Raw genomic sequence first — 71,480 nt, forward strand, 5'->3', positions numbered from 1 at the left:
ATTATTCATTGTCTCTCTTGACATATTTTCCATGTTCATAAAACATGTACAAAAATGAAATGTCAGACCCAGTACAAACACATTTTGTCTTTGTGTCACTTTCATATCTCTTCATTCATATTTCCAAATAAGTTTTGCTATAGTTGCATCATAAATGCACTGACACACAGATACTACCAAGTATCACCTGGACTTGCACATAACAGTACTCATAACTGCACATCTTTAGAAATGTCTACACTTATACATATAAATATTATACAATTTAAACATGACAAGTCATTTATGGAGCAAACCAGTATGTAAAATTAACCAAAATATTGGAGACATGTGGCCCAAACTAACACTTTAAGATTGGCATGTCCACTAACAGACAGACGTGTGCACCTGCCGCCATTTTTGTTACTCTCAGCGGCCACTTTTGTAAAAGTGAGACAAACAAACTCTTTCACCTCCCGTTTTACTCTTATACTTCAACTGAAATTATCTCTCAGCATTAGCTGATCAAATACAGCAGTTTCTGTGAGTTTTTGACACATTAATAACCTGAAATACAGGAAAGAATGGTGAGACAGAGACGTGGCTTGCCATTGCTGAATCATCTACAGTTGTGAGGAGAAGCTCAATGCTCCTGACTACAGTCACTGGGGCAAACCACGGTGTCACACTGCCACCTGTTGTCGAAAAACTGCTACAGCAGACCAGTTATTCTGGTTTAAAACCAGTTTACTCGTATAAAAAAATGAAATGCAGATACTCTCTCAAACACACTAAAACCAAACAATTACATTTACCCAAATGTGATCACACTTTAGTGAGCGTCACAGATGCTCAGACTTAAAACACAAAGTTTGCAGGAAACCTAAAAGTTTATAATACTAAGATTACAGGTACAAACCCCTGTTCTCAAGCACACCTTTTTACATGATATAATATTCCATAATCCCTGTGGATGGTGGGTCCACAGAGCGACTCCATGTTGCTTCTTCAGGCTGTGTCTGACCAGGCTCCATGAGCCAAGACCCGACCACCAGAGACTCCTCAGCCGGGCTCCAGGAGGAGACCTCCTGAGATGTATTATATTTCTGTTTGTAATGAGATGAATTATATTTGTTATAGTATATAAGGTGGTAAATAAATATCAGTATTACGTTTTAAATCCTCTCTCACTCCAGACTCTGTCAGGCTGGTGAATGGGACTAGTCTGTGTTCAGGCAGACTGGAGGTGAAGTCTGAGCAGTCGTGGTCCTCAGTGTGTGAAGCTGACTTTGACCAGCAGGATGCAGAGGTGGTCTGTAGGGAGCTCGGCTGTGGGGCTCCTTCAGTCCTCCAGGGGGCGCTCTATGGAGAAGTGGAGGCTCCAATGTGGACCAAAGAGTTCCAGTGTGGAGGCCATGAGTCTGCTCTCCTGGACTGTGGAAGATCAGACTCAGCTAGAAGCACCTGCTCACCTGGCAAAGCTGTTGGACTCACCTGCTCAGGTAGAAGAGGAGCTGCAGCTTTGATTTGGCTTCATTTCTGTTCTAATGAAACTCACTTTATTCTTTTACTGATGACTCTCTTGTTTCTGTTCAGAGCCTGTCAGGTTGGTGGGAGGAGCCAGTCGCTGTGCAGGTACACTGGAGGTGAAACTGGGAGAGTGGAGACCAGTGGGTGACTCTTACTGGACCATGAAGGAAGCAGCTGTAATCTGCAGAGTTCTGGACTGTGGCTCTTCTGTTTCAACAGGAATCAGAAATGAGCCCTCAGACAGATCTGTATGGAGGATCAATCATAACTGTGTTCAGTCTGGATCTTCACTGAGGGACTGTGTATCACCATCATCACGTTCCTCTTCCTCCATCATGGAGCTCACCTGCTCAGGTAAGTCCATCAGTGACATCATCTATGACAGTAATATTTTCCTTCCTCTGTTGCAGTCAGTCTTGGGGAGTAACAGAATATATGGAACAGTGTTACGTAATTAGGATCCAAAAAAAGGTAACTGTATTCTGTTAAAGTGACAGAAAAAAAGAAATAATCAGATTATCCATATATTTAGTAAAAATGGGGATTATTAGCAGGATTACGATTTTAAAAGACATTTTAAAATAAAGAAGGATATACTACCATGCATGCGTACACATAGGTGTCCTGCACATCTGTATCCAGCTACTGGACACACTGAGCCGGGGGACCCACAGCAACACTGTCCCGTCCTGCAGTCTGCTGCTGGGGCTTCTCTGGCTTCTTCTTGCAGCTCATGATTGTGATGTTTCTCGGTGGGGAGCAGCAACATGTGCACCTGTGTGGTGTGAAGTGTGACACAGTTTTAAGGTCACATTTCTCTCAGATACGCCAAGTACCCGACATTACGGTGCACCTTGTGTAATAAGTACATGAGTTTATATCTCTACTTCAGAATAGACAGCTCATTCTCTCCTGTGTACCTCTGGTGTGTTTTATCAAAGGAAGAAAACCTCTATTCAATATACTGAGCATCTGATTTGCTGAAGGTTTCCAGGCAGTTATGAGCAACAGTAACTGTGACAGACATAACATGTGCATGGTACTATATCGCTTGTGTTTTCTTTTTAATTCAGTAGGTTGACAGCAGATTTGTTCAAAAATAGTATGTGTGGTCTTATTCTATGTATTAATCTAAAACAGAGCATTTTCTGTTTGCCTTGTAAAAGGAACAGATTTTATTTTTGCTTTATAAACTGCACTATGTGGTCATGTGCTGTGCCTTTTCATTGTAGGTCCATAGTCTACTGTCTGATACTGATAGGGATGTGCAGACGCTCCAGTATTTTCTATTTGTATCTGTATTTGTTGAGGCAGCAAAATTATTTGTATTTGTAACTGAATAAAGGTGGAGAGAAGCTATTAATGTGCTTCCACAGTAAGTGATTATTTCCTTTAGTCTGTTGAATAATATCAATGAAAAAGTTAGCTTTAGCCTTCCTAAGTTCATTTACTACTCTGTTACGGTGGTTTTTAAAGAGACGCATATCTGTATCAAGACCAGATTTCAACACCTTTTTGAGCAGATAGTCTCTATTCTTCATCAGAGTCCAGATATGTTCTGTCAACCAGGAAAGGTTTGCCTCTTTGTGTCTGTTACATGATTTCTTAATAACAATAATAATAATAATAATGATAATAATAATAATAATAATATTAAATGTGTCCTTATTATGGATGCTACGGTGAGGAAATTTTCCCACCGACTAATAAACTCGTGACAACACCAGTGTTACCAGTTACACCGGACATTCTACAAAATAAGATATTTGTCAGTGACGCTCATCTATAGAGCGCTTACTTTGATCTTTAACATTAGATTTTTAGTCTAGATTTTCCCGTATTTAAGAGTTAATGACGGCGGACTTCAGGCTGCTGCCAGCGGGTTTGTCCTCCTGCAGCGAAAAGACGACCGCCACTTAGAACCAGAACCGGAGCAACTCGCCTGCCATCCGGGGAGAGACACACCGAGAGCAGGCTAAGCAGGCAGAGAGCGGGAGAGTTGCTGCCGAAAACAAGCACCGAGACCCGGGGACACATGAGAGCAGCTGCTCGCTAACAGCTAGCGTTACGTTTGTTTACAGCAGCAACAGACGTCTCACTCTGATACTTTTTGCTGCGACTCTGTTGCTGCAGACGTTCCTGAAGCAGACAGTCAGTTTATAATTGTAGCGTCCGTCGTCCGACTCAGTATTGATAACACGCTTAATACTTTACAAATTAGAGATTTTTAAATTGATGACTGTGGGCGCTGACACATGGAAATTAAATAAATCGGCTTGTCTCTATAGAAAAAAGCTAAACTACGGTATGGGCAGTGGGCAAGTCATGTAATCGGTGTATGTCCCAACACCGTGTAACACCGCTAACATCAACCACCGTGGCAAGCCTAGTCCTTAGCATTATTAACAATATCTATAACACTCTAACAGAACATCAGTTTCTTCAATGTTAGTTAACCTATTCCAATCTGATCTGTCTCCAGCTTTTCATCTTTATCTGTTTACACTTTATGTGGTTCTGAACGTGTCATTTTACCAACAAAGTGAAATTCAGATTTATAGCATTGTTCTATTGTGACAACAGATTTATGTTCTCATCAAAAACTGACAACATATCACATGATTTACACGTGTTTCCTGTGTATTTTCTCAGTATACAGAAATATATAAAGTAGCACAAAGCTTATAATGTGATACAGGAACAGATCAGTGCTGAATACTAGAAAGACTGAACACTAAAAACATTCACAGATCTAAAAGTGTGGGTTCACAAAAGTATTAATGCACGTATCAAATCTATGACTTACACAATCTGATCTATATGCACGACATACAAAATATAGTCTACAAAGCTGACATGTTAACACTTGTTATTCTAGTAACTTTAAGCTTATTACTCAATATACGACTCAGCTTAAAAACAAACTAAAGAAACTGTCACAACAAGCAGCCAGACCTCCTTCACACTCATTCACTAATCACACAACATCAACAGGTGACTGAACAACCACTCAATTAAAAACTGGATCAATTCCACATGAATGAATGAGTCATTCCAGACATCTGTAACTTCAACAAGCAAACTACCCACAACACATTATATATATATCTCTGCTGCATTCTTGTTAAGGAGATAAATTCACACAACAGCCGCACAGAGACATTTAACCATCAGAGATGAAATTAGCGACCAAAGAGACAGAGAGAGAGAAGCTGTATCTGACTCACGTTATCTGATGTCTTCTTCTTTCTATCATGGAGATGAAGTATTCATGTCATAACATCATTTGTGACTGTTGATCATCTTGTTTGTTAGTTAACAGAACTTTATGGCTGCTGCTTAACCAGTCTGATATCATTAGCATTAATGACAAACAAGCTAACTCTCCTAGTTGTTTCTCCGGTTGCTTCTCTCTCCAGCCTCCCTGGCGGTGTCCTGCTGTCGCTGCGCTGCACAGTCCAGATAATTTCTCCCGTTAGCTTAACAACAGTCCTTAACAGTCCTTCCATGGATGTATAAAGAGTCCTTCAGGCTGCTACAACAAGCTAACTGTTGTGTTGGCTAATGCAAGGAGCTATCTACTGCTGCTACTCTGCCTTACAGTGGAGAGAATTGAAGATGAAATCTGGAAACTATCATTGGACCAACTCGATGTCAGTATTGTATTCTGGTTGTTGATTGGTTAGAGAGGACAGCCTCCCTTGGAGCATCATTTTACGTGTCTTGGCCAATCACAGATTAGCATGAAAAAAAAATGAAGTACATTAAATCGATGTAAGAGATCCCGCCCTGCGGAGGACAGCAGGCACTCGTCCTACTCCGTCCCCCCCCCCCCCCACCACCACTTCACACACACTGCTCTTTCTCCTCCCGCCCTGTTGAAGCATTTTAACCAGAACTTCAATAATGGATTTTTTCCAAAGAAGAGAGAAAAAATATTTTATAAATAATACTGAGATTTTGTAATGGTTTATTTCAACCAAATATTCTTTTTTATATTTTGATTTTCCACTCGCCTCTCAAAAAATAGAGGAGCAACCTCCTCTGCCTCTATGGACCAGCCTCCACTGATGTGAAGTGTCCAAAACACTGAAAACGTTTCTATTTGCAGATGATACAAGTTTACTTTGTTGTGGGGACAACATGGAACAACTTTTGGATACAGTGGAAAAGGAACTGAAAAAGCTGAAGAGTTGGTTTGATGCAAATAAACTTACATTAAATTTAGGTAAAATGAAATTCATAATCTTTGGTAATCGTTCAAATAACTCAAATAAGAAACTCATGATAAATGACGTAGAAATCGAAAGAGTGACTGAAATTAAATTTCTTGGAATGATAATCAATAAATTATGCTGGAAGCCACATATAAATGATATTAATGTTAAAATATCAAAATCAATTGCAATACTATATAAAGCCAAAGATCTTCTAAATCAAGCTTCATTACACACCTGATACTGTTCCTTTATACTCCAATATACAACTTACTGTGTAGAGAAATACATATAAAACAAACATTAATCAAATCTTCATCCTGAAGAATCATAAACAAAACTACTTATAGAGAACCAACAAATGCACTCTTTATTAAATTAAAAACACTAAAATTCAAATATCTGTTTGACTTCTAAACTACCCAAATCATGTACAGAGTAAAAAATCAATAATTAACTAAAAATATCCAAAGGTTGTTTCAAATGAGAGAAAGTAAACATGACCCGAGAGAAACTTCTATGTTGAAAAAGCATTTAGTCAGAACATATGCAAAATATCATTGTGTCACAATCAAAGGAGTTAATGTATGGAACAACTGTGGTGAAGAAATGAAAACGTGGAACACTAAACAAATTTAAAAGACTTTTTAAAAATATTGTATTGAACAGATATGGGTTGGACATGTGACGTTTTGTTTCCAACCTGATTGATTTGTTCTTGTGTTGTTTCAGTGTTTGGTTTGTAATGATTCTGACTGTTCTGTTCTTGTTTTGTCTGATTTTTTGGTTTTTATTTGATCTGATAGAGATGGGTATCATGGACACTTGAGGCAGAAAAAAGGGGGAGGGAGGTGTAGGACTAGAAAACTTCTTCCTTCCTTTTCAAACATGGAATGCCTTATTTGAATTGTTAACTGGGATTTTGATATATATGTTTGCTTTGTCTTTGGAGGGTCTCCACGCCAAAAGATTAAAACAATGTGTCTTTGCATTCTCCAGACAACAAGTCTTTAAACAGTTACTAGGAGCTAACTAATGTTAATATAAAAGCATAAAACAGAAAAGCTACTAGCACGCCACACCTGCTGCACCTGCCTGCCACCATCTTGTCTGCACCTCAATACTATGGACCAAATTCTTCTTGGGCTTCCCTTCACTTACTGTTACATGGATGATATCCTCATAAGTGGGTCAGATGAGGAAACCCACCTAAGAACCCTGTATGTGGTCCTGGGAAGGCTGGAGGAGTATGGCCTGCATGTCAAACAGGAGTCAGTGTACCTGGATCACATTATTGATGCTGCTGGATTCCACAAATCACCAGAGAAGGAACGCACTACTGTGGCTGCTGCTGTACCCACTTACTTCAGCCAACTACGTTCTTTGCACAGAATGATCAGTTATTATGGTTGGTTCATTTTAACCATCCTGAAATATCACTGCTGCATAAGGGAGAAAAATGGCAGTGGACTACAGCTTTCCCAAAAGCAAAGGAGCTTCTAGTATCTCACAAGGTGCTGACACACTACAATGCTGAGCCGCCCCTCCGTCTCACCTGTGACACCTCACCCTACCGGGAAGGTGATGCACTCTCACACAGTATGCCTGAGAGCGAGGAAAAGCCCGTCGCCTACACTTCAAGAACGCTCAGCAAGGCAGAATAGAACTACACCCAGACTGAGAGGAGGCACTGGCAGTAGTCTTAGTACACAAGTTTCACCAGTATCTCTATGGTAACAAGTTCACACTGCTCACTGATCATCACCTGCTGACCTCCATTCTGAGTTCCCTAAAGCCAGCCCTTTCTCTAAAGATTGTGAACTCAAACTAGACAGCTTTATACCTCTCCAGAAGCAAAGCTAAAAACAGTCTGGTCCCTAAATGGACACTTCCACAAACCGTTACACCTTCTTACAAACAAGTATGGTCTCTAGAACAGCAGGCTTAAAACAAAGATATCTCTAGCTAACCCCAGAGGTCAGCAAGCAACCCTCAGATAGAAACAGGTTCAAGAGTTCAACTAGCCTAGGAGTAGGATTTCTTCACCAACATGTATCCCCAAAATGACAATGACATTACATCACATTCAGTTGATAACAAACATTGACTCCTTAGTTTGAAGACATTTGTAACATATATACAAAAGATTTATAAAATGATAACCTACTATTCAATTTTCTTTCACAATGTGTTCTACATGTCCCAGTTGGACACACTACCAATCAGTAGCACTGAGATCAGACGCAACATCATGTCTGACCCCATTCTGTCTTGTGTCCTGGAGATGGTCACTGCTGGTCGGTTTCCAACTATAAAAGACTCTGGTGGTGAGCTGTCACCCTTTCTGGTTCGTCAGCATGAGCTTCACACAAGCACACCCAGGTGTACTGAGGATGAAGAGTTTGGCTTGGAGTTACATCTGGTGGCCAGGCAGCGACTCCCAGACAGAACTCCAGGCCAAATCCTGCCACTCCTGCCACCGGGTCCAAAAAAGACCAGGTGTTGCACCTCTACAACCTTGGATGTGGCCTTCCAGTCCATGGGAAAGGATTCACATGGATTTTGCAGGCCCATCTGAGGGGCACACATACCTGGTGGCTGTGGATGCACATTCCTAATGGCCTGAGGCACTGATCCCAGTATCCCCAGCAACGCCGCCACCAAAAACACTCCAAGGCCAGAAACTTTGATGTTGGAGAGCCTGTCCTTGTTTGTGACCACTGAAAGGGGGAAAAGTGGACACAAGGTGTTGTAATGGCACAAACTGTACCAGAGTCATACAAGATAAATGTAGGAGCACAAGGAGTAAAGAAACACCATGTGGACCAGATGTTGGCACGTTCAGAGCAACCACATCAGGAGACTGTAGGCTCTGAAGGGCATCCTCCTTTTGTAGTACTACACCTTACCCTGGTACTAGCCTCAACCTCAAAATAATGGAAATCTAGTTCCTTTAACTAACAAGACATCTGACACACTCCACTCCACTGAACCACCCCATGCTGGAGATATTCAAGTATCAGAGACTAATAGACACTATCCCTTGAGGATGATGAAACCACCTGAATGTTAACAAGCTGAGAGAAAGGACTAAAAGAGTTGTGCAGCGACATAAGAGACTGTATTTAGTTCTAAGAGAAAAGGCTTCCAACATACAAACAATATACTGGAAAGAAATGAAACTCCCATTCCTTATTTTATGTTAAAGAAAAAGTATTTTTGTTTAATTCTAACAACATATCAAAGTTGGGAAGAGATGTTATATATCTAATGATTAATGGCCAGATGTTATTTGGCGTGGTGAACACATTGACGTTCTAAGCCTTTATATGTCGGTATGTACCAGTGAACTACTTTTCCCCACAGTAAAAAGTCTGAGTGGGGATGAAGCCAACATGTCCATGTGTGTGTCAAGATCATTTAAACATAGACATATAAGTGAGCAACAAAACAAACAACAAAACCGTCACATCACAGCGGGGCGGGGCTTATGGGCTCTGACTTGCTGAGTGGGACAAAGGCACGCACCCCACTCAGTTAAACTGTCCGAGAGAGAAGAACGAGCGTGCCCAGGAGAAAAAAACAGAGGTGGAGACATTAAAACTATCCAACAGGAGCACAAACACATTTGATTGGCAGGAGAATCAACCAATGGAAGGCCATAAACTGCTTATATGGTTCAACCTCTGTTTAGTCTCACTGGTGAAGTTTCCGTCTGAATTTTAACTATTTAATTTATCAAGTCCATATCATTTTAATTGATATGACTGTTAATTGATACATATATATGTGGTTCTGGAGAAATAAGCCTGTTCCAGACAGGTACATTTTGAACGGGCACTACACTAGTACAAAATACATAACCTCACAAAACTATCTTTGTTAAAGTAAATAAATTTACGCTACATTAATGGAGCTACAAATAAAGATAAATTAGTGTTACATCCCCAAAATTAATCCACAGTATGAGGAGAGTAACATATAGAATCAACCCAGGGACAAAGAAACAAAGAAACTGAAGTATATTCAACAAATCAATAATTAACAATGTGAATAAAATGTACAAAAGCATACAAAACGATAACTGAAATATACTTTCTAAAAAGAAGAAAGATGGATTAGATAAGTATTATAAATAGCAACTTAACTTTTAATTTTTAAATGAAAAGAGCTAAACACAAGACTGAATACACTCCCTCTGAAAGGGAGGTTGAGTTATCGACCCCGGTGCACCACAACTCAAGTACTGAAAGGTTTGCAACCAGCACACAGCACATAAAGCTGCCGACTGGCTCACTGAGCCTGTCTGCTCGTCTCTCCTGGTCTTCATCCTCCATCCAGAAAAAAAACATACACCACACTACAACAGTAACAGTTAGCTTACAGCACAATAGTGAGCTAAAGCTAACGCCATGTTAATGTTTTTGAGTTGCCAATATGACCTTAATTCTGTCACTTTGATATCATCTGTTCTGGGTTCATACAGATTAATACATCAGATGTTGAAGAAGTTATTTTAACTGGTTCTGTGAAGCCATCAGTGTGAAGTCTGTAGTCAGTCTAGATCTCCTCACTAGCAGCTTTATAGCTGTCGACTGTCACATGATTGAACAGCCAATTAGATTTACTGTAGCAGCTCCAAAGAAGCTGCTTGGTCACAATTTGAATTTCCTGCTCTTTCCCTCTATAGAACCTCAGTGAACTAAACCATTTTACCAAACATCACCACTCAGTAAACCTGTCAGAAGTGTGTGTGTGAGTTTTCTTGCCTCACAGTGTGTGAAAGTGAGCTTGCAAACCTGCAGCTGGATGTGTTACAGGTACTGGGCTGCAGCACCCATAAGCAGTTATATGTATCCTCAAATACAGGAAACAAACCTGAGACAGAGACGTGGCTTGCTGTTGCTGAATCATCTACAGTTGTGAGGAGAAGCTCAATGCTCCTGACTACAGTCACTGGCGCAAACCACGGTGTCACACTGCCACCTGTTGTCGAAAAACTGCTACAGCAGACCAGTTATTCTGGTTTAAAACCAGTTTACTCGTATAAAAAAATGAAATGCAGATACTCTCTCAAACACACGAAAACCAAACAATTACATTTACCCAAATGTGATCATACTTCAGTGGGCGTCACAGATGCTCAGACTTAAAACACAAAGTTTGCAGGAAACCTAAAAGTTTATAATACTAAGATTACAGGTACAAACCCCTGTTCTCAAGCACACCTTTTTACATGATGTAATATTCCATAATCCCTGTGGATGGTGGGTCCACAGAGCAACTCCATGTTGCTTCTTCAGGCTGTGTCTGACCAGGCTCCATGAGCCAAGACCCGACCACCAGAGACTCCTCAGCCGGGCTCCAGGAGGAGACCTCCTGAGATGAATTATATTTCTGTCTGTAATGAGATGAATTATATTTGTTATAGTATATAAGGTGGTAAATAAAGATCAGTATCAAGTTGTAAATCTCCTTTCTCCAGACTCTGTCAGGCTGGTGAATGGGACTAGTCTGTGTTCAGGCAGACTGGAGGTGAAGTCTGAGCAGTCGTGGTCCTCAGTGTGTGAAGCTGACTTTGACCAGCAGGATGCAGAGGTGGTCTGTAGGGAGCTCGGCTGTGGGGCTCCTTCAGTCCTCCAGGGGACGCTCTATGGAGAAGTGGAGGCTCCGATGTGGACCAAAGAGTTCCACTGTGGAGGCCATGAGTCTGCTCTCCTGGACTGTGGAAGATCAGACTCAGCTAGAAGCACCTGCTCACCTGGCAAAGCTGTTGGACTCACCTGCTCAGGTAGAAGAGGAGCTGCAGCTTTGATTTGGCTTCATTTCTGTTCTAATGAAACTCACTTTATTCTTTTACTGATGACTCTCTTGTTTCTGTTCAGAGCCTGTCAGGTTGGTGGGAGGAGCCAGTCGCTGTGCAGGTACACTGGAGATGAAACTGGGAGAGTGGAGACCAGTGGGTGACTCTTACTGGACCATGAAGGAAGCAGCTGTAATCTGCAGAGTTCTGGACTGTGGCTCTGCTGTTTCAACAGAAAACAGAAATGAGCCCTCAGACAGATCTGTACAGGAGATCAATCGTGACTGTGTTCAGTCTGGATCTTCACTGAGGGACTGTGCATCATCATCATCACGTTCCTCTTCCTCCATCATGGAGCTCACCTGCTCAGGTAAGTCCATCAGTGACATCATCTATGACAGTAATATTTTCCTTCCTCTGTTGCAGTCAGTCTTGGGGAGTAACAGAATATATGGAACAGTGTTACATAATTAGGATCCAAAAAAAAGGTAAATGTATTCTGTTAAAGTGACAGAAAAAAAGAAATAATCAGATTATCCATATATTTAGTAAAAATGGGGATTATTAGCAGGGTTACAATTTTAAACGACATTTTAAAATAAATCAATCAATCAATCAATCTTTATTTATATAGCGCCATATCACAACAGAAGTCATCTCAAGGCACTTTTCACATAGAGCAGGTCAAGACCGTACTCTTTAATTTACAGAGACCCAACAGTTCCCCCATGAGCAAGCACTTGGCAACAGCGGTAAGGAAAAACTCCCCTTTAACGGGTAGAAACCTCAAGCAGACCCCGGCTCTTGGTGGGCGGCCATCTGCTTTGACCGGTTGGGTTGAGAGAGAGAAAGAGAGAGGGAAAGGGGGAGGGGGGACAGAAGAAAAACAATGACAACAACAAACAACAACAAGCACAAGCAGCAACAGCCAGGGAAGGATGTCATCAGGACTGTGAAGGACCGCGAAGGTTCGGCCCGGGAGTCAGGTTTTCCTGTGAGATGAGAAAGCACAAAAAACTCCGGGGAAGAAGCAAAGTTAGTGACATGCATTGATGTTACATGAATGCATACAGATGGAGAGGAGGAGGAGGAGAGAGGAGCTCAGTGCATCATGGGAAGTCCCCCAGTAGTCTAGGCCTATAGCAGCATCACTAAGGGCTGATCCAAGGCGAGCCTGGTCGGCCCTAACTATAAGCTTTATCAAAAAGGAAAGTTTTAAGCCTACTCTTAAACATAGAGAGGGTGTCTGCACCCCGGACTGAATCTGGTAGGCGGTTCCATAGAAGAGGAGCCTGATAGCTGAAGGCTCTGCCTCCCATTCTACTTTTAAAGACTGTAGGGACCACCAGTAAGCCTGCATACTGGGAGCGCAGTGTTCTAGTGGGATAATACGGTATTATGAGCTCTTCAAGATATGGTGGTGCCTGACCATTAAGGGCTTTGTAAGTTAGGAGAAGGATTTTAAATTCTATTCTAAATTTAACAGGAAGCCAATGTAGTGAAGCTAAAATGGGAGAAATGTGGTCTCTTTTTCTAGTTTTAGTCAATACACGTGCAGCTGCGTTCTGGACCAGCTGGAGAGTCTTTAGAGACTTGTTAGGGCAGCCTGATAATAAGGAATTGCAATAATCCAGCCTAGAAGTAACAAATGCGTGAACTAGTTTTTCTGCATCTTTTTGGGACAGGATGTGCCTGATTTTTGAGATATTACGTAAGTGAAAAAAGGCAGTCCTTGAAATTTGATTTATGTGGGAGTTAAAGGACATATCCTGATCAAAGATAACTCCCAGATTCCTTACGGTGGTGCTGGAGGCCAGGGTAATGCCATCCAGTGTAGCTATATCATTAGATAATGTGTTTCTAAGGTGTTTAGGGCCAAGCACAATAACTTCAGTTTTATCTGAATTTAGTAGTAGAAAATTGCAGGTCATCCAGGTCTTTATGTCGTTAAGGCATGTTTGGAGTTTGTTTAACTGATTGGGTTCATCTGGCTTCATTGATAAATATAATTGGGTATCGTCTGCGTAACAATGAAAATTTATGGAGTGTTTCCTAATAATATTACCTAAAGGAAGCATATATAAGGTGAATAGAATTGGTCCAAGTACAGAACCTTGTGGAACTCCGTGTCTAACTTTTGCCTTCACGGAGGATTCATCATTCACATGTACAAACTGTAATCGGTCTGATAAATAGGACTTAAACCAGGTTAATGCAGTTCCTTTAATGCCAATTAAATGTTCCAGTCTCTGCAAAAGGATTTGATGGTCAATTGTGTCAAATGCAGCACTAAGATCTAACAGGACAAATATAGAGACAAATCCTTTGTCTGATGCAGTTAGGAGGTCATTAGTGACTTTCACCAGTGCTGTCTCTGTGCTATGATGCCTCTAAATCCTGACTGAAAATCCTCAAATAAACTATTGTTATGTAGAAAGTCACATAACTGATTAGAGACTGCTTTCTCAAGGATCTTGGATAGAAATGGAAGGTTAGATATAGGTCTATAATTGGCTAAAACACCTGAATCAAGAGTAGGCTTTTTAAGAAGAGGTTTAATTACAGCTACTTTAAAGGACTGTGGTACATAGCCTGTTACTAAAGACAGATTGATCATATCTAGTAAAGAAGTGCTCACTAAGGGTAAGACTTCCTTAAGCAGCCTAGTTGGGATGGGATCTAAGAGACAGGTTGATGGTTTAGCTGAACAAATCATTGAAGTTAGTTCAGACAAGTCTACTGGAGAAAAACAGTCCAAATATATGTCAGGATTTACTGCCGTTACCAAGGTTCCTGTGTTTGGGGAGAGAACGGTGCCTGTTGAGGGCAGGAGATGGTTAATTTTGTCTCTAATAGTTAGAATTTTATCATTAAAGAAGCTCATAAAGTCGTTACTACTGAGAGCTATAGGAATACATGGATCAGTAGAGTTATGACTCTTTGTCAGCCAAAGTGCTGAAAAGGAACCTAGGGCAGTTTTTATTCTCTTCTATTAATGCTGAGTAATAGGCGGCTCTGGCATTACAGAGGGCCTTCCTATATGTTTTAAGACTATCTTGCCAGACTAAGCGAGAATCTTCTACTTTGGTGGAACGCCAAATCCTTTCCAATTTTCGCGATGTTTGCTTTAATTTGCGGGTTTGGGAGTTATACCATGGAGCTAACCTCTTACGTTTTATTATCTTCTTTTTTAAGGGGGCGATGGAGTCGAGTGTTTGTCTTAGTGAGCCTGCAGCACTATCAATAAGATTATCAATTTGGGAGGGATTAAAGTTAACATAAGAGTCCTCTGTAGTATTGAGACATGGCAGTGAATTCAGTATTGACGGAATTGCTTCCTTAAATTTATCTACAACACTATCAGATAGACATCTAGTGAGGACATTTTTATCTAATGGTGTGTAATCCAGTAATAGGAATTCAAAAGTTATTAAAAAATGATCTGATAAAATAGGATTTTGTGGAAAAAATATTAAATGTTCAATTTCAATCCCATAAGTTAGAACAAGGTCTAGGGTGTGGTTAAGACGGTGAGTGGGATTATTTACACACTGAGAGAAGCCAATTGAGTCTAATGAGATAAATGCAGTGCTGAGACTGTCACTATCAACGTCCACATGAATATTAAAATCACCTACTATAATTACTTTATCTGTACTAAGGACTAAATACGACAAAAACTCTGAGAATTCAGGTAGGAATTCAGAGTACGGGCCAGGAGGACGGTACACTATAACAAATAGAACTGGCTGTAAAGTTTTCCAGGTTGGCTGGGAGAGACTAAGAACAAGGCTTTCGAATGAGTTACAATTAAATTTAGGTCTAGGGTTGATGATTAGAAGGATGTACTACAATGCATGCGTACACATAGGCGTCCTGCACATCTGTATCCAGCTACTGGACACACTGAGCCGGGGGACCCACAGCAACACTGTCCCGTCCTGCAGTCTGCTGCTGGGGCTTCTCTGGCTTCTTCTTGCAGCTCATGATTGTGATGTTTCTCGGTGGGGAGCAGCAACATGTGCACCTGTGTGGTGTGAAGTGTGACACAGTTTTAAGGTCACATTTCTCTCAGATACGCCAAGTACCCGACATTACGGTGCACCTTGTGTAATAAGTACATGAGTTTATATCTCTACTTCAGAATAGACAGCTCATTCTCTCCTGTGTACCTCTGGTGTGTTTTATCACAGGAAGAAAACCTCTATTCAATATACTGAGCATCTGATTTGCTGAAGGTTTCCAGGCAGTTATGAGCAACAGTAACTGTGACAGACATAACATGTGCATGGTACTATATCGCTTGTGTTTTCTTTTTAATTCAGTAGGTGGACAGCAGATTTGTTCATAAATAGTATGTGTGGTCTTATTCTATGTATTAATCTAAAACAGAGCATTTTCTGTTTGCCTTGTAAAAGGAACAGATTTTATTTTTGCTTTATAAACTGCACTATGTGGTCATGTGCTGTGCCTTTTCATTGCAGGTCCATAGTCTACTGTCTGATACTGATAGGGATGTGCAGACGGTCCAGTATTTTCTATTTGTATCTGTATTTGTTGAGGCAGCAAAATTATTTGTATTTGTAACTGAATAAAGGTGGAGAGAGGCTATTAATGTGCTTCCACAGTAAGTGATTATTTCCTTTATTCTGTTTAATAATATCAATGAAAAAGTAAGCTTTAGCCTTCCTAAGTTCATTTACTACTCTGTTACGGTGGTTTTTAAAGAGACGCATATCTGTATCAAGACCAGATTTCAACACCTTTTTGAGCAGATAGTCTCTATTCTTCATCAGAGTCCAGATATGTTCTGTCAACCAGGAAAGATTTGCCTTTTTGTGTCTGTTACATGATTTATTAATAATAATATTAATAATAATAACAACAACAACAACAACAATAATAATAAATGTGTCCTTATTATGGATGCCACGGTGAGGAAATTTTCCCACCGACTAATAAACTCGTGACAACACCAGTGTTACCAGTTACACCGGACATTCTACAAAATAAGATATTTGTCAGTGACGCTCATCTATAGAGCGCTTACTTTGATCTTTAACATTAGATTTTTAGTCTAGATTTTCCCGTATTTAAGAGTTAATGACGGCGGGCTTCAGGCTGCTGCCAGCGGGTTTGTCCTCCGTGTGCAGCCAAAAGACGACCGCCACTTAGAACCAGAACCGGAGCAACTCGCCTGCCATCCGGGGAGAGACACACCGAGAGCAGGCTGAGCAGGCAGAGAGCGGGAGAGTTGCTGCCGAAAACAAGCACCGAGACCCGGGGACACATGAGAGCAGCTGCTCGCTAACAGCTAGCGTTACGTTTGTTTACAGCAGCAACAGACGTCTCACTCTGATACTTTTTGCTGCGACTCTGTTGCTGCAGACGTTCCTGAAGCAGACAGTCAGTTTATAATTGTAGCGTCCGTCGTCCGACTCAGTATTGATAACACGCTTAATACTTTACAAATTAGAGATTTTTAAATTGATGACTGTGGGCGCTGACACATGGAAATTAAATAAATCGGCTTGTCTCTATAGAAAAAAGCTAAACTACGGTATGGGCAGTGGGCAAGTCATGTAATCGGTGTATGTCCCAACACCGTGTAACACCGCTAACATCGACCACCGTGGCAAGCCTAGTCCTTAGCATTATTAACAATATCTATAACACTCTAACAGAACATCAGTTTCTTCAATGTTAGTTAACCTATTCCAATCTGATCTGTCTCCAGCTTTTCATCTTTATCTGTTTACACTTTATGTGGTTCTGAACGTGTCATTTTACCAACAAAGTGAAATTCAGATTTATAGCATTGTTCTATTGTGACAACAGATTTATGTTCTCATCAAAAACTGACAACATATCACATGATTTACACGTGTTTCCTGTGTATTTTCTCAGTATACAGAAATATATAAAGTAGCACAAAGCTTATAATGTGATACAGGAACAGATCAGTGCTGAATACTAGAAAGACTGAACACTAAAAACATTCACAGATCTAAAAGTGTGGGTTCACAAAAGTATTAATGCACGTATCAAATCTATGACTTACACAATCTGATCTATATGCACGACATACAAAATATAGTCTACAAAGCTGACATGTTAACACTTGTTATTCTAGTAACTTTAAGCTTATTACTCAATATACGACTCAGCTTAAAAACAAACTAAAGAAACTGTCACAACAAGCAGCCAGACCTCCTTCACACTCATTCACTAATCACACAACATCAACAGGTGACTGAACAACCACTCAATTAAAAACTGGATCAATTCCACATGAATGAATGAGTCATTCCAGACATCTGTAACTTCAACAAGCAAACTACCCACAACACATTATATATATATCTCTGCTGCATTCTTGTTAAGGAGATAAATTCACACAACAGCCGCACAGAGACATTTAACCATCAGAGATGAAATTAGCGACCAAAGAGACAGAGAGAGAGAAGCTGTATCTGACTCACGTTATCTGATGTCTTCTTCTTTCTATCATGGAGATGAAGTATTCATGTCATAACATCCATTTGTAACTGTTGGTCATCTTGTTTGTTAGTCAACAGAACTTTATGGCTGCTGCTTAACCAGTCTGATATCATTAGCATTAATGACAAACAAGCTAACTCTCCTGGTTGTTTCTCCGGTTGCTTCTCTCTCCAGCCTCCCCAGCAGCGTCTTGTTGCTGCGCTGCACAGTCCAGATAATTTCTCCCGTTAGCTTAACAACAGTCCTTAACAGTCCTTCCATGGATGTATAAAGAGTCCTTCAGGCTGCTACAACAAGCTAACTGTTGTGTTGGCTAATGCAAGGAGCTATCTCCTATCCTTACAGTGGAGAGAATTGAAGATGAAATCTGGAAAAACTATCATTGGACCAACTCAATGTCAGTATTGTATTCTGGTTGTTGATTGGTTAGAGAGGACAGCCAAATATTCTTTTTTATATTTTGATTTTCCACTCGCCTCTCAAAAAATAGAGGAGCAACCTCCTCTGCCTCTATGGACCAGCCTCCACTGATGTGAAGTGTCCAAAACACTGAAAACGTTTCTATTTGCAGATGATACAAGTTTACTTTGTTGTGGGGACAACATGGAACAACTTTTGGATTCAGTGGAAAAGGAACTGAAAAAGCTGAAGAGTTGGTTTGATGCAAATAAACTTACGCTAAATTTAGGTAAAATGAAATTCATAATCTTTAGTAATCGTTCAAATAACTCAAATAAGAAACTCACGATAAATGACGTAGAAATCGAAAGAGTGACTGAAATTAAATTTCTTGGAATGATAATCAAATTATGCTGGAAGCCACATATAAATGATATTAATGTTAAAATATCAAAATCAATTGCAATACTATATAAAGCCAAAGATCTTCTAAATCAAGCTTCATTACACACCTGATACTGTTCCTTTATACTCCAATATACAACTTACTGTGTAGAGAAATACATATAAAACTAACATTAATCAAATCTTCATCCTGAAGAATCATAAACAAAACTACTTATAGAGAACCAACAAATCCACTCTTTATTAAATTAAAAACACTAAAATTCAAATATCTGTTTGACTTCTAAACTACCCAAATCATGTACAGAGTAAAAAATCAATAATTAACTAAAAATATCCAAAGGTTGTTTCAAATGAGAGAAAGTAAACGTGACCTGAGAGAAACTTCTATGTTGAAAAAGCATTTAGTCAGAACAAATGCAAAATATCATTGTGTCACAATCAAAGGAGTTAATGTATGGAACAACTGTGGTGAAGAAATGAAAACATGTGGAACACTAAACAAATTTAAAAGGCTTTTTAAAAATATTGTATTGAACAGATATGGGTTGGACTTGTGACGTTTTGTTTCCAACCTGATTGATTTGTTCTTGTGTTGTGTTTGGTTTGTAATGATTCTGACTGTTCTGTTCTTGTTTTGTCTGAATTTTTGGTTTTTATTTGATCTGATAGAGATGGGTATCATGGACACTAGTGGCAGAAAAAAGGGGGAGGGAGGTGTAGGACTAGAAAACTTCTTCCTTCCGTTGTTTATTTACATCTCAGTAACATCTCATTCACTGTATACTGTGCATTGCCCTTTTGTTCTCATTGAACCAGTATTTACTATTATTCATTGTCTCTCGACATATTTTCCATGTTCATAAAACATGTACAAAAATGAAATGTCAAACCCAGTACAAACACATTTTGTCTTTGTGTCACTTTCATATCTCTTCATTCATATTTCTAAATAAAGTTTTGCTATAGTTGCATCATAAATGCACTGACACACAGATACTACCAAGTATCACCTGGACTTGCACATAACAGTACTCATAACTGCACATCTTTAGAAATGTCTACACTTATACATATAAATATTATACAATTTAAACATGACAAGTCATTTATGGAGCAAACCAGTATGTAAAATTAACCAAAATATTGGAGACGTGGCCCAAACTAACACTTTAAGATTGGCATGTCCGCTAACAGACAGACGTGTGCACCTTCTGCCATTTTTGTTACTCTCAGCGGCCACTTTTGTAAAAGTGAGACAAACAAACTCTTTCACCTCCCGTTTTACTCTTATACTTAAACTGAAATTATCTCTCAGCATTAGCTGATCAACTACAGCAACTTCTGTGAGTTTTGACACATTAATAACCTGAAATACAGGAAAGAATGGTGAGACAGAGACGTGGCTTGCCGTTGCTGAATCATCTACAGTTGTGAGGAGAAGCTCAATGCTCCTGACTACAGTCACTGGGGCAAACCACGGTGTCACACTGCCACCTGTTGTCAAAAAACTGCTACAGCACACCAATTATTCTGGTTTAAAACCAGTTTACTCATAAAAAAAAGAAAGATAATGTAAAAATAAAATGCAGATACTCTCTCAAACACACTAAAACCAAACAATTACATTTACCCAAATGTGATCATACTTCAGTGGGCGTCACAGATGCTCAGACTTAAAACACAAAGTTTGCAGGAAACCTAAAAGTTTATAATACTAAGATTACAGGTACAAACCCCTGTTCTCAAGCACACCTTTTTACATGATATAATATTCCATAATCCCTGTGGATGGTGGGTCCACAGAGTGACTCCATGTTGCTTCTTCAGGCTGTGTCTGACCAGGCTCCATGAGCCAAGACCCGACCACCAGAGACTCCTCAGCTGGGCTCCAGGAGGAGACCTCCTGAGATGTATTATATTTCTGTTTGTAATGAGATGAATTATATTTGCTATAGTATATAAAGGTGGTAAATAAAGATCAGTATTAAATTGTAAATCCTCTCTCTCTCCAGACTCTGTCAGGCTGGTGGATGGGACTAGTCTGTGTTCAGGCAGACTGGAGGTGAAGTCTGAGCAGTCGTGGTCCTCAGTGTGTGAAGCTGACTTTGACCAGCAGGATGCAGAGGTGGTCTGTAGGGAGCTCAGCTGTGGGGCTCCTTCAGTCCTCCAGGGGGTGCTCTATGGAGAAGTGGAGGCTCTAATGTGGACCAAAGACTTCCAGTGTGGAGGCAATGAGTCTGCTCTCCTGGACTGTGGAAGATCAGACTCAGCTAGAAGCACCTGCTCACCTGGCAAAGCTGTTGGACTCACCTGCTCAGGTAGAAGAGGAGCTGCAGCTTTGATTTGGCTTCATTTCTGTTCTAATGAAACTCACTTTATTCTTTTACTGATGACTCTCTTGTTTCTGTTCAGAGCCTGTCAGGTTGGTGGGAGGAGCCAGTCGCTGTGCAGGTACACTGGAGGTGAAACGGGGAGAGTGGAGACCAGTGTATGACTCTTACTGGACCATGAAGGAAGCAGCTGTAATCTGCAGAGTTCTGGACTGTGGCTCTGCTGTTTCATCAGGAAACAGAAAGGAGCCCTCAGTCAGATCTGTATGGTGGATCAATCCTGACTGTGTTGAGTCTGGATCTACACTGAGGGACTGTGCATCATCATCGCTCTATTCCTCTTCCTCCATCATGAAACTCACCTGCTCAGGTAAGTCCATCAGTGACATCATCTATGACAGTAATATTTTCCTTCCTCTGTCACAGTGATAGTCGGTGGTTTCCATTGGACTGAACTGTAAACTTATCCAGGATGACGGCATCCTAAAGGGTAGAGAAGTTAGCTTGTTCCTGGAGGCTCATTGCTTCAAACTGAGACAATCTGCAGCTTTAAGCAACCTGCTGTGGTTCACTCACACACCCTGCAGTTCTCCTGAGCAGCTCAGTCACATCCACCTTACAAGCAACACATTACAAATTAATATAGTTGTTGCTTGCTGCCTGAACAAATAAGCAACTGTTTGCTAACAAGTTCAATATATCAACTTAAAGCTGATGATATGTCAGTGTGGTGTTCACTACTTGTTCCTGTTGGAAACTATTGTGCCTGCAGTGTTGTATGAATGTCTTATTAACATGTTGATCAGCTGTTTTCTGTCTGATCTGAAGGCAGCTGAGGATGTTAATCTGTTTCCTCCTCTGCTCTTTGACTCCTCTGTATTACACATGAATGTAGGAGTTCTCTGTGTTGTGTGATCACCTCACTGATCAACGTTCATTTATTTGAACAAACAAATGAGGAGAAAACAACATTCAGCTTCTAACAGAGGAAGAAGGATTCATCATCTCTCTGTGTTTACAGACCTGCTGCTTCAGCCAATCATCTCTGTGTCTTCTACCATGGACGGGGTCTCCGAGGCCCAGCAGCAGGGGTTTCTGGTGCGTCGGGGCTCCAACTTCACCATCAGCTGCTCCGTCCAGCCTCAGTACCCAGGAGGCTCCTTCCAGCTCACCTTCACCTCCTCCAACACAGCGCACAACTACACCCAGCCAGCTGTCAATCACTCTGCTGACTTCCTGTTTCCTGCTGCAGACCCCGCCCACCAAGGAAGCTACAGCTGTGTTTATGGCGTCTATGCTTTTGATCATAACTTCTCCTCTGAGAGCCGTCTGCTGTCTCTCACTGTCACAGGTAAGCTGAAGCAGAGTGTGAAGCTCAGTGGAACTGAGACGTCACACTCACTTTGTTTCCATGTTTGTAAAAATGATAAAAAGTCATCAGGCAGCAGGACCGACCCAGCGACCTACAGAGAGCTGAGGCAGAATCTGATGAAGGAACTGTAAACTGTTTCCTTCCCGGCTTCTTTAATGTTATTGAACCATAACAACTGTGTTGTAGTGAAAAGTAAAAGACAGCAAACGAGTCAGTGAAGCCAGATAAGCACTATAATGATAATAAACAGGACTTTACATGATGAGCTGAATGTCATCAGGAGAACTCAGAGCTTCACCAGGATCACATTTGATTTAACTGCATGTAAAGATGTTGATTGTTAACAATCAGTTGAATCATTTCAACCAGACAGGAGCTTTAAGGAGACAATCAGCAGACTTTCATTCATTCTTTCAAACCAGCTGTAAACACATGAGTTGTTTTTGTCCATCATCAGCATACAGAGGAGATCAGATGAACTTATTCTCTAAGAGCTCAATCAACAAGCTGCTTCACACTTCAGTGATTTTAGGAGATTTAACGTCACTAAAGTTTCTGTTTGATGGGAGCTGTTGTTCTCATGATGTCATGTGATCTAATGTGATGACTGAATGTGTCTCGTCAGATCCAACAGTTCATATCATCAGACTGGTCGTCCTGCCGGTGACTCCGCTGTTGGTCGTCGCTGTCGTCGTTTTCATCCTGAAGGTACTGAACACATGTTTGTTGTTTAGAGGACTGGTTGAAATGAAGCACTCAGCCTGTTTATATTGAACTGAAGAGAGGAGTGATGCAGTAACTTAGATCTGTGTTGTCATGTCTCTCCAGGCCAGCAGGGGGCAGAAGTCAGACCCACAGGAGAACATTGAGCTGGATTCTTATAACCTCGGTGTTTCCAGAGCTGAAGGAGAGCCGGCTGAAGAGGAAGGAGCCCAGGGAGCAGAGTAGGACCTCCAAGGAGCCACAAACCACCGAAGAAGAAAATCATCTTTGGGTTCATCTCCCCTCTCAGTCTCAGCCAGGTTTTTGCAGCCCAGTACGGCGAGGAATGACGTCCATACTGGTCGATTCCACAGCTTCTGATTTACATCCAGCACCAACGCTCAGTGCCACAACAGGAAGTAGTGAGACCTTTATTAAGACCAGTAGAAGAAGAGCAGAGAGGAGATCTGATTGGACCATTTGTAACATGATTATCTGTATATAGTTATATTTTATCATCATTAACTTCTCTCATGTGAACAGCTGTAACTGTTTTTTACTTAAATATTTTTTTGAATCCAGAGTTTTATGGTCTCATCTGGATAAATGTTGAGTCAACAAATCATTTAAAAATCCATCCAGTTGTTTGATGGTTTATATCTTTTTTCTTCACTGCCTTTTATATACTATATACTACTTATTCAGCTGAAATGTGTTATTGCTTTTTTTTTCAGAGTATTTGCTTTTTGAGTTAAAGAAACAGAATAAAAGAAAAAGTTAGAGTGAAATCAAATGTTTTATCTTTGTTTTGCTGTTTTCAGGGGAAAATTCTTTTGTTTGACAGAATTTAAAGCACATGTGTTTCTGCTGAATGTTCACTCAGCCTGCATTTATTGGATGTGACAGTTTCAAGCAAATAAATCAGTTTCTAATGTATCAATAACACTTTTATACTTTGCTGGTTTCATTTTGAAGGTTAGACCCACAAAATATTTTAGAAATGTCATGATATTCTGGCCTCTCTCCACTGAAAATAAAATAATACAATTATTATTTATTTGTTTTAGCGCAGACTTAGACTGCGTCTATGTTAAAAGGACAGTTCACAGTTTTTCAAGTGTGTTAAACCAGCAGTCAGGTGTCCATATGAACAGTGAAAGAGGTTTTCCTCGCTGTAATCATTCCTCCTGTTCATACTGGATATTAAAAGATCCTTCAAATGTGCTTTCAATGGAAGTGATGGAGGCCAAAATCCACAGTGTGTCCAGACAGTCATTTAAAAGTCTCTGTGAAGCTCAAGCAGGAGCATGCATATAATCTATAGTCTGAAGCTTATATTCAGCTTCAGCAGTCTGAGTTAGTCATATCAAGTGGATATCTGACACATTTACAGTCTTTTTAGCATCAAAATCCCTCTTTGTGTTTCCTCGGACAGTGTTTCCCTGTTGAGCTGCGGTGGAAGTATAGTAACAAAAAGAGTTACTTTGGCACTAAAAAGACTGTAACGTTGAAAGATATCTACTTGATTTGACTCATTTGGACACTGAAGCTTCATATTAGCTTCAGCTAAACTTTTAAATCCATTTTTGCACAGAAGGAGGACTGTTGATTTTGTCCCCCATCACTTCCATTGTAAGTGCATTATGCAGGGATCTTCTAATATCTTGTGTTTTGGTGCATAACAGTAAAAAAATAGAAGGTAAAGAGAAAAATACCACTATCATGAAACATATGTGATATAAGTATAAAAACAAAAAACATTAAAATGTAAAATATTGTAAATATATTAGAAAATATATTCTAAGTGAAAAGAGTTATAGAACTGTACAAGATATTGATGGGAATGTGTAAAAGTTCACAATAGTTTTAACAGTTTTAACCCAACACAGCACTGAAGCTGTATATGGGTGACACCCATCAGCACAACAGCAACAATACATATCACAAAGTCTTAAGGTCAATCTTTTAAATAATAAAAAAAGCTAACGTTCGCGTGCTAGCCAAATAAACCACCGAGGCTAACAGTTTAGCTAGCTAGCGAGCGGATAAGGTAATGCCGGAAATGCAAAGGTATAATGACAGAATGAGGAAAAACCACAGACAGTAAAAAATATGGACGTAGCCACTGTGACGTCACCCACTGGTTTCTGAAGAGCAATTTTGATCAGGATATGTCCTTTAACTCCCACATGAATCAAATCTCAAAGACTGCCTTTTTTCACCTACGTAATATCACAAAAATCAGGCACATCCTGTCCCTAAAAGATGCAGAAAAACTAGTTCACGCATTTGTTACTTCTAGGCTGGATTATTGCAATTCCTTATTATCAGGCTGCCCTAACAAGTCTCTAAAGACTCTCCAGCTGGTCCAGAATGCAGCTGCACGTGTTCTGACTAAAACTAGAAAGAGACCACATTTCTCCCATTTTAGCTTCACTACATTGGCTTCCTGTTAAATTTAGAATAGAATTTAAAATCCTTCTCCTAACTTACAAAGCCCTTAATGGTCAGGCACCACCATATCTTGAAGAGCTCATAATACCGTATTATCCCACTAGAACACTGCGCTCCCAGTATGCAGGCTTACTGGTGGTCCCTACAGTCTCTAAAAGTAGAATGGGAGGCAGAGCCTTCAGCTATCAGGCTCCTCTTCTATGGAACCGTCTACCAGATTCAGTCCGGGGTGCAGACACCCTCTCTATGTTTAAGAGTAGGCTTAAAACTTTCCTTTTTGATAAAGCTTATAGTTAGGGCCGACCAGGCTCGCCTTGGATCAGCCCTTAGTTATGCTGCTATATCTCTCCATCTGTATGCATTCATGTAACATCAATGCATGTCACTAACTTTGCTTCTTCCCCAAGTTTTTTGTGCTTTCTCATCTCACAGGAAAAGCTGAGTCCCGGGCCGAACCTTTGCGGTCCTTCACAGTCCTGATGGCATCCTTCCCTGGATGTTATATGTATGATTATCCTTCAATTTATCTCTTTTGAGTTTTACCACAAATATTTATTTCTAATCTTACTCAACAAAATTAATAAGGACACCACACCACTGTACTTTAAATGCAATAATCCTGATACAGGTATTTATTTACAAACTGAGATGATAAAATTTGGTAACTCTTTCTTTGTAAAATAAAATACAAAAAAAAAATACTCAAAATGTTATAGAAGTGTATAAAATAAAATTTAAAACAAGTTTCTTTAGTTTTAAACCTTTTCCTATAAATTAAAAAAAAAATCAATTTTATACCTTCATACCTCTTTTAATCAGAATAAATACCTTTTAACTACTCTTAATAAAATTATCTTTTAACTTTCTTTTAATCAGAATAACCCTTTAACCCTGTAAAGCCCAAATATAGAAAAAAAAATGAGTACATTTTTTTTCACCTTTCAGATGTTGTAGGAGGCCTCTGATGCAGAAATTAAAGGGTTTTTGATTTTTTTACGTTTTAGTAAGTTTTTACGGAAATGTTGTAATATTACAACATCAGGCCTTGCTGGGAGCAGAATTTCTGTATTCTTACTCACATTCTCTGAACAAATATACAGAACAACTAAGGGTTCATTTGCAGAGGTGACTTCTTATTTAGCCCCATAACAGTATATACCATGAATAATAATCACACAACAGTCATATTTTTATGAATAGTCATTTATTAATAAAAAAAAACAGAATAAAATTGTATTTACAAGACTGAATTTCATCTCCATCCCAGTGTTCAGCCATGTTCATTTGCAGTGATGGTCCCAAAGACACTTCTTTTCTTCTGAGAAGTAAAGATGAACATCACACTTGCTGCATAGCTTGTTGGTTTATCCTTTAATGCAGTGTCTGCAGCGTCCTCTCCTCGTCTTCACTGGAAAATGTGCGATTTTTCAGCGAGTGATACCTTGTCACAGGGCACGGTGTGTTTGTTTGGTTGGGGCTCGATGATAATCACTGGCTGGGAAGTCAGTGGGTTGTTGGGTTTTTTCGTCCACTTCACTAGCATCTTCATCTGTCTCTTCGTCATTTGCATCAGTGTTGTCTGATTTCATTTCAAAATCACTCTCTCCATTTTGGCAACAGTCACATCCTGCACACTGTATAGAAGACCTCTCTTTGCTGGTTGCATTCAGAAATGGAAAAAGTAAAAACAAATAACTATATGTATTAATGATACATAAGTATAAGTATTATGCTGTATGAGATAACCCGAAGGAATAGATAGGGTGGTGGACCAAGTGTTCAGGATTGAGAGCTAAGTACTTTCCAGGCTAAATAATATCAATGCAAATTAATCCTAATTCATTTATACATTGCACACAATACTGTCTGACGGGCCTATTATGCTCTCTACTTATCATACTTAAAGGAGTACTTGCCTTACCCCAAAACATTTACATCCCCACACCAGGACCATTCACACCTGTCCCTGAACAATGCAACAACCATCCCCCAAAACATTCAGAACAGTCAGAACCTGTTTCTAACTGATGTAACAGGCAACTATTTGGGCAAACAAACAAAGCCCAGAAAAAGCCCAGGATAAGATACAGTTTCTGCTACAGATAGAGCTTCAAATACTGCAACCAGAAACAGTTTATTCATTGTTCAATTCTTGTCTAAACTCAACATTTTAACAGAGAAAACAAATTTAGAACCTAGTTATTGTGAATCATCAAAGAAATTATATTTCTATTAGTATTTCTTCCATATGTGAACATGTGAGAAGTGCAGTGCCCCCATGTCATGGGGTGCACATGCGATTTTGATTACCACTCTAACCCAGCGTTGTAAAACATAGTTATTGTGGAATACATTCATCAAATTGATTTTGAGCTTGTTATATCTAAGTATCTACATGTTCTAGATATTGTAATTATCACAAAAAAATTATTCAAGGCATGTTACTTATTTCTTGACAAATCCGGTCCAATAAAAGAAGATGAGCTTGACAGAAAGTTTGCAGGTAGTGTGAGTTCATGGCCAGATGGCCGGACCTATAAACACATTTACTATCCAATGGTATTGCAAGGATAAACAATAGGACCCATTGACTATATAAATGTGGTCTTTAAAAAAAAAAAAACATTTACAGATTTATTTTTTTTTTTAGGAGAGCTAAAAGTGATTGTTGTAATATTGCAACAGTGGGCTTTACGGGGTTAAACAGTGCTTATATGAAAAAAAAAACCCTACTTAATACCTTAAATCAAAAATAGTTACCTCTCAAATGCCTCTTGAACAGAAAATTACCCTTTGAATATGGTTAATGTTAACAAAACAAAATTTTTAATTTCATACATAACCCAAAATCACTCAATGTTTACCTGTGGGCCCACACACACGCACACCTTCCCTCTTCAATCAATAATTTCACCCTGTTGCAGGCCTGATTTGAAGCTGGCGTGCGGTGAGACCTAAAAACTTTAATGGCCGCTTCACTCCGACATGAGCAGAAAACAAAAAGCACGTGCAAGTTCAGTTAGTTCAGTTAATTTCAGTTAGTACTCACGAATCCCAAGCGAACTGTTAGTGGGGGATAGCAGTCACAGGGGCAATGGCAGTCACCGTTGAGCAGTTAGTGGACAGGAATCACAGGACGAAAATACAGCGTCCGTCTCCTGGAAAGACCGGGAAAAACCGCTCCGACCTCTCTCTCTCCATCTCTCCACATCTCCTTTCAGCATTTTAACTCAGTTGAGCCATAATATCAAACGCTAGTTCATGGCGAATTAACATGAAGTCTGTTTTAACTGGGAAACATTACAATGCCACAGTAACAGTATGATATCAAGGCACATGTACATGGTATGCTAAGCTAACTAGCAGGCCGCTAACTAACATCACAACATCATGTATTATCACTACAACGGTTAGTTACAGCACCAAACAAAAGGCATATGCTTATTTGCCTTTTTCGAGTTAAAATCAAGTTATTATCAGGACCACGAGTCGTCTACCTTGTAGATAAAACTTGTAATACTCTCAGCAACGCGCTGCTCGTCTCTCCTTTCTCGGACAACAGTACTTCTGCTCGTGAAACGCAATACTACCCTGACATGCGCCACTTGTCCCGCCCCTTCTCGAGGGAACAACTTGGATTGGCTGTTAATTTGTTAAAGACCCAACAACAACACAAAACAGGTTAGGTTGCACAGTTGATTACACAGACTTTAGATTAAAAAAAACTAGTCTTCTCCTACATGAATTTTCAAAAAACATTACTCTTTTTTACCAGTACTTAACATTTTAAACTGTTCATATATTTAAGCATTTTTCCAGTACATATTTAAACCAGTTTTAGTGTAATGAACTTTTGTGTGTTACACAACTATTTACATGCTGTGTTACTGCTTTTATGAACTGTAGGATTTTAGACAGGGCTACATAATCATAACCTATTACAGGTTCTTTATGCTGTAATAACCTTGAACTGGTGCTGCATTTTTCCTCATCACTTCCTCAACTCAGCAGAACGTTACATCTGTGTGACAACACTCCCTGACAGCTGCTGAGTCTGTATGTTTTAATTAAGTAACCGCAAGGAAATACAGAGCAAATAAGGTTTAGGTTTCTATTCAGTTTGTTTTTATGCTCCCCCACTAGCTTGAGTGAATTATGAGACAATAACAACAAGGCGGTCAGACTGAAAGAGACACAAATCAACCAGAACTCTCAGGTGCTGCTGTTGCGTCACAAACTGCATCTGAGCTTCAGTATTTAGTTGATGCTGGAGATGAAGAGCAGCTGTCGGACTCCTCAGATCCACACTGACTCTCCTCTGCTCAGATATTACACTAAATACTGCAGCACACTGTACAAACATTACAGGAAAGTCTGGGATGCTGGTTCCACTTTCAGCAAAGCTTCTCTGTTGTCAAACTGATTCAAAATTGTACAGATTTTTCTGCATTTTAATGAAATGTTACTGTATCCTGAGTCAGCTGTGCAGCTGCAATATGAAGGAAAATAAAGAAAAAATAATATAATATTGGATTGGATTCAGGTGCAGATACCAAATATTAAAGGACTGACCAGGATCAGGAGCAAAAAACACGATCAGGACGAGTCTGCTTTTAACTGAACTGAGCTCTGAGACTTTTTAACAAGAAATGTTAACAGTCACTTCAAACTGAGGCTGCAGGGCCCCTATGACCCCCTGGTTCTGTGCCTCATAGGCTCAGTAATCCCTCCATGGTTACAATCAGACAGAAATTACATTTCATTATTATCATATTATTATTAACAGTATTATCTTCATTTGAGTGTGTTTACAAATAGCTGCCCCATTTTAGAAATAGTCCTCCAATTTTAGAGAACCAGAAGTAATCTGACAAATGAAAGTAAACTTTAATCCAGTCCTGATGTTTGATATTCAGCATCAAATCATTGACTGGATCAGCTGGTACTTGCCAGGTAGCTACAGGCTGGTCTGATAATTGGTAAAGAGCTCCTCCTGGTGGAGAGAATCAGCCTGATGGATGAAACTCCTGTAAGGAGCCTCATATCACATCTACAAGATGAAACTTGCTTTTTGTTGCTTGCTCATCAAGAAGGGACAATGTTGTACAGCTGCTTTGAGTCATGTGACGGCCAGGTTCAGTCTCACTAGGATGGAGACCAGGTGATGTATGCTGACTTTAAGAGTGGACAAACAGTGTGGACGGCGCCGCTGCTGTCAGAGGTGAAAACACAACGTCGGCTGGATTTTACATACTGGCTGCAGTTAGTAAGGAGAGATTGTGTAAATACTGTTTCCCTACAGATGTGCAGATCCACAAGAATCCCACTGAGGAAAAAGGTGAAGAGATGATATATTCGTTACTCTCCTGATCAACCTATTTAGACAGGAGGAGCCAATAATACGGACTGCAGAGGGCAGAGTCACACTGGCAATAAACCAGTTCAACAAAGCAGATGTTCCAATCAGTTCTTCCTCTGGAGGCTCAGCTGTAATGAATGTAAACCTGCAGTCAGACTTCAGGTCAAAACATTGAACGTGATTCTGATTGAAAACATAACAACATTCAACTTAATGTAAATGTAACCCCCATAAATTTAACAGACTCTAAACTCTGCTATTTAACTCCACTTGTTTATAGTTTATAGTGGCATAAGAAAGTTAGTTAAACCTTCATTGATTTTTGTATACGCACTGACTCATATGTCACCCTCATTTACCCACATTTAACAGATATTCAGTCAAATTTATTGCTAGAGTTTTTGTTGTAGTTTGACTAAATGTCCAGCAGGTGGCGGTAAGCGCCTGCAGAACAGCTGTTTTCACTAGTGAAACAGATGAACCGAGTCCAGCATGTGTACAAGCGAGCGAGTAAAAGAGAGAAAAAGTTGTTTATATTTGTTGAAATTAGTGTAACAGTTGTCCAGAGGAGATTCAGCTTGTTCCGGGATATTATTGATTACCAGAGGATGAAGCAGGATCGCTATTAGACGTTTTTTGATGACGATTCTCCGGTGAGTGTGTTTACCTTTCAGTGCTAGCTTAAAAATCTTAAAAAATGTTAGCTCACTTTATGACGGTGGATGTAAATAAAAACAAACGGATTAATGTGTTGTCTGTAACTAAAGCAGAAGCACTATAAAGATTTGTGATGTGTGCATTTTCAAAGAAATGATATGAGATGTGAGATATTATTGCTGGCAGAAATTATTGTCTTGTGAATTTTATTTTCCATTTATGTGCATGTTTTTATGTTCATTTTGTGAGCATTTAAGCCAGTAACAAGCTGGTAAAAGGCTAGAAAATAACCATAAAATCTTGATATTAATCTGCATACTAAAAGCAGAATTTGGACATCAACAGAAGTTAATTTCTTCGGTATGCAGGTTGGTTTTTTTGATGATCGATTTTCTGAGAGGACTCCAGCGAGTTTATCAATGACCACGAGAGAATCAGAGCCAAGACGCTGCTGGACCTGGACGATCCAGATCTCCATCTGGATTACAGATAAACTTGAGCAAAATACCGAAAATAAAATAAAAGGGGCCCCTGAACTGAACTAAACTTTCAGGGAAACTAAACTATTCGCATCTGAGGAGGAAATAAAGGATTATAAAATTATATTGAACTGAATGTGATGATATCTGGGTATTAACAAAAGGACTGAAGGGTGGACAATTTCATTTCATTTATATATTGATTTATTTTTTTTGGTTTAATTTTTGAAGAGCTCTGAAAAAAGAGGAATACATTTAAATTGGTCTATTTTATTTTAAAGGGGTGCATATACGCACGAGCACGAAGTGATTTAGCGAAGTAGGACGTGATCCTGGATCAACATCCACATCGCGGTCCTGGATCAACATCGCGATCAACCAATCACAGCCCTCTGACATCATCAGTGTGCTGCTTCTGTGCTTCTGTCAAAATTTCTTTGTGGCCCCAGAGACAATTGTGTTTTCTTCAGAGGTAAGCTACGTTTTCCTAAGTGGATTTATTAATTTATTAATAGTCAGAAAAGAGAACAAAATCCTTAACTGCATGTCTTTAATATTTAATATTACAGTCTAGTACCTACCCAGAGGTGTGGCTGTATGAGCTACTACAGGGTTAGCTAGAATATTGTTCACTAACAATAAAGGGGGTAAAGATAATAAAAGAGCCCTAATTTTGCTGTGGTCAGAATAATTCATCAATAAAATGAACATGAACATTGTAGTTTTTCTGGAAACAACTTATGATGTGAACTACCCCTGTTGATGGCTAGTTAAACCATACTTATTCATAAGAGAAACTCATTTTTGCTCTTTTCAAAGAGGCCATGCTGACAATAACAAAAAAAACAAACAATAAAAAATACATCAGACTTATCCTTGACTTGTTTACCATTATGAGTCACACAAATATCTGTGATGAACACATTTTCCCTCCTTTATTTTCACACAAACATCTGTGATTCTTATAGATTCCTTTTAGTGAAAAATGATCCAACCTTTTGCCAAAAGTCCAGCTGCTTTGTTAAGTGTTTCTTCAGATTTTCTTTTGACCCTGTTAGCCTTCCTTCCGGCTAATTGCAGGTTTTTTATGACCTGAAAATAAGTCTCTGTTTTGCAGAGAAGAACAGTCAGTAAGTCTTCCATACGACGATTTCTTACTCCAGATAAAAACTGATATTTGAGTCGATGAAAGAACCTAAAAAACAGGAGATCAGTGTTAAAGATCATAAAATGTCTCTCTCTCTCAATACATTGGTGCAGCATTATTGACACAAATTTAATAGGAGATAAGTCATTTAAGCTTTTTAAAACATACAGTACCAATAAATCATCTGAACCTTCAGGAAAATAGTGCTATAATATGCAAGTGCACATTTGAAGTTAAATGTCTTATTTCTATTCTATTTGTTGGGAATGTTATATAGGTTGGAATTATGCTTTTTTTTACATAAAGAAATGACCTTTCCTGAAAGTTGTTGGTCTCTGAATCCCCACGGTCATAACATCGTCCAAAATCAGCCCATGTATGACCGACTGGTTCCCAGTACTTCTTGAAGTAATTGCACACCTCTGGATAGTCAGAAAAATCCTCAAGAAAGGTCTGAGCAACTCTGTCAAAATCAGTCTTCTGCATATTAAAAAAATGTAATTGTCATTCAGCAGTGTACCAAACTCAAAAATTCTACCAATATCCAAAACATTTTGAGTAAAATAAAACATATCCTGTATTCTCTCTCTTTACTGTGTGTCGCAAATAACTCATTCACTCACCAAAAAGACATGCACACATGCACATTTCTAAAAATGCTATTGAATTATTAAATAATTGTATTTACATTGTTTAAAAAACTACAATGTTCATGTTCATTTTATTGATGAATTATTCTGACCACAGCAAAAATAGGGCTGTTTTATTATCTTTACCCCCTTTATTGTTATTCTAGCTAACCCTGTAGTAGCTCATCCAGCCACACCTCTGGGTAGGTACTTAGTTTACCTCTGAAGAAAAGAAGCACAAATGTCTCTGGGGCCACAAAGAAATTTTGACAGAAGCACAGAAGCAGCACACTGATGATGTCAGAGGGCTGTGATTGGTTGATCACAATGTTGATCCAGGACCACAATGTGGATGTTGATCCAGGATCACGTCCTACTTTGCTAAATCACGTTGTGCGCCCGTTCAACGCTGTTTGCAGCTTTAATTCATTTCAGAGCTTTTATCGGCAGATACCGATGACGTGCCGATAATATTGTGCATCCCTAATCTGAACGCTGTGATGGAAGAGACACAACTCAAGGAAATCTGACTTTAGGTACAAAGAAGTTGGTCTTAAATTTGATCGCTGACCTGGAAATCTGAAATATTCCTTCTTCATTTTACACGTCATAAAATGAACAATTTTACCTGCACTGAGGAGGAAACAGAGTCAGTCTGACTGATTTTATTGAGAAAACAGAAAATTTGGCAAAATGACGTCAGACATTTAAACAAACTGCAGCTTTAACTCAACATGAAATATTGATCTGCTATTGAACACACACACACAAACTTACTATACACACACGCACACACACACACACACACACACACACACACACACACAAACTTACTATACACACACACACACACACAGTCACGCGCACACACACACACACACACACACTGATATTCTTATAACATGACTGAGTTCATTCAGAACTTCTTTTCACTGAACACAAATCACTTATTAGACTCTTATTAGTATTGATCGTCAATCAGCTGACAGGTTTGGATACAAAAACAGTAAAAAAACAAAACAAAACAAAAATTTAAAAAAACAAACATCTGTTGAGTGACTGAGGCATGCTGGGTAATCACAGGAGGACTCACAGAGCTTCAAACATGACATTTAAAGGGCCGCACCGATCAATTAACGGGTCCTGTTGGTCCTCAGCCTCTATGATGTCATCTGTCACCTGATGATGTCACAGCGACGTCATCAGGCTTCTGACAGAAGTTACAAACTGGAGGTGTGCAGTTTGAGAGATGAAGCTGTTTACTTAATGACAGACCCTGTCCAGGTGCATTATGGGAAATGTAGTGTGGGTGATCCACAGAAACACAGACACACGTTTCTAACTCAGCTGCTCTTTGAATTAAACACACAAATGTTGTATTTGATGAATAAACGCGTCGTCGTCGTCGTCGTCAGAAGAAGAAGTCGAGTCATCAGCAGCGAGTCTCGTAGATGCCGCTGCGACCGATGTAACGAACCCATTTGATGACATCATGATCGCTGTAGTTCAACTTCGGCTCGAAGACCTTCAGATATCGAACCTTCAACCCCGACGGAGCGAAGGGAACCTGAGGAAGAGGAAGAGGAGGAGGAGGAGGAGGAGGAGGAATTTTATAGTGTTAGCATTTAAAAAGTAAAGTTAGCGTAACTCTGTAGCTCCTCCTCTCAGCTCCAGGCTACATTAGCTGCTACTAGCACAACACACCACAATCTCCCACCCAGCTGTTGGTGCATCATGGGTAATGTAGGCAGCAGGTTTTGAGAAAGAAGAAGAATGTGTTGAGTAAAAGAGACGATATCTCTGGTTCTGCTGCATCAGTTTTCATCTTTTTTTAAAAAAATGAGAAACACTGAAGAACTTTAAATAAAGTTTTTTTAAATCATGCAAATATATTCCAGTAGAGAATATAAATATAGAGCTGGAAATGTCTCTGCAGGTTTATTTTAAATAAGAATATAAATATAAAATGATCAGTGGTGATGAGGACAGTAGTTTAACAGCTGTGTGTACTGACCTCAAAGTTCATGGAGATGGGGGGTCGAGCCCACTTCTTCTTGTCGTTGGTGGGCAGCAGCTCGATCTCTGCGCTGATCTGAGACTCCTTCATCCCCGCCATCCTCTTAATCCTGACGGCACAAACACACACACGTTACTAACTTCTCTTCTTCTACAGAAACAACACGAAGAGAAAATACATCCAGTATGAAATCTTTTAACTGTCCTGCTTGGAATTAATGTCTAAGACTAAAAAATCAAAGTTTGTGATGGAAAATATGATTATGATAAAAAAAAGTAAACAAATAGTGTTCAAGATCACATGATGTTTGTACACGATGACATCATCAGACATAATTCAACACTAGTCAGTTAAAGCTGCAACTAACCGTTATTCACATTATTGATTCATCTGATGATTATTTTTTCATTAATTTTTGTCTATAAAATATCTAAATAGTGAAAAACATCTGTTATCAAAATAATTGGTGATTAATTTTCTGTCGATTGATTAATTGACTAATTGTTGCAACATGTTCAGCTTCTGCATTAAAGGATCAGTTTAGAGGAACAGGAGGTCCGCGGGCCGCTGTTTGCCCACCGCTGCTGTAACACCTTGATGCAGATCAATAAATCCATCTCAGAGATTTGAGTTGAGCTGATGATGTAATGCAGCAGCAGTGTTAGCGTTAGCGTTAGCGCTGATGATGCCCTCTCTGTCAGCACAGACGCGTTTGATTGCAGCTCAGAGGTCAAACTATCGGATCCGTTCAGGATGAATTGATCAACTTCACGGAGAGACAGACAGAGTTTCAGTCAGCTGAAACAACTAATGGATCAATAGATTAGTTGATCCATCAGCAGACAGACTATTGTGATGGCTGATTAATAGCGATGGGTACAAATAACAGACTAATTACTAATCAGACGTGTACCTGGCAGATATTGATTATTTGATCTGGAATCGAGTAGATGACACGACTTACATCTGTGAACATCAACATCCTTATTGATTCATCGTTGACGTCGAAACAAGTTATCTGAAGACGTGTCAAAATGATTAATAGATTATTGAGGAACAGATTAACTGATGATGTAATAACTGTTGGTAGCAGCCGGATGTCGACTAAGATAATAATCAATATCTGACGACTGGCCGTGGTATATTTGATATCATGACACGTAGTTTGCGTCTTTGTCTCGTTTGTTTCATGTGAACAAAAAGTGATCAGTTCGTCATCTGTTTGTCCGCTGACGGAGGAAGTTCATGAACTTCCTGTATTTATCTTAAATAAAGTCGAAGCAGACAGGAAGCAGCGCTTACTTCCAGACGATGGCGTTCTCGCTGGCTTTATATTTGGCTTTTCCCTTCATACAGATGAGTTGAACCCCGCTGGTGTTGAGGGGGGTCGGCACACGAACCTGCAGAGGAGGAGGAGGAGGAGGAGGAGGAGGAGGAGGAAGGTTCAACGTGATCAATCATTTATTTTACTGTCTTTTAAAAATGTTATCATCGTTTTTTTATTTTAAAATCGGTTTTATAACATTTTAATGTGCATTAGTCTCAAATTGTTTGAACTGTTTACATTGTGAAGCGTTAACATGTACAAAAGCTGCTGTACAAATAAAGTTTAATTGATTGACAGTGCAGATCAATCTCTGCTCATACAGGTTTTATATGAAAACGTGTCTCTGTCACATCTTTTATCTTCTATAATCATTCATGGTGGTTTTTGCCAAGAAGAATATTTTAGAAACGTGGATCCAAACTATCAAGAAACTAAATTATTTGATCATTTTGAAGAAAAATGAAATGAAAATAAAAGACTAAAGAATAAATCATCTAATTTATTTACAACATGTTTTATCTGTTTCATTACTACTGTTGTTTATATTTCTAATAATCAGTTATCCCGACCAGCGCTGGCTGTGGGAGTAGAAGTTTCCTCGTCACCAGAGGAGCGAATGTTTGGTGCAAATTAGACCTAAAACACAGCCGAGTTTCCATCAACGTACTTTATGTTCATGTTGAAGCTTTGCAGTAGAAAACGTTGCTGAATCAGATCTGACGTAGTGAACGTTTAACTGACATGACTGATGTTGGAGCTTTATTCTGATGTTTTCTTTTGACACCGTGAACGTCAACAGTTTGAAATAAAGAACTGAAGAGACGCAACAGTAGATCAGTAAAGATGAGCACTCCTTTCTAACGCTAATGTTACCTTTTTAATGCTAATGTTACATTTTTAACGCTAATGTTACGTTTTTAACGCTAATGTTACGTTTTAATGCTAATGTTACGTTTTTAACGCTAATGTTACGTTTTTAACGCTAATGTTACCTTTTTAATGCTAATGTTACATTTTTAACGCTAATGTTACGTTTCTAACGCTAATGTTACCTTTTTAATGCTAATGTTACATTTTTAACGCTAATGTTACGTTTTTAACGCTAATGTTACGTTTTAATGCTAATGTTACGTTTTTAACGCTAATGTTACGTTTTTAACGCTAATGTTACTTTTTAACGCTAATGTTACTTTTTAACGCTAATGTTACGTTTTAATGCTAATGTTATATTTTTAACGCTAATGTTACTTTTTAACGCTAATGTTATATTTTTAATGCTAATGTTACGTTTTTAATGCTAATGTTATATTTTTAACGCTAATGTTACGTTTTTAATGCTAATGTTACGTTTTTAATGCTAATGTTACGTTTTTAACGCTAATGTTATATTTTTAACGCTAAGGTTACGTTTTTAACGCTAATGTTATATTTTTAATGCAAATGTTACGTTTTTAACGCTAAGGTTACGTTTTTAACGCTAATGTTACGTTTTTAATGCTAATGTTACTTTTTAACGCTAATGTTACTTTTTAACGCTAATGTTACGTTTTTAATGCTAATGTTACGTTTTTAATGCTAATGTTACGTTTTTAACACTAATGTTATGTTTTTAACGCTAATGTTATGTTTTTAACGCCGGCTGTCAGTACCTCGATCTTCTGGGCCAACAGCGATGACTTGAAGTTGGACTTGATGACGACTTTGACCTCCAGTTTGGTGCGACCGACTTCTCTGACCAGAGGAATGACTCTGAAGGGCAGGATGATGTCTTTGGTGGTTCGATATCTGCAGACACACACACACACACAAATACACACACACTCTGATAAAACACACACACACTGGCTCATTCTTTAATAAATCATGTGACGGAGATCCATGACCTCTGACCTCATGAGCTCATAATCTCCGTCGGGCGGGATGAAGCTGATGCTGCGCTCCGAGTCGAACTTGCTGAGACGAACACACTGGTGGAAGGTGCAGTCATCGATCGCTATCGACTGTTTCCCACTGAGGACAGAGACGTCAGCTCAGTTCACAATTACTACTGATAATCTATTAATCGACAGGATATGATCAAATACATCGATCACAATCAGAATCTGTGTTTGTGTCAGCTTCAGATACGTTTTAAACAGCTTTAAAGAAGCAGAAAAACAAACAAGAACAGATCATCAACCATCTAATCTGCTGCGAGCAGGACTCAGGTGAAGGTGAGGCGGTGCAGGTGGTGCAGCGTGACCTCTGACCTCTTGCCGGCTTCCTCAGAGCTCCCTCCCTTCCCCTGCTTGTCGATGACGATCTTGTCGTTCATCCCGAACTTGCACTCAGGCATCCCGCTCAGGTAACTCTTCATCACCACCCGGCCGGACACGTGAGCACTGAGCACCTGACCTGCACACACACACACGTTGGTGTGATGGCGCCCTCTTGTGGCTCAGTGATATAAACACACAGTCTCTCACCATCATATCTGTTCATGTTTTAATTATTTACTCTATTTTTACTAAATACTACAATACCCATGAGCCCCAGCGGCTGTTGCTATTGATTGAATTCATCCAAAATGGACCCAGAATCCAAAAGTTAATTGATTTCAGCTTCAGCTCATCATCAATCACAGAACATGACGCTCTGTGATTGGATGTTTCCTGCTGAAATGCATCTTGGGAGTTGTAGTTAACTTCTCTCCTTCAGTTTTTCTGTCCACAGTCTTGAAGCTTCGACGTTTTATCAAAGATATTTTCTAATACTGTTGTTCATCTTTTGTTCTGATGATTTCAGTCACACAGCTGCTCTAAACCTCAATAATCAATAATTACATCTGATCATATATCTATTGATATATTAAAGTTCTTTACACAACTCATGTAAGTGCATCATTAAGTTTTAAGATGTGTTATTTTAGCAGTGATGAATCTGGAGGAAGTCTGAAGAACATTAAGTATATTAATGTTTAAGTTTCTGCATCTTCACCAAGTTAAATTTAACACTTTTAATACATTTTTAATACAACATAGAACACAATTTAATACGTTTGACGGTCACAGTATGAAAGATGTCAATAAGAACCTTTAGTGACGTTAAGGCCTAGAATTATTAACCAGGTACAATATGAAATAAAAGTCCATCATTTAAATGTATTTCACATATTTGTCATTATTTCCTGGATGTTTATAACAATCATTCACAATAATATAACTAATAACTCATTAAATTAGGAGATGGATAGATAGATAGATAGATGACTGGATGGAAGGATAGATAGATAGATAGATGACTGGATGGAAAGATAGATAGATAGATAGATAGATAGATAGATAGATAGATAGTTTGTTTTTTACTCATTTTACTAGCTTGTGGGTTGAATTTTAGCGGTAATGTATCACGTGACTGAGACGGGCGAGTAAATCATAGACGGATGTAATGGAGAGAGAGAGAGTTAGATAACAAATAAAACAGAAATAACGTTATTTATTCTTTCTGTGCGGCCTGGTACCAAATGACCTACGGACCGGTACTGGTCCGCGGCCCGGGGGTTGGGGACCACTGTTGTATATGACTGGACCGTTGTACGAAACACTACAGGTGCTACTAATTTCAAACGACACATACAGGAAGTGGCGATTCGTGGCCGAGGTCGGTCGGGGACAGACCGTGGCGACGGAGCGTTGGAGATGTGTCGTACCTTGTGGTGACATCAGCAGGTTGACGCTCTCCAGCACGTCCAGGAAGAGTTCGTTACGTCTGTATTTGATTCCCTCTCTCCTCCAACCGATCTGACCCGTCACCTGACTGGTGATCTGAGACTGCTCCTCTTTGGACTGGTGGGGGGGGGTGTGGGGGGGAGGGGTGTCAGTGTGTTTATCATCATCAGAGGAGTAAATGAGAGATTCCTCTGGTATGTATATATCTAATCATCCTTAGAAAGAGATATTTACACTGAGAGATGTGTCCTCATGTTTTTAATTATTCATCCAGAGTTTAACTGAAACTAAAATAAAGTCAGTTTCCATCTGAACATTTGACTGTTAAGTTAACAATTTGACTCTCTGATCTTTCACCAAACACAAAGTTCACATCAGTGACAGAAAGACAAGAACTTCAGACACCAATAAAAAAGATACTAAATGTTAAAACATCAGAATAATAAGCTGTATAATCATTTATAATAATAAATAATAATGATTTTTTAAACGTGTGTGTGTGTGTGTGTGTGTGTGTGTGTGGACTCACATGATGCTGCAGGTCCAGACGAGCAGGAAAACAGAGGAAACAGGAAACAGTTTATGAGACATAAAGAGTTTCTGCAGCTTCAGAGTCACATGTAAAAAAAAACCTTTTAAACACCACATAGAATGTAATTTAATACCTGTTTCACCAAAGTATTACAGTGCGATTATTATTTATTATTATATCACATTTTTTGCGTACCTCCCAGCTGCACATATATAATAATAATAATAATAATTCCTGATGACATGATTCATTTAATTAACACGACTTGGACACAGATGAGCAGCAGATGATTGGATTAAACACTGATTCATTCATTTAATTTAGGTTGCAACAATTAGTCAACGGGAACTTTATCTGCAACTATTTTCATTATCAATTCATCATTTCTGTGATTTTTTTTTTTTTAAAGCAAAAATGCCAAAAAAAATTCTTTGTTTCCAGCTTCTCAAACGTGACGATTTGCTGTTTTTCTTTGTCATATGAGACAATAAACTGAATACATTTTTGGACTTTTAGTCAAACAAAACAAGAAAATCAAATCCGTCATTGTGGCCTCGGAGAATTATAAAAACAACCATATTTTCTCTATTTTTTAACATTTCATTGATGATGATAAATGGTGATAAAAGGCTCAGAAAAACAGTTTGAAAGAATTCTGATTGATCATCTGGGGATCATTAACTGGTTCCAGTTTCTCAGGTGTGATTTGGCCTCAGCGACAGTAAACTGAATGTTTCTGAGTCGTTTTACAAACAGATTGATTAACGGTGTCATGAGTTGAGAGGCTACCTGACTCTTGATGCCTTGTTGGGTGATGAAGGTTTTCAGAGCTCCGGTCTCTGAGTTTTGAGGGTAACCGAAGTCCAGAATCTCTGCGGGACAGAAACTCACGTCAACAAACAAACAAACAAACCTTAACAGACACCACAGAAGAAGAACAGCTCTTCACACTCAGTCCTCCGGCAGAGGCGTCTCCCGTCAGCGCTGTATTTTCTTTAGGTTTTGATTTTCTCATCCAACGCTTACAAAAATCAAAACCTAAAAAAACAACAGAGCAGCGGAGCGAAGGCGGCGTGAGGCGGCGGGCCAGATGACACTTCCTGTTAAAAAAAAAACACTCCTCTGAACCAATCAGACTGTACCGTCCAGCAGCTCGTAGATGAGGACGAAGTTGTTCTTGACGTTCTCCTCGCTGATCTTGCCGAAGTAGGCGGTCATGACGTCGCACATCTTATAGAGGAACTCGAACACCATGGCGGCGTTGACGTTCTGCTTGGTGACGGCGGCCAGCCAGATGTTGGAGCGTTTGACGTGGAAGAAGCTGGTTCGGGCGATGTTGGTGACCGGCGAGCGGACCTGCTGCCGGGCGTGGATGACGTTGACCCGGAACGCGTCCACCGCATTTCTCCTGGAGGACGAAACGAGGACGAGACGGTCAAAATGTGATTTAATGTTTTCCTGTAGAGGATTAATCAATTAATCAATTATTACCTTTAAATTCATCAACCACTATTTTGATAATGGATTTATAGATGATTCCAGCTCGTTAAATGTGAATATTTTCTGGTTTCTTTGGTCCTTTATGACAATAAACTGAATATCTTTGAGTTCTGGACTGTTGGTCAAACTAAATAAGACGTCTGCTTTGACTCTGTGAGATTATTAACAGACATTTTCACTATTTTCTGACATCTGGTAGACAAAACGATTCATTGATTAATTGGATAAATAATCAGCAGATGAATCGATAATAAAAGACGATCGTTAGTTGTGGTCTGATTCCTCTGACGTCCTTCAGCAGCCTGTTATCTGCACAGACGGCGGTGACCTCATCACTGAGGTTTTTATGTTCCGTCATCGCTGCAGGGCTCTGTGCTACGCTGCTGTTGCCTAGCAACAGGCTCCCTGCATCACAGCGACTGAGATTCAGGCTGCAGCACGAATCTCTGCAGCGTCGAGAGAGAGAGAGAGAGAGAGAGAGAGAGAGAGAGAGAGAGAGAGAGAGAGAGAGAGAGACCTCCATCTGACTGAACAGCAGCGGTGGAAGAAGTACTCAGATCCTTTACTGCAGTAAAAGTACATAAGTATTATGAGCTTGATGTAGTTAAAGTATTGCAGTAAAAGTACATAAGTATTATGAGCTTGATGTAGTTAAAGTATTGCAGTAAAAGTACATAAGTATTATGAGCTTGATGTAGTTAAAGTATTGCAGTAAAAGTACATAAGTATTATGAGCTTGATGTAGTTAAAGTATTGCAGTAAAAGTACATAAGTATTATGAGCTTGATGTAGTTAAAGTATTGCAGTAAAAGTACATAAGTATTATGAGCTTGATGTAGTTAAAGTATTGCAGTAAAAGTACATCAGTATTATGAGCTTGATGTAGTTAAAGTATTGCAGTAAAAGTAGTGGTTTGGTCCCTCTGACTGATATATTATTATATATGACATCATTAGATTATTAATAGTGAAGCATCAGTGTTAGAGCAGCATGTTACTGTTGTAGCTGCTGGAGGTGGAGCTAGTTTACACTACTTTATATACAGTTAGCTAGTTTAGTCCAGTGGTTCCCAACCTAGGGGTCGGGCCCCTCCAAAGGGTCAGCAGATAAATCTGAGGGGTGGTGAGATGATTAATGGGAGAGGAAAGAAGAAAAAACAAAGTTCTGATACACAAATCTGTTTTCAGTTTTTGGACTTTTTCTCTAATCTTTGATTTTTGCTGAAATATTGGATCATTTGAACATTTATTGAAATGAAAGCATGTGAGAAGTTTAGAGGGAAAAATCACTATTTGGTGGAGCTGTTAACAACTCATAGACATGTGAAATGTGACCCCGACTACACACTGCTTTTTGTAAGACGTCAAAAGACAAAAAGGTTGGAAACCACTGGTTTCATCTTTAACAATGTGTTGTATTTTAAAAGCTTGTTATATTATCCATTGTGTCAAATCTTCATCTGAAAAGTAACTAAAGCTGTCAAATAAATGTAGTGGAGTAGAAAGTACAATATTTCCCTCTGAAATGTAGAAAGTAGCATCACATGGAAATACTCAAGTAAAGTACAAGTACCTCAAAACTGTACTTACGTACTTGAGTAAATATACTTAGTTACTTTCCAGCTGTGTCTGAGACAGTCTGTCAGCTCTTTCCTCTTCAATCTGTATACATTTGATTCTGTAAATCGTTTCTGTGATGAGACTCATGTTTGTCTCTAAATACAAACTCTTCTCATATCTCCTCCAGTCGTTCATGTCAGTTTTGCGTCTGTGAGCAGATTTTGACCCACTGAGATGATATTAAGGCTCATTTTCTTACTCGTGTGTCTTTATTTCCGTTTCTGTTCTCTCTGTTGTCACACGTACATGTTGCCGACGTGTCCGACCGTCATCCATCAGTCCCGTCAGAACATGACGGTTTACCTTGAACTGTGTGATCCAGATGTATGAACGATGCACGAAAACCACACACACACACCGTTTCACACACATAAACGTGACTTCAGACCAGCTTTCATGTTTTTCCCGTAGCGAGCTGCAGGTTACATGATGAGGTGGACGTATATGCAGTCTACATTTATAAACTTCATATTGATTCATTTTATCATTCTTTCACTGTTAATATTCTTTTTTATTTGTGACTCGTTTTATAAAGTCAGTTTGGAAACAAACAAACTGCTCATTGATTATATTTCTGAGGTTGATAAGCTGCAGTGACTGTTGGATTTTAATACATTTACACGTCAAACTGTCAATCGAAGGCAAATTTATAAACTTATTACTGATTAATTACCTGTGTGTGATCAATGTTATCATTCTTCTTCATTATTCTTTTAATTTACATAAGAAGTATGACTTCACTGATGATATATATGTATATATAACACATAAAAACATTCACTGTAAGACTAAAATTTTGACTTTTCATGTCTGCAGTGAGTCTAAAGGTTGTGACTGTACGTGCATCCATGTATGAACACAATATTGTTCCAGATCAATAAAAGTTCCCTGTTCATTGATTCTTCCGTCTAAACATTGTAAACAGATGTTCGGGTCTTCACAGAAAGGTTTTATACCGACTCGTCTGCAGGACTCACCCGATGTCATCGCGGTACACCCGAGAGATCAACACCTCCCCCTTGTGGTTGTAGATGAAGAGTCCTCCGATCATGGCCGACACCGTCAGTCAGAGCTGCTCATAACGAAGACTCGCTGCAGACAGACAGGAAGAGGAGACTTTCATACAGCTGGGAGCTCCGAGTCCACGTCAAAAAAAGTTGTTTCAGTTAAACTTGGAAACGCTGTCATATCGCTGACAGAACAGATGGTGGCAGTAGCGCGGCGTTTCATTGGAAGAGGAAGAAGAAGAAACACAATAACAACAATGGCGGACGGCTTCATGCGAATGTTGTTCTCTTTATTGTCTACTTTGAGTTAAACATAGTTATCCGCCACCTTTCTCTGCTCAAACTGTTGTCGGGAAGCCGCCACAGAAACAGAAACATTATACCGTTTCTTCTTCGCTGGTTTTCTGTGGCTGAGTTGTTCGCCTGTCCTCCGCACATGCCCAGTAGAAGGAGAATGACCTGTTTTTGATGTGGACGCATGTTGTTTTTGCACAACAACACAACAACAGCGTTTTAGAATTTAGCAGCTTTATGTTGACGTCGTCTCAGTTCGTTCAGCTGCAGTTACAACCAGCAACCACAGGTGTCGCCAAATCACACCAGGACTGAAATCTGAAGGATTATAACGAATCCGATCAATATTTTAATTCCGAAAAATCTGCCGTTATCTTTTATGTCCTCTTTTGACATTTTTTTGGTTTGTACACAACAGAAACTGCACACAGAAGAAGAAATCAAAACTTATTATTCCTTTAAATTATAACTTACTATAATTGGTGGATCAACCTTTACAGAAATTTAAGACATCACTAAGTATTATAAGATTTCTATTACCAAAAATATTACATATTTTTCTATCATATCAAAACGAGGCCCTTAAACACGTCATTATGTGTTTTGAGAAGATGAATAACATCAACAATCAGTAGCTGACAATATTCTGATTTTAACATGTTCACTTTGAGTTTTATCAGCAGATAAAATACCAGTAATAATAATAATAATAATAATAATAATAATAATAACAATAATAATAATAATAATTAGACAAAGACACATATGAACACAGCCATCCTTCCCATACATTTTGAATTGGTTATATAACTAACACTAACAGTAATTATATGGAAGCACATTTCTGGTAGTAAAAAATAAAATGAAATAAAATAAACTTAAGGGAATACAAAAGGTAAAAGGTCAAAATTATAAAACACAATGTCAAATTTGTACTTTTTAATGATAGTATTAAAACATTTTTTTTTTCCTGGCAGAAATTTACTTCCATACAATTAAGTCATATATATATATATATATATATATATATATATATATATATATATATAATTATTTTTCATGTTAAAATAGCTGATTTTAACTCAGCACCGTCCACTTAAAATGATTTGTCCCTTTAACATTACAGCTGCTAGTTAGCATGCTAGCTATGCTGATGCTATCCATCTGGGTGTCCGATTTAATAATAAAAAAAGATTTTTTTTAAAAAACTAACCAGAGTCAACAATTATAGATTAAATGTGGAGGCTAACGCTGTTGTCCTGCTCGCAGCTTTAACGCTGTTTGACAGTCCGAACTCCGTTTAGAAAACAGTCATTTTAACGGGGATCAATAAGCGACGCGGCTGCACACACAGACCATCAGGACATTTAACCGGTCGGTAACGTCGGTGTCTTTTTGTACTTTCGGCATAAAGAAAAACAAACATGGAGCACTTAAATCGATAATATTTCAATTTTCCACCGTTAGGATCGAATCACAGTCACCTATTGTCTAACGTTACCGCCCAGTCACGTACGTTACGATGTAGCCACATATAACGTTAATTCTCGATAAAACAATAAGTTATTTGGCTGAAAAGTGGCGGTTTTATTTAACATATATGCTACTTATATGTGCCGAATTGAAGGGTGGTTCCTCCTGACTCATATAAGATATTAGATCACGACTATAACAGGATGTACTGATATTGATAAGCAATACATCACTGAAAAGCCAGATTTTTTAAAAGGCGCTTCGTAGACGACAGCTAGCTAGTAGCAACGCCTGCTAACGTTACCGCAGCGATCAGACGGCGACGACTCCGCCGCGGTCACTCCGCCGCTGCTGCAGTGCCGACAGACGGACACACAGACACAGAGACACCCGGTGGGGTTTACGGTCCTCCGTGTTCTTACCACTCACAGAGAGAGAGAGAGAGAGGACCGCTGAGAGAACCGCCCGGGCCCTGCCGTCACTCCATCACGACATTTGACCGTGAAAACCGGACTCTCCCGTCTCCTCCGGTCGGAGGCAAGATGTCGGCGGCAGCAGCGGACTGTCAGCTGACGGCAGCCCGGCGGCCGCGTCCCATTCAGATCAGCCGTCTCCTTCACTGCGACTACCACACTTCTTTATTATCACCGGTTTATTCCGATGTTTCGGTTTAACTGACACTAACTAAATATAAATGTAATCAACTACTGTACGTAAGTACAGTTTGTACTTTACTTGAGTATTTCCATGTGATGCTACTTTCTACATTTCAGAGGGAAATATTGTACTTTCTACTCCACTACATTTATTTGACAGCTTTAGTTACTTTTCAGATGAAGATTTGACACAATGGATAATATAACAAGCTTTTAAAATACAACACATTGTTAAAGATGAAACCAGTGGTTTCCAACCTTTTTGTCTTTTGACGTCTTACAAAAAGCAGTGTGTAGTCGGGGTCACATTTCACATGTCTATGAGTTGTTAACAGCTCCACCAAATAGTGATTTTTCCCTCTAAACTTCTCACATGCTTTCATTTCAATAAATGTTCAAATGATCCAATATTTCAGCAAAAATCAAAGATTAGAGAAAAAGTCCAAAAACTGAAAACAGATTTGTGTATCAGAACTTTGTTTTTTCTTCTTTCCTCTCCCATTAATCATCTCACCACCCCTCAGATTTATCTGCTGACCCTTTGGAGGGGCCCGACCCCTAGGTTGGGAACCACTGGACTAAACTAGCTAACTGTATATAAAGTAGTGTAAACTAGCTCCACCTCCAGCAGCTACAACAGTAACATGCTGCTCTAACACTGATGCTTCACTATTAATAATCTAATGATGTCATATATAATAATATATCAGTCAGAGGGACCAAACCACTACTTTTACTGCAATACTTTAACTACATCAAGCTCATAATACTTATGTACTTTTACTGCAATACTTTAACTACATCAAGCTCATAATACTTATGTACTTTTACTGCAATACTTTAACTACATCAAGCTCATAATACTTATGTACTTTTACTGCAATACTTTAACTACATCAAGCTCATAATACTTATGTACTTTTACTGCAATACTTTAACTACATCAAGCTCATAATACTTATGTACTTTTACTGCAATACTTTAACTACATCAAGCTCATAATACTTATGTACTTTTACTGCAATACTTTAACTACATCAAGCTCATAATACTTATGTACTTTTACTGTAGTAGGATTTTTACTTGTAATAGAGTATTTTAATATTGTTGTATTGGTAGTTTTACTGCAGTAAAGTATCTCAGTTCTTCTTCCACCACTGTCTGACACACTGACAGGAAACCGGCTGCTGCTCTCCAGTCCTGACTGCTCACTGAGGCTGAGGCAGCAGGGCTGTGGATTGGGACGCAGCCCTCCCTCCTCCTCCTCTTCCCTCCTCCTCTCTCTCCTCCTCCTCCTCCTCCTCCTCCTCCTCCTCCTCCGTGTCTCAGGAGAAAGGAAGCAGTGAGCTCTGCACATGAATCATCATCATTCACGCACAGCAGGCCTCGGTCAGATCACGCCGGCCTGATGCTGTCTGTGATTCACTGAAAACAGCCTCTAATGCAGCAAAGCACCTTCATAATAAAAACCTTCATAATCCGAGTTTCAGAGCTGGATGAAGCCTGGTGGCCTCAACTCTACGATAAGGCTCTGGACGGATCCAGTATCAAAATCTTGTTTCATGTTTCAGTTCTCTGCATACATGCTGCATATTCCTCAATTAAACTGTGTTTAATCCGGGGGTTTACTAGCAGAAGCTGTGGCAGGTTTGAGTCTGTAGCAGCAGAGGAAGAAATACTGAGATCCTTTACTGCAGTAAAAGTAGTCTGACTGATATATTATTATATATGACATCATTAGATTATTAATAGTGAAGCATCAGTGTTAGAGCAGCATGTTACTGTTGTAGCTGCTGGAGGTGGAGCTAGTTTACACTACTTTATATACAGTTAGCTAGTTTAGTCCAGTGGTTCCCAACCTAGGGGTCGGGGCCCCTCCAAAGGGTCAGCAGATAAATCCGAGGGGTGGTGAGATGATTAATGGGAGAGGAAAGAAGAAAAAACAAAGTTCTGATACACAAATCTGTTTTCAGTTTTTGGACTTTTTCTCTAATCTTTGATTTTTGCTGAAATATTGGATCATTTGAACATTTATTGAAATGAAAGCATGTGAGAAGTTTAGAGGGAAAAATCACTATTTGGTGGAGCTGTTAACAACTCATAGACATGTGAAATGTGACCCCGACTACACACTGCTTTTTGTAAGACGTCAAAAGCCAAAAAGGTTGGAAACCACTGGTTTCATCTTTAACAATGTGTTGTATTTTAAAAGCTTGTTATATTATCCATTGTGTCAAATCTTCATCTGAAAAGTACCTAAAGCTGTCAAATAAATGTAGTGGAGTAGAAAGTACAATATTTCCCTCTGAAATGTAGAAAGTAGCATCACATGGAAATACTCAAGTAAAGTACAAGTACCTCTAAACTGTACTACAGTACAGTAGTTAGTTACTTTTCAGCTCTGGTTATTTAAATAACTTTTACTCACCTGATGCAGGAACTGTTTTGGACGCTTTGTTAAAAACTGCAGACTGACGTCATCAGATGTTTCAATAAACACGATTCTTGTTGAACATTTTGTGTTTTGCATGTATCTATTATCTTCTACATTAATAAGCTGCAGTTAGTTCAATGTCTCTGTTTTAAATAAAATGATCTAAGAACTACTTTGTTTACTGAGTTTGGATTTTGTTTTATTTTAAACTTTGCTAGAAGATCTGAAACAATTAAGTATGACATATATACAAAAGTAGAAGAAATTGGGGGGGGGGGGGGGGGGGGGCTGAATACTTTATCATAGCAACATCTCTGCATTTTGTTTTGAAAGTTTCTCTGAGCTCACCTGAAATCTCAGTTTAACTCCTGGACACACCTGCAGGGTTTATGACATCACAACAAATTATTCTTTAAAGCAAAAGTGTTTTAAAATTTCTTAAAACATCTTTTAAAATAAACTGAGGAGATTCTGCAGAAGAGATATTTCTTCCTGTGATAGTTTTGGACTTTAATGCAACAACATTCAGCCTTGAAACGCAGCGTTTACAGCTTCATCTGTGTGTTAGTGTGTTTATTATCGTGTAAGCATCAACTCAGAGGTACCTGAACACAACATTCAATCACTGGTTACTCTCAGAATATCTTCATAAACTTTGACAAAAGACAAAACAAAAACAGGTTTTATTTTCATCTCTCTGCTTTAAGTGCACATGTCAGGGTTTGATTTTCCTAAAGTGCTGCAGTATTTAAAGTTCCACTGCACCGACATGAAGGTCCTACAGGCGGCAGAGAGGAAACACGACTTTCAGAATCATTCAGTGTTTAAAATACGACGACATTCGCTGGATCTTCAGCACGACGACTGGCTGATCCGGAGGTGCTGCTGCTGCTTGCTTCTCCTCACTACAGTCACACAGACAACCGCAGACAAACCAGCATCCAGACAGCTTCAGAGATAAATATCAACAGGTATTATTTGGATTTTATTCTTGATGAACAGCTTTGATCCAAAACACACAGAAACACACGAGTGAGGACAGTCGAGTCGTGTGAAGCGTCTTCAAAAATCGAGTGGTTCTTCCTTCGTTCCAGAGTAAACTTTTTCCTCTCAGAATTTAAACATCTGAATTTTCTGGAACATTAAAAGCCTCTGAACGCCTCCTCTCCCCCCCCCTCCCCCTCCCCCTCCCCCTCCCCCTCCTCCCCTTGACACAGACAGAAGTTAAACATCTGGTTCAAGCACAGTCTTCATGTTCAACATGTCCACATGAAGGCAGAACAATGAGCTCGCCTGATGGAGATCTGTACACACACACACACACAAACACACACAGCTTCAGTCCGAGTGTGCTGCTGCGTTCAAGCTCCACCCAACAAACAGATTTCCTCGAACATCCGGCGCCTGACAGGCCAACAGTCCTCCAGCTGCTCCGATCACATGTCAGACCACAGAATGGCTTTGCTGCCTTTCTCCACGCTGGCGACGAACGCTCCTGACGGCGACCAGGACACCGAGTTGATGGCAGAGCTGCGGACAGAAGAACAACAGCAGGTTCAATTTAAGTTTCTTAAACCACATTCAGGCTGTTTTAAGAGCTGCAACCATTAGATTCATTATTAGAAATAATTAGTTGTTGATCGACAATCTTGTATTTCAAGTTTTTTTTCCCCTTCTGCTGCAGTTTATCAGCTCGGTGTGAAATCTGACTCGTAAAAATGTTTTGCTGATCTGACAGCAACATGTCGGCCTATTTGAACCAATATGACCCCAGAATCAATAAAACCATCAGCTTCAGACTCCTTAAAGCTCAGCAGATGTGCTTTTACACCTGATTTGCTCACATTTTGTCAAATTTTTTTCACCAAATAGTAGAACTTTATTCTCCAGTCATAGCTGTGGATGTTCAGACAACCATCACTGATCACTGTGATACTGAAGGAAACTTAAAACACGTGACGATTCTCAGCTTCTGCAGCTTCTTTCTTCTCTGTTTCTAAGCAGATTTATGGAGGTTTATTGGTGATGGACGTCAGAGATCAGGAAGTGTGAATAATATCAATATGTGTTTCTGACTGAGGATACGTCTCAAGTCTCTTAATTTATGTCTCCTCGCCAGAACCGGAGCTTGTTGCTGATGCGTCATTTTGACAGCCGTCTCAAGTCTCTTATTCTGCTCCGAGGAGCGAGGAAACACGAGAGCAGCCTACACGGAAGTCTTTTACCGGCCGACACGCCCCCCTATTGGATATCAGTTATTGATCGGATTGGAGACAGATTACAGATTTAATTTAAGTGTATCATTCAAGTTTTATGTTTTATTTGTTTTCTGATTCATCATAGTTAAAAATCTGTTAATTGTCGACCTGATCAACAAAAGAACCGTAAACAACTTTCTTCATTTATAAGATTTTTTCTCATGATGTTATTTCCTCCATTAAACTGTTTCTTGCTGACAGACAGACTCTTCCTGACTTTAATTTTATCCATGATAAGTTCAACACATTTATATTTTACATCATTTATCGTCATTTCCATTCAGTCACATGTGAGGCTGAAAGTTCCTGAGCGTCGGGTTTGATATGAGTTACATCATTTCCATTTTCCCTGAAACATTTAGCCAATTACATATTTTCCAGCGTTCAGAAGAAATGATCATATTCTGGGTAATTGAATAATGAATTCACTATCAGGATTATCAAGAAATACAGATACAAATAATCAATAAATAGTATAAACGCATTCTGCGAGTAGAAATGGTTCCTGTGCGTCTGAGCAGGACACAGTATAAATACAGAATGCAGGTTTTTATTTATGTGTTTGTTAAACAGGTAAAAGCTGCAGAGAGGAAACTGCTGCTCTAGCGGTGATAACTGTGAACCTTTATTAGTGTTAACACAGTGCACATCAGAAGTTTCTACAGCCGTTAAAGCCGACTGACAGCTCATCCAGCTGTGATCAGCTGTCGCCGTCATCAGAAACGGACGTCGCTTCACGTGACGCCTCAGAGGAGAGGACGTCTCATGTCTCTGAAAACAAATTTCCTCGTTTCCTCTCCTCGCTCGGTTTCCTTGCGTCTCTCTGCGGTGGGAGGGACTAAAGACGCAAGTGAGGGAAACGTGGATGCAATTTAAGAGACTTGAGACGCAGCCTGAGTTACGACTCTGAGGATGATGAAAATAAAAATGTAACTTCCCGGCTGATATTGTGTTTGTCGCTGAACATCTGTGATCAGTCCGGTTCTTACTTGTGGTTTCGGTCCAGAGTTTTTTCTAGTTTCCCCGTCAGAACGTTCCAGATGTACAGAGCTCCGTCAGCTGATCCGCCGGCCACGTAGCTGCCGTCAGGACTGAAAACAAAAAAAACAACAAAGCTTCAGACTCTTCTGATTATCTACAGGAGAGAAGCTCCTGCTGCTTTTATGAGTAAATCCTGCAGATGTTTCACATTAAAAGCCTACAGGAACGGCTCGTGGCCTTTAAGTCATGGGAAGACTTTTAATGTGACACATCAGTACAGGAAGTGTTGACAGTAGCTGGACAGCGAACATAAAACCAGCAAAGTAGAAACTCAGTCGATCGTTATTAAAGCTGCGATGATTAGTCGATTAGTTGTCAAATATTAAATTAATCACTGACCATTTTGATAATTGATTAATTGTTTTGATTCCAGCTTCTTAAATGTGAATATTTGCTGGTTTCTTCAGTCTCTGTGACAGTAAACTGAATATATTTGACATTTGATGACGTCATCTTGGACTTTAGGAGACACTGATCAACATATTTCACCGTTTTCTGAATTTTTATAGAACAAAACAACTAACCAATTAATCTATAAAGGAAAATAACTGACAGATTAGTGGATGTGTGAATAAGATGTGGAGTAGAAAGTTTTTATTTTCCTCTGAAATGTAGCGGAGTGGAAGTATAAACTAGCATCACATGGAAATACTCAAGTAAAGTATAAATACCTCTAAACTGAGTAAATGTACGCAGTGTTGAACTCACCTGAAGGTGACTCTGGTCCAGTCGGCTCCACATTTGAAGCCCTGAGCGCTGAACACACAAACACATCAGTTATTAAACAACAACAACAACAACAACAACAACAACGACCCGACACTCTGACGGTGTGGTGAAACTACAGACTGCTGCTGGTGTTTGCAGATACTGAACCTGAACGTCTGTCTGACGGCGTTGGAGCGCAGGTCGATGATCTTGACCAGGTCGTCTCTGGTGCAGGTGAGCAGCTCAGTGCGGTCGTGGTTCAGATCCAGAGACGTGACTCTGCCCAACAGCTCCAGCTCCTGCACTATAGTCTCCGCTCTGACACACACACACACACACACACACACACACACAGAGGACGCAGGTAAACAGTGTCAAAGGTCATGCTACATGTCCAGAAGGGTTCGGAGACGCGAGGACAACTTCTAACTCTAAAAACAAAACCTCTCTGTCAAACTCACTGACACGACTTGAAGCTTTCTTCACCTGTGGATGTGGAGAAGTGAAGCAGACAGAATGAATCCTCACCTGCTGTCCCAGAAGCGAACCTTCTTATCAAAGTGTCCGCTCATGATGCACTGCTCCGTGCAGACGATGTCGTTACAGCTGGAACCAGCAAACACCGTCTTGATACCTGCACAGGTGAGACGGCAGGTGATATGAACAAAAACGGGCCATGTTGCTATGGTAACACTGTACTGAAATATATCAGTCAGACAAAAACCAGCCAATCACGTACAGACTTTGCTGCGGAGGTCCCACAGTTTGAGCGTTCGGTCGTAGCTTCCGGAGGCGATTCGAGCGTTGTCCAATAGGAAGCGAGCTGACAGAACCTTCCCGCTGTGACCCGTCAGTGTGTGCTGGACAAACACAAACATTAATTTCATCAATGAAAACTAATGTAAAATATTCGTTAACGACCTTTTTTCCCCCCACACAACCAAAACGGAGACTAAAACTAAACTATTTTAACCAGCAAATAAAAACTAAACGATAACGTGAAACTGGAGCTCCTGCGGTCTCAGTAGAGGAGTGAGATCACCTCTCAGGCCCCGCCCACTCAGCCTGACGCTCCTTTCTGATTGGTTCTGTTGGATGTCAATCGGCAGCATCACACCGAGCCTGTGGGATCTGCGTACAGGCTGTGTGATGTCACATCCTGTCTGTCTGTCAGCGGCTCCTGGGACCAGCGCTGCACTGCTAGAGCATGCTGGGAGCAGAGAGCAGGGGGCTGCTGGGAGCCAAAATGGCGGCTAAGGGGCGGGGCATCTGAGCGTCAGACCTTTTACATCACATCACTGACCAACAGGTTACGACGCTCAACCAATCAAGTTTGTGCTTCTTTGTTTCCATGACGACGTGATTTCATTTCCTGACTGACATTTTATTTTGAAATATCCTCAAGATTTACTTTCCGAAACTTTCCCCAGATTTCCTCAACAAAATCTATTTATTTACTTGTTATATAACTAAAAAGAATGACGTTAAGTCATTTTAAGTGTTAATACAGCAGAACGGTTAGCGGATCAATCATTTAGTCCATCAACTAATTTACTTTGTAATTTTACAAATGATTCTTAACCGTGAAAGGATGAATATCTGGTGAAAATATGAATAGTTACTTTTAAAAAAGGGCATAACACAGAAACTGGTTTTATTTTGCTTATAAAAACAATAAAAATAAAGTAAAAAAAATGTTTTAACTGGCAAAAATTTTGATCTGTTAATCGTATCAAGTCATATTTTAAGCAAAAATGTCAATATATACTTGTTTCCTTCCTCTTCTATTATAGTAAAGTGAATTTTGGGGGTTTTGGATAAATAAAAAAGACATTTAAGTGTCTATTTGGGCAACTTTTCACTATTTTCTGACATTTTATTGATGAATTAAGAAAATTGTTTGAGATAATCAATAATAGTTGCAGCTCTAGTCATAAATGTTTTATTTAGTAGTGTGGATTTAACAGGATACTCCAGCAATTCAATTCATCTCCATGGAGACGGATCTAAAAAAACAAATACATGCATCAGGTGCAGCTCTACGTGGACCCGTTCCACTGACTCACCCTCAGTCTGTAGTCGTCTACCGTCCAGATCCGACTCGCAAAGTCATTGGAGGCAGCGAGCAGGTACGAGCCCTGAAAACACAACAACAAACTATATATCAAACCAGCAGGAGGAAGCCGTAAAAACACACAAACAAACAAACAAACAAACAGTGAGTTAAAAAAAGTAAGAAGTCAGTTTTCAGACTTACAGCGCTGTCAAACTCGATGCTGGTGATTCCTGCGTTGCTGCCGGTCAGAGCTCCTTTAGGCTCACAGCGACCTGAACACAGACAACAACAACAATAATGATAATAATAATAATGATAACAGCTTAAAGACAGATCAGTGGTTCAGTCACAACAGCCCACCAGCTACAATCCGTCAGTTTTTTAAGTTAAACAGTGAGCACAGTGAACTCATTTCTCTGTTTAGCATCTTCAGGCTAGGCTAACCTGTTGTTGCCAACTTTGGAGCTAACCTCCTTCACTTTTCCAGCATTTGGGGAAACAACAGACGTGACTTTTTAGCATTTATTAACTGACACACTGTAGTCTGTGCTGTACATTTACTGCCAGACTGACAAGTTGCCGCTGACCTTTTCCTCTGCTCCGCTCGCATCCACCGTCACCTCTCTGCTCCTCGCTCTTTCCCGCTCGCTACGCAAACATACTGCGCAATTATGCTGTACTCCTAAACGGAGTTACGCTACCGATATTTAGCGTTGTTTTTGACATTAAAAAATATCTTTCGGCCTGGCGGAGGTTCGTTGAGATTATTACGGAAGAAACACAGATTCAGTAACCGTTCAGTAACCGTTGAGTACAGTTAGACCCAGCAGGCTCCATCAGGTTGGGCGAGTTCAAAGTTGTGAAAACAACGGGGGTGTTTTGAATACACCCCCGTTGTTTTCACAGGTAATTTGTTAGTCTGTCCCCCCCGCCGCAGGAAATAATGGATTAATCCTGAAAAGCTGTTGATGTAGCACTTTTCTCCTTATGAAAATAACACGGAGATTATTCGACCAATGAGAATTTAGTCGGACGAGAACATATCGACCAACTAACCGACCAGCAGACTGCAGCCCTAATAATCATAATAACTTAAAGACACATCAGTGGTTCAGCCCACCAGTTACAATCCTTCAGTTTTTTAAGTTTAAATTAGAGCTCATATTTGATTCAGTTGTGAAGTGGGAGCAGATGTTGTTCCAGATGTTTCCCACAGACACCGTCAGAGACTCTCAGTCTGATCGACATGAAACTCTCCTGTTGAATCACAACAAAAGACTGAAACTGTTCACATCACTTTCTAACCTCTGCTGACGGTTCATATAGCAGCCATCATCTACGTTCATTTTAACTTCAAATAAAGATTTTTGTGCACGTTGTAATAACTCCATCTCCATAAAGTCGACATTTAACACATCAAGCAGCTCTGACTGAAGCATTTAGCTCACATGTTTACTGAGTAAAGATGATCGATATGGGATCATTCAAATAAAAACTGTGATTAACTGGAAAATCAATAGTTAATACAATACTTCTTCATCTAAAAACACAGAGTGGAGACTCACCAGGTTAGATGGACTTAATATTGAGGAACAAGATGATTATTCCAAATTATAGTATTGAGCTAATAAATATCTTATAGGACATATTTAAATGTAAACTTTAAAGTCATATTGATGTATCAGCTTCTAGACAAAGTCAAACATCAGCTGGTTTAGTGATGATTAGTGAAGAATGTAAATAATGTTAAAAAGGACCAGTTCCCAGTGTTTCCAGTGTGTTAAACCAGCAGTCAGGTGTCCATATGAACATTCCTCCAGTTCATAAGGGATATTAAGACAACATAAAGAGGCACTAAAAAGACTGTTAAGTTGAAAGATATCTACTTGATTTGACTCATTTGGACGCTGAGGCTTCATATTAGCTTCACATAAACTTTTTAATACGTGTTTGCACATGAAGGATCTATCAGCAGCACTTCACCTGAGACGACCTCCCACAGCTTCACCCGGCGGTCCATCCCTCCTGTTGCTAGGAGACGAGAGCCGGGGCTGAACCTCACCGCGTTCACCTCGCCATCGTGGGCTTCCTGCACACACACACATATTTAATGCAGAGCTAACACTGAAAGCATCTCTTTAAACACTTTTTTTTTTTTTTTTAATTTTGGTCTCAGCTTGAAAACTTGAGATCAGCTCCTCCTCCTCCCCCCTTCACCCCGACGCTCCGCTCTGATTGGTTATGTTGGATGTCTGTCATCATCACACCGAGCCTGTAGGATCTGTGTACAGACTCAGAGCTGTGATGTCACATCCTGTCTGTCTGTCAGCAGCTCCTACGACCAGCACTGCACTGCTAGAGCATGATGGGAGCAGAGAGCAGGGGGCTGCTGGGAGCCAGAGGGCAGCTGGGAGAGGATTGTGGGTAATCAGACCTTTTACTTCTCATCATTGACCTTTGAGGTTAATAACAGTTTATATTTCTGTGTGAGACCAGGAGAGATGCATTATGGGACTACTGGATGGAGAAACAGCAAGCCGCTCAGCTCCGTGTCTGAGCGCAGCGGGGTGTGTTTGATATAAACACGTTCACGTCACAGCGGGGCGGGGCTTATGGGCTCTGACTGGCTGAACGGGACAAATGTAATGAGAGAGAGGAACGAGCACAACTAGCCAATAGGAGCACAGACAGCTTTGATTGGCGGCAGAATCAACCAATGGAAGGCCGTAAACTGCTGCTACAGTTCAACCTCAGTTTAGTCTCACTGGTGACGTTTCTGTCTGGATTTAAACCATTTAACTTATTAAATCTTGATCGTTTTAATTGATGTTTGTCTGCTCGTTCTGAACAGACATGTTTTGAACGGCCACTCGTCAACTTAAGATGTGTCAGACGGTGTGTTAACAGACTGTTCTGCTGATAACAAGTAGACAAAAAAAAAAACCATAATTTAAAGCACCTTTAACGAGACTGAAACTATAAAGAGTCAAGACTAGAACCCTGAGGAACCCCGCAAGTAATTGTTCATTTAACAGTTAATCAATAATCAACTGTTTGCTCACAAGTTTAGTTGAAGTTTAGGCAGCTGAGACTGAACACTAGTCCAAGTGTCAGCTGACAGAGCTGCAACTAATCTGTTGATTATTTTACTCAATTAATTGATTAGTTGTTTGGTTTGTAAAATGCCCCAAAAAAAAGTCTTGTTTTGTCCACCAAGATCTTCAGTTTACTGTCATAGAGACTAAAGAAACCAGAAAATATTCACATTTAAGAAGCTGGAATCAGAAATTGTTGCAGATTAATATAATAGTTTGCAACTAATCGATCAATCCATCGGCAGGAAATTGATCCTCAAATATTTTGATAATCAATTAGCAAAGATTCCAGATGTTTGATGGTTTCAGGTTCTCAAATGTGCCATGTTTTTTCTTGTCTTCCAGTAAACTGAATGTCTGAGTTTTTGTTGTGATGATGCGTTTCCCGTCTCAACAATCTGAACCGGTCTGGCTGTTAAACCGTCACGTGGGGTCGGCCCCCGGCGAGGAACCGGAGATACTTACAAACACGTGCAGCGCCGTGCACGGGACCCGAACCTCGGCGCACACGCCCGACGGAGCCTCGGTGCTTTCTGGTGACGTGCTGAAGGAGTTGGCGGTTCGACGCCTGCTGAGGAAGAGATCACAGTTAGTCTAATAAACCCCGGGGGGATGCAAAGATTAACTAATATACGGTTAATTAATAATTGTTTCTATACATCAAACATGAAGTGAGATATCCAGATTGGGTTTAATGACGTTTTAAAAACCTTTTTACATATCTAACCCTAACCCTTATTGAAAGTCTTAACATTCAGCTTTCAAACATGTAGAGCCACAACAAATCTTCATAAATCAATTAATCTGCTGATTATTTTCTTGATTTATTACTTACTTGGCCTATAAAACAACTAATCAATTAATTGAGAAAATAATCAGATTGATCGATAATGAAAATAATCATTAGTTGCAGCCCTCAAAACAGTTTCTGATTAACGTTTTGTTGATTAACTGATATATTAATTGAATAGTTGTTGCAGCTCTACAAACATTTCAGTAATTTATTGGAAACTGTTTTAGTCTTTTGATTGATGCAACAACCTGAAGATGAGACTTCAGGTGTGTTGATGTGACGTTTGTATTACATCATAAAATTTACCAAAGAAGTTCAGTTAATAGTTTTTGAACAACAAAAAAGGAATAAAACACGTCAGGCTTTGGAAACACACACACAATACTTGTTAGTAGATCAGTTCATTGTTGAGATTTGTTGACAATAAGAAAAATATAGAAAATCAGCTGAATTACCCTTTAAAACAATGTTAGTGTGAAGATCTAAATAAACATTCATATTTTTCATATTTTCTCACCCTCATCATGTCAATAAACTGGTATTCATGTTATTTGTTTACATGCTTTGACAGCAAACAGGAACATCACACTTCAATTCAAAATACAGGCAACTACAGAGGCCTCGGAGGGACTATCTTAGTGGACAGTCTCCACACAAGCGCTCAACATCTTCCACTAATCCAGTTTTACAAACAGAGGGACCAGATTTCCTGCCGGAGCTTCTGTTACATTTCTGGTGATCAAACACACGGCAGGGTTTTCTAATATGAGCTGATATCAGTGCCAGCAGCCTCCCAGCTCCTTATCAAATTATAAATCAAGTTTTTGTGGTTGAATTTTAAGAAATTGATACTTCTCAGTTTGATAATTTACTAATTCAAGTCAAAAGAAGAAGAAGAAGAAAAAGAAGAAGAAAAAACTATTCACATATTGATTGTTTATATAATAACATTGATTATTGCCACACTTCAAATTATGACGTACAAATTCAGATTTGAACACAATTTAACTTCAGTACCTGCTGGCATAAATATCTGTCTTCACTCCTCCAGATGGAAACATGTTTAGCGCTGCAGCAAACTACTGTGTTTGTTATTGATTGATGTCCTGATTTATTTCTCGTTAATCGCTTCGTCTAAAATATTGAAAAACTGAGAAAAACAGACCAAAACTCTCAAAAGTATTCAGTTTACTGTCCTTTAAGGAAGAAAAACAAAACAAACAAACATTGACATGTTTCTTGATAGTTGCAGCTCTAAACATGTTAACAACAGAAGCGTCCAGTTGTTGCACATCATGTTACAACATAAAAAAGGTAAAAAAAAAAAAAACTAAAAAAAAAAAAAAACATCCATGAACTGCCTCTGAAGCTTCACCTGCACAGAACAACACTAGTCTAACATGCCTTAAACAGATTATTGATTTAGTACTGGGATTATTGTCAAGAATAATCACGTCACTACAAACGTCATAGTGTGTTCACGCTGCCAGCAGACCGATGGACAGAATGACGACGCCGACTCAGCTAACGGCTAACAGCTAACGGCTAACAGCTAACGGCTAACAGCTAACGGCTAACGTTCACTCTCGTTTCTGGCCGTCAGCCAATCACAGGGGGGCTTATTTCAGAGTTAAAACACCCGGAATGACTTTGAAAGTACTTGCAGAGGGTTTTTGAGTCTCTCCGGGTGTTTAGACACCTTCATCAGTGTTTCGCCTTGAATGCTTTTCAGTGGGAGTTAAAAGCCCCCACCGGTGTTGTCGCGGGTCGGGATGGATACCGTCAGGATACTCTTATCGGTTCTTTTTCATTACTAAAGAACTGCTTTTTGAAAGATATATTTAAAAAAAAAAAAAAAAAAAAGGATAAATTCAGAACAGGTTTACAACTGATTTATATCTTAAATATAACTACATGTTTACAACAGCAAAGTCCCAATATAACCTCAATCTCTCACTGGAAACTAATCTAAAATGTCAACATAAATATTTCTGACATCAAAATACTGAGTGAAAGGGGGGGGGGGGGGGCATCTCAGCCAGTAGTTAAACTTATAAAAATTTAACTAGTTTTAAGATACGTGGCAAAATAAACTAAACCGTTCGGCTATATACACAGCTTCTGTTTTTAGCTTGTTTTCTAATAATGTGCTGTTAGCGCAGGCAGCGCGCTGTTTGTGTCGAACATACCGGCGGTGGACGGAAGCCTGCAGGCAAAGCTGTTGAAAATATCACTTCTCTACATGTTTATGCTCGTTGAAGACGTGGTTTGATAAAGTATTTTAATGATAAAGGATTTTTACTCGCGTAGCTGTTGCTGCACTGACAGTAACGAGCGTAGTAACTCGAGTAAAATGTCATCTTCATTTTACCTGGTTCACCGTTTCCATGGATGTATAAAGAGATCTGGATGCAGCGTCGGACGTGGGGCCCCGTTCATTCCTATGAAAGTTGCTCAGTGGCGCATGAAGCCAAAAAAAAAACAAAAAAACGACTTCCCGTTATGAAAGTACCCGGATCTTCCGCATTGTGCGGCCCATAGAGCATGCGCACTAGTGACTTTCGTTGACCGAGTCGGCTACTTCCGGTTTAGCCCTCCGGCTAACTTCAATGGGGATAAAACAATTCAATCATGCAGCTCTTCAAGGCTTTTGAAATGTGATCGGACCGAACGGATTTAATTCTGAAAGTGAGACGAGTCATTTCGCGGAGGTTGTGACGCTCAGAAAAATGTATCCGCTGATTTACAGACGTCTCTTTCACAGTGTAAGTCTCTGGGGAAAAAGTCTTTGTGGGCCAGTTTGCATCACGTGACGTTGGCCGCTATGTCAAATTTGCTTCAAAGCCTGGCGCTCTTCCTGTATCCAGTTCTCTTTAGACATCCACGCTCTGCTCTGCTGTCTGCTCAGTGTCTGTGTGTGTGTGTGTGTGTGTGTGTGTGTGTGTGTGTGTGTGGAGGAGCCTCGGTCAAACACCAACAGAGAGCAGAAGGCTTCCTGCAGCGCGACCATAAATTACACCAAAACATCAAAATATACAGAACAGACCTTAAAAATACTCTGGTTCTCAAAATCTTAGAACCGGTTCCAGTTCAGACCCGGGTTTCGAGGGGCATCCCTAGTCACAGGGCGGCGGTGACACGGATACGTGGTGTCATTATATCCGCGTGCAGTAAAGCGGTTGTTTGTAATATTATTACATTATATTAACGTCAGGTTTTGGAGCGAGCCCGTCACACTGTCGCTATCCTGCTAGTTTAAGTTACATTTGTTTTTATTTGTGTCTTTCGGGCAGGTGAAGGTTAAACACTGTTCATGTTATTACTGGTCGAGATGACGGACAAATAGAAACGAATCAAACTGCTGGCAGAGTGAACAGGTGAACACACATGATCCTTCACCTGGAGTGCGGTGGGACGAGTCCAGGCTGAACACACTCAGACACGCTGCAGACACACAGACAGACAGACAGACAGACAGACAGGTTGTCAATCACAACATGGACAGTCCCAGACCCCCAGAGACCAGGACAGAGACCCGGCAGAGACCAGGACAGGAAGGTGGACACACAGGACAGGTGAAACTTACAGCTACATACCCAAATATGTTGGAGATGGAGTCCAGCAGACCACCTGGGGGAGGCTGGGAGACCTTCTTACTGCAAACATACAAACAATCTGTCAAAACCCTGAAACACAAACAGAAGCAGCTGCACCACAAATATTCAGTCATATGTCAGATGTCTCATCTCTAGATGGATGAATGAATGTTATACTGGATTTATGAGGCTCATACAGGAGTTTTCTGGGAGCTGAAAGAAAATCTGATAAAATATAAACAACAATCATTTCTGAAAAGGATCCTTGAATGTGGTTCTTAAAGAATTATGATCAAGATATGTAGCGTTTGGGACATTTTACAGTGTAAAAATAAACTAAAAAGAGCAGAAAACAGCAACTATTTGTGTTAAAATGTCTTGTCTGCACCTCTACTGTTATTATACATATACATGTAATTCTATATGCATATATGGGTGTGAGTAGATATAAATGTGTTGAAGCAGGACAGGTGCCGTCTCACCTCGGAGTTCTGTTGAGCGGTCGGTTCGGCGACGTCTCTCCGCCTCCTTTCCCAGCATCCTCTGCCAGAACCTCGATGTCGTCGTCCCTGAGGAGAGAAGTGAGTCAGCGCCTCTCTGTGACATCAGCAGAGTAAAAAAAAAAAAAAGTGAAAGTTAACGGTACTGACGGGTCAATGGGCAGAGGCTCTTTGGCGGCGTCGGCCAGCTCCTTCTGTAGTTTGGCTTGTCTGCGTCTGAAACATCATCATCATCATCATCATCATCATCATCATCATCATCAGAGTCAGTCAGAGGAATCAGACACGACAGGAGAGAAACCTGCGTGCGTGCGTGACGTCCGTCTACCTGCTGTCCTTCTCGTTCTCGGCGTTGAGCCGGTTCGCCTCCTGAGCCTTCTCAGCCATCCAGCGGGACACCAGCTCCTGGTTGTCCTCCGTGGTTTTCCTCAGCTTCTCCTCCAGAGCGCTGAAGGTGATCTGCAGAGCGTCGTACTCGTCCTTCAGGGTCTGGTTCGCTCTCTCCAGGTCCTGCGGCGACACAAGAACACCGCATCACAACTTTGGGATCCATTAATATATTTAAATCGATTAGATGCGACTGATGCTTCCAAATCACAGGTTACAGCAGTAATGAACTGTGGAGCCACATGTGAAGAACCGTCCTGTTGTTTCTAAGATGTAATTAATGAACAGAGAGGAGACTGTAGACTCCACAGCAGCTGATCTGTTGAGCGTTTTGATGGTTCGTGGTTTGTTTCAGAGCGTGAAACTGTCGCAGCTCCTCCTTCATCTTATTACAAAGTCATATAGATCAGTCCTCTGTATCATAAAACCATTCAGACTGATTGAACCTGTTTTATATTAATAATATTTATTTACTGAAGGTTACAGGACTTCTGACTAATGAGAAATGGGTCCCATTTGTTTTGTAATTGTTAGATACGTCCAACACATCTAATTAACGTCCTCTGATGAAGCTGGAAGTTGAGCAGCTGTTTGGAGCTGCAACGATTAGCTTCTTAAATGTGAATATTTTCTGGTTTCTTTAGTCTCTATGACGACAGTAAACTGAATATATTTGAGTTGTGGACAAAACAAAACATTTGATGACGTCGTCTTGGGCTTTTGAGAAGTTTTTCACCATTTTCTGGACCAAACAACTAATCAGTTAATCTAGAAAATAATCAGATTAATTGATAATGAAAACAACTATTAGTTGCATCCCTACAGCTGTTTCACTCTGATTAATCCGACTTTCTGTCTGAAGGTCTCAGCTTGAAAACTTGAGATCAGCTCCTCCTCCTCCCCCTCACTTCACCCCGACGCTCCGCTCTGATTGGTTGTGTTGGATGTCCGTCATCATCATCACACCGAGCCTGTAGGATCTGTGTACAGACTCAGAGCTGTGATGTCACATCCTGTCTGTCTGTCAGCAGCTCCTACGACCAGCACTGCACTGCTAGAGCATGATGGGAGCAGAGAGCAGGGGCTGCTGGGAGCCAGAGGGCAGCTGGGAGAGGATTGTGGGTAATCAGACCTTTTACTTCTCATCATTGACCTTCATCACTTCTTCACCACGTGTCTGAACTGTTAGATTCATGTAATGCTGCTGCTGTGGAACATGTGTAGAAATGCTGCCTTCAAGTCAAGACTCAGGGCTTCAACCTTTCTGATGTCGGCTCATCGTACATGCTCATAAACATTTTGGTTGCTAAGGTGGTTGCTAAGGTGTTTCCATGTGTTGTTCAGTTCCAACATGTACGGATGGATTTGAGACGTTGACATTTGGAGTAAAGAAGGAGAAAAAGAAGTGAAATCCTGCTACTATAGTTTGTTTACGTAGCCTCCGGAGCCGGAGGAAGCTTCCTGAAAGCTGACCAATCAGAACAGAGTGGGCTCATCAGGAGGCGGGGCCTTAAAGAGACAGGAGCTAAAACGGCCTGTTTCAGACAGAGGCTGAACTGAGGGGCTGCATAAAGGACCAGTAGAAGATAAATAAGGAGTTTTTAACTGGAAATCATGTGAAGATATTCCAGTAGAGCCCCAGAATATAAATATAGAAATATGCAGAATATGTCCTTGATTTTATTGCTGTTTTAGATTTGTTACTAGGGAGATACTGTTGGGTTTAGACTTGCTTGTAGAAGTCGTCCACAAACAATATTCCTGTTATATATAATCAATTAATACATTTTAAAAAGTATAACTTATTTGCACAGTAATAAAAACAGATTGAGATATCCATCACTAATATTCATGTATCATTTTCTATTTAAGTTATAATAACGTTTTATTCTGGCAGACGGAATAATAATAAAGACTAATCTCAATCTGATTATTATACAAAATATTTCTCTTGATCACTTTTTGTAAATATTCATTTAAAATAAAGTTCAGATCTACTGCAGTTGGTGATTTTCTTCCAGTGAAATTTCGCTGCATTTCCCAGGATGCTTTAAACAGGAAGACACTTCCTGTTGTTACCTTCAGGTGTGTGATTGGTTCTTACCTGCAGGAAGCTCCTCAGCTCCCGACAGTCTCCCTCCAGCTTAGCGATCTGCTGCTGATACTCCAACATCCTCAAAAACACAAAAACAAAGGAGGCTTTATTAAAACAACACACATTTACATTGTGTTTGATACATACATACATATATCAGGTATCATACAGACACACATGCTGCAGAGCGGGAACTCACATGGCCTCGTTGCTCTGGATCTCTTTGTCTTTCTCTTGTATCTGGTTTTTCAGTTCGATCACATTGTGAGCGAGCTGCAGGACAAAAAAAAAAAAACATGTTTCCAGGACCTGAAACGTCTTCATCACTTCTGCAGAATAAAATCACAAACTGCAGCAGGACGTGTTTGACACGTCGAGTAAAAACAGGATCATCGTTTCCAAAAAAAACATCTCAAATATTAAGAAAACTATGACGTCATTCCAAAATTAAAGCCGGTCAGTCAGTGAGTGTTGACAGATGTATCAACCTGGATCTCTTTGGGCTTCATGAAGCTGGTTCACTCTTAAACCAGGATAAATCACCATGGTAACTAGTAGGGGATGTGCAGAGTGCCCAGTATTTGTATCTGTATTTGTTGAGGCAGCAAAATTATTTGTATTCGAATAAAAGTGGAAAGAGGCTTAAAAACCCTGTTTATGTTTTTATGACGCTTTTAATTTTAGAAAATTAAAGTGTTACAATAAGTGTTTATGTATAAACTACTTTATGAAGGACGACGTCCTCACACCGGGTCTCTAACTAGACGACTGCGCTGACTACTGAGATAAAACTTTACTAAGACAGACCTCTACCTGTTTATACACCTTATAACACACAGACAGCACAGCCTGGAACATGTAGAAGAACTTCAGAGGTGATTCTTGCTTTGTACTTTTCATTTATTGCCTATTTTCTTACAACCTGACTTTGTGGAAAGGAGAAGAGGAACAACAGATGATGGAGAGTCCGTTGGGAGATAACGATGTAACCGACCTGTGAACTGATGTTTGACATGATTTTTTTTTTCCTTCCCGAAAACAAATAGTGCGAATATTTGTTTCATACAAATATTTTAAAAATTATTTGTGCTTTGCCGAATAACGTATTTGTATTCGGGCACACTCATAGTGACTAGTGCTGAACAGCTAACCTGCTCTGGACCAGGTTAACATCAGAGACTGACCGCTGACCAATCAGATCACTGGAAACATCCGAGTCATCGTTCCTACAGGATCCCAACATGAGTTTATGAGAATGTGATAAATAAATACATAAATGCAACGTTTCAGTCAGTCAGATCTCATTAATACTCTTCCTCTCTGAATAGAAACAGTCTGACATCACATATTCAGCGTTTATAATCCAACAACAAAAAACAACATAAAATACTCGATTTATACTTTATAATATTTGGAAATAGTTTCTTCTTCTATTGTAGTTGTGTGATTTGTTGACGTTTCACCCCGTCCAATAGGATTAGGACTTTCTGCTGTTGCAGATATCTGGGTTTATTTCATATCTCACATACTGCATTCATGATACGTGTCAAAAATATTCATTACTGAGGCAGTTTCCTTCCAAACATTATTGGGGAAAAAAAATAAATAAATACAGAAGGCTTGTAATTGATAGGTCAATGTTTGTGAGAGAATCCTTCAGGAGGTTTTGAATCAGTTTCCCGTCAGCAGCTTTTCAGTTTTTACAGGAAACTCCACAGTGAAGAAATCTCGTCTCTGTTTTGCAATTTCAGCAAAGCCCAGGTCACTGACCACATGCAGCAGAGGTTACCATGGCAACAGCCATCAACAGTCCAGATGCAGAGAGAGAAATATAAATGACTACAGCTATATGTTCTCTGGTTCGGACTGTTTATGATGATCAGCAGCAGGTTTCTGTTGTATCAGGACAAGTGTTGTCGATGACATCACTTCCTGTGTGTGTGTGTGTGTGTGTGTGTGTGTGTGTGTGTGTGTGTAACTGACCTCTCCTCGTTTCTTGTGCAGCTCCGTCAGCTCCTCCTGGTGTTTGATTCTCATCTGAGCCATTTCCTGCTGCAGCACGTCACAGCGGCCCGAGTCTGCCCCCGAACTGAAACACAAGACAGGGACACGCTGAGGGACACGCTGAGGGACACACTAGACACTGAGGGACATGCTAGACATGCTAGGGGACACGTTAAGGACACACTGAGGGACAGGCTACAGAGCTTTGCTTCCTGGTCAGATCATCTAACTGAGCTTCAGATTGTTGTTAAAAGCATCGTGACTGAAGACTCTTGAAGATGATGAAGATGAACGAGTAGGAAGAGTGTTAATAAAGTTGTTTTGAAGTGATGAGTGCTGAGGACTCACCTGGCCTCGTGTCCTCTCTGGATGTCATACTTCTCAGTCTGATATCTCTCCGACAGAACGGCCTGCAGGTCCGACTTCTCCAGCAGATGAAGATCTGAAACAAACACAAACGTTCATCTCAACATAAACACCGAGCTCCTAAAATAACGTGTCGGTCTGAACGTTAAGACTCCTCAGATTCTGCTCTGAGACTAATTCATGTCTGACAGCAGATCGTCAGTCAGAGAACTTCCAGATGATCTGCTGCAGGTCATGTGAGGTAAAAACTCGTCGATAATGAATAAAATGAATGAATAAAGGAGCTCTATGTTCAGTATCGACGTGTAGATGATGTCTGATGATGTGAAGTATTTGTGAAAACGGTGCAGCCGTGTGTTCGTCTCCTCGCTCACATTGGTGGACGATCTCCTCGAAGGCGTGTTTCTGCACTCGGTCTCTGAGCTTCAGCTGCTCAGCGATGTGTTTCTTCCATGTGCTCCCCACCTGCCGCTCCGCCATGACCGCCTGACACGCACACACACACACGCACACACACACGCACACGCGCACACACACACGCGCACACACACACACACACGACTGTCAGAACATAAGCTCACAGCATCACACACTTTTTACGTTTCTCTGGTGTTTCAATAATTAAAGCACAGCTGCAACTAACGATTATTTTCATTATCAATTAATCAATTATTCGTTTGGTTTATAAAATGTCAAAATGGTGAAAAATGTCGATCAGTGTTTCCTAAAGACGACGTCATCAAACTCAAAGATCTTCAGTTTACTGTCACAGAGACTAAAGAAACCAGAAAGTATTCATATTTTGGAAGCTCAAAACGATTAACTGATGATCAAAAAACAGTTGCCGATTAATTTTCTGTTGATCAACTAATTGATTAATCATTAATCATTGCCGCTCTAAATTAAACTCAATCAAGGCTTCAGTTTGAGGCATTTTAATGTCTTCTCTACATTTAATAAGAATATATAAATACAGCCTGCATGAAAATAATGAAATGTTTCTGACAGATTTGATATGTACACAGAGACATTCACGTACAGTGTGTCCAAACCTTTAACTGGTTACAGCTGCAACCAGTAATTGATTATTCCAGCAGTTAAACTGGTCCCTAAACTGACACAAATTAGCCCACGAACACCCATCTGCTCAGATTTTAGCTTTTAGATGTTTTATTACAGAATTGTATGAAACCAATGAACTAACTAATCATTCATTCTGTCATTGTGTTACTTTTTATTTTGATAATCGATTAACTGTTCATCAAAAAAAAAAAAACGAGTCGGGAAATCACAGACAGATTTTCTATATTTAAATACTTTAACTACTAATACTTATGTACTTTTACTTCAGTAGGATTTTTCATGCAGGACTTTTACTTATAAAGGAGTATTTGTACATTGCTGTATTGGTACTTTTACTGCAGTAAAGTATCTTAATACTTCTTCTATTACTGTATAATAACCAGATAAAAACTGTTCATCGTAAATCTGAACAACAACATCGACTCAGGTGACCAGCAGCTCACCTGTAGAGCTGATGACGTAGAGCTGTAATACAGCCAATTGCATCAGAGTGACAGATTTTAAACTAATCAATAATATCGATCAGTCCTGTGAACCTGCAGTTAGCCTCTCTGTTAGCATTAACTGTTAGTTGCTAAACGGAACCACAACACACACAGGAAGACGGCGAGCTAACATGCTATCATGATAAAAATGAGTCAGAACTAAAACAGTTAGCAGTAAACAACCTTTCGGCGCCTTCAGGACGCGGTTACCGGCCTGGCGTAGTGTTACCAGACCGGTGTGGTGTCACCGGACCGGTGTAGTGTTACCGGACCCGTGTGCTGTTAACGGTCCCGGGACACAAACACCGTGACTCAACATGTTAGCATCACAGGTTAGCATGCTAACAGAGCCGCTGGATCAATGAACACTCACACATCTAACTGCGGCCGGACTGTGGCTCGGTTCCTCTGATGACTCGCCGTCAACAACACGGTTGTTCTTTCGGTAGTTTCAGGTGTCAAACGGTCCCGTTTTTCCCGT

General features: G+C 39.8%; 3 protein-coding genes, 3 long non-coding RNA genes and 3 other non-coding genes across 16 annotated transcripts in view; 1 reads left to right on the forward strand and 8 right to left on the reverse strand.

Annotated features, from left to right (window-relative positions):
- Nucleotides 1-2,633: 2,633 nt before the first annotated feature.
- Nucleotides 2,634-2,882, reverse strand: LOC122983806. Its single transcript, XR_006403765.1, has 2 exons — nt 2,846-2,882; nt 2,634-2,805 (listed from the first exon to the last, which is right to left on the reverse strand). It is a non-coding gene; the product is annotated as an uncharacterized LOC122983806 (long non-coding RNA).
- Nucleotides 2,883-11,658: 8,776 nt separating this feature from the next.
- Nucleotides 11,659-24,380, forward strand: LOC122983784. Of its 3 annotated transcripts, none has more exons than XM_044353900.1 (4): nt 11,659-11,899; nt 22,189-22,518; nt 23,165-23,247; nt 23,368-24,380. In XM_044353900.1, exons 1-4 carry the CDS (start codon nt 11,662-11,664, stop codon nt 23,485-23,487), a joined length of 771 nt encoding a protein of 256 aa, XP_044209835.1. In that variant the 5' UTR covers nt 11,659-11,661; the 3' UTR covers nt 23,488-24,380. The 3 variants fall into 3 exon arrangements, with proteins under 3 accessions (XP_044209835.1, XP_044209836.1, XP_044209837.1); XM_044353901.1 differs by lacking the exon at nt 11,659-11,899 and adding an exon at nt 21,509-21,537; XM_044353902.1 differs by lacking the exon at nt 11,659-11,899 and adding an exon at nt 21,563-21,657.
- On the reverse strand, nt 15,906-16,154 carry LOC122983804. Its single transcript, XR_006403763.1, has 2 exons — nt 16,118-16,154; nt 15,906-16,077 (listed from the first exon to the last, which is right to left on the reverse strand). It is a non-coding gene; the product is annotated as an uncharacterized LOC122983804 (long non-coding RNA).
- Nucleotides 24,381-26,464: 2,084 nt separating the features above from the next.
- On the reverse strand, nt 26,465-29,276 carry LOC122983800. Its single transcript, XR_006403759.1, has 3 exons — nt 28,745-29,276; nt 28,141-28,229; nt 26,465-27,351 (listed from the first exon to the last, which is right to left on the reverse strand). It is a non-coding gene; the product is annotated as an uncharacterized LOC122983800 (long non-coding RNA).
- A 5,340-nt stretch (nt 29,277-34,616) lies between these two features.
- Nucleotides 34,617-48,028, reverse strand: LOC122983767 (AP-2 complex subunit mu-B-like). Of its 2 annotated transcripts, none has more exons than XM_044353871.1 (12): nt 47,874-48,028; nt 45,646-45,760; nt 42,692-42,957; nt 42,339-42,421; nt 41,547-41,552; nt 40,999-41,134; nt 39,560-39,704; nt 39,201-39,320; nt 38,960-39,095; nt 37,286-37,383; nt 35,981-36,092; nt 34,617-35,533 (listed from the first exon to the last, which is right to left on the reverse strand). In XM_044353871.1, exons 2-12 carry the CDS (start codon nt 45,717-45,719, stop codon nt 35,399-35,401), a joined length of 1,311 nt encoding a protein of 436 aa, XP_044209806.1. In that variant the 5' UTR covers nt 45,720-45,760; nt 47,874-48,028; the 3' UTR covers nt 34,617-35,398. The 2 variants fall into 2 exon arrangements, with proteins under 2 accessions (XP_044209806.1, XP_044209805.1); XM_044353870.1 differs by having other exon boundaries at nt 47,865-48,028.
- Nucleotides 48,029-51,765: 3,737 nt separating this feature from the next.
- Nucleotides 51,766-71,480, reverse strand: part of atg16l1 (ATG16 autophagy related 16-like 1 (S. cerevisiae)) — a 19,794-nt gene continuing 79 nt past the window's right edge. The window contains exons 1-21 of one of the 5 annotated variants that reach the window (XM_044353765.1): nt 71,373-71,480; nt 69,806-69,917; nt 69,414-69,507; nt 69,045-69,150; nt 67,261-67,334; nt 67,071-67,140; nt 64,908-65,089; nt 64,730-64,795; nt 64,562-64,648; nt 64,080-64,139; nt 63,883-63,927; nt 60,156-60,258; nt 58,579-58,684; nt 56,797-56,867; nt 56,606-56,677; nt 55,279-55,399; nt 55,068-55,173; nt 54,708-54,857; nt 54,540-54,587; nt 53,780-53,881; nt 51,766-52,062 (exon numbers count right to left, since the gene is read on the reverse strand). The exon at nt 71,373-71,480 is cut by the window's right edge and continues 79 nt beyond it. In XM_044353765.1, coding sequence (XP_044209700.1) covers nt 51,969-52,062; nt 53,780-53,881; nt 54,540-54,587; nt 54,708-54,857; nt 55,068-55,173; nt 55,279-55,399; nt 56,606-56,677; nt 56,797-56,867; nt 58,579-58,684; nt 60,156-60,258; nt 63,883-63,927; nt 64,080-64,139; nt 64,562-64,648; nt 64,730-64,795; nt 64,908-65,089; nt 67,071-67,140; nt 67,261-67,334; nt 69,045-69,150; nt 69,414-69,507; nt 69,806-69,911 — 1,863 coding nt within the window. In that variant the 5' untranslated portion in view covers nt 69,912-69,917; nt 71,373-71,480 and the 3' untranslated portion in view covers nt 51,766-51,968. Of the gene's footprint in view, nt 52,063-53,779; nt 53,882-54,539; nt 54,588-54,707; nt 54,858-55,067; nt 55,174-55,278; nt 55,400-56,605; nt 56,678-56,796; nt 56,868-58,578; nt 58,685-60,155; nt 60,262-63,882; nt 63,928-64,079; nt 64,140-64,561; nt 64,649-64,729; nt 64,796-64,907; nt 65,090-67,070; nt 67,141-67,260; nt 67,335-69,044; nt 69,151-69,413; nt 69,508-69,805; nt 69,918-71,182; nt 71,295-71,372 lie in introns of those variants that run through there. The other 4 variants (XM_044353763.1, XM_044353764.1, XM_044353766.1 and 1 more) reach the window with 4 other exon arrangements.
- On the reverse strand, nt 55,557-55,843 carry LOC122984783. Its single transcript, XR_006403996.1, has one exon.
- Nucleotides 58,764-59,051, reverse strand: LOC122984781. The gene has a single exon (XR_006403994.1).
- LOC122984782 lies at nt 65,828-66,120 on the reverse strand. Its single transcript, XR_006403995.1, has one exon.

Source organism: Thunnus albacares, chromosome 6 (genome assembly GCF_914725855.1).
Source record: "Thunnus albacares chromosome 6, fThuAlb1.1, whole genome shotgun sequence".
NCBI lineage: Eukaryota > Metazoa > Chordata > Actinopteri > Scombriformes > Scombridae > Thunnus > Thunnus albacares.

Excerpts from the sequence above, each read along its gene's own strand:
- LOC122983784 (XM_044353900.1), top strand. The coding sequence starts at position 11,662 with ATGAAACTGGGAGAGTGGAGACCAGTGGGTGACTCTTACTGGACCATG. Across the intron at positions 22,519-23,164 it reads GCTGTCTCTCACTGTCACAG|ATCCAACAGTTCATATCATC; the intron begins GTAAGCTGAAGC and ends GTGTCTCGTCAG. Across the intron at positions 23,248-23,367 it reads TCGTCGTTTTCATCCTGAAG|GCCAGCAGGGGGCAGAAGTC; the intron begins GTACTGAACACA and ends ATGTCTCTCCAG.
- LOC122983767 (XM_044353871.1), bottom strand. The coding sequence starts at position 45,719 with ATGATCGGAGGACTCTTCATCTACAACCACAAGGGGGAGGTGTTGATC. Across the intron at positions 42,958-45,645 it reads GTGTACCGCGATGACATCGG|GAGAAATGCGGTGGACGCGT; the intron begins GTGAGTCCTGCA and ends TTCGTCCTCCAG. Across the intron at positions 37,384-38,959 it reads TGTTGGCCCAGAAGATCGAG|GTTCGTGTGCCGACCCCCCT; the intron begins GTACTGACAGCC and ends CCTCCTCTGCAG.